The 60,948-nt window shown below is 38.8% G+C and overlaps 1 protein-coding gene across 1 annotated transcript; it reads left to right on the top strand.

Annotated features, from left to right (window-relative positions):
- Positions 1 to 31,178: 31,178 nt before the first annotated feature.
- WDR75 (WD repeat domain 75) lies at positions 31,179 to 59,659 on the top strand. The gene is made up of 21 exons (XM_004601219.3): positions 31,179 to 31,265; positions 33,086 to 33,215; positions 35,124 to 35,189; positions 36,116 to 36,206; positions 38,651 to 38,775; positions 40,606 to 40,676; positions 40,870 to 40,989; positions 42,824 to 42,912; positions 43,565 to 43,723; positions 44,589 to 44,648; positions 44,738 to 44,853; positions 45,983 to 46,158; positions 47,603 to 47,760; positions 48,735 to 48,915; positions 49,712 to 49,806; positions 50,711 to 50,806; positions 52,560 to 52,729; positions 53,812 to 53,871; positions 56,091 to 56,237; positions 56,524 to 56,615; positions 57,158 to 59,659. The coding sequence occupies exons 1-21, from the start codon at positions 31,180 to 31,182 to the stop codon at positions 57,360 to 57,362; spliced, it is 2,493 nt and encodes an 830-aa protein (XP_004601276.2). The 5' UTR covers position 31,179; the 3' UTR covers positions 57,363 to 59,659.
- Positions 59,660 to 60,948: the final 1,289 nt, after the last annotated feature.

Raw genomic sequence — 60,948 nt, forward strand, 5'->3', positions numbered from 1 at the left:
AGTAACAACAAGTCTCACAATGGAGATGACATTACTGATGCCTGCTCAAGCAAATCAATGAACAACAGGAGGACAGTGCTACAATGCTACAGTTTTTCTTATATTAATTGCATTATCTCAATATTGCTAAGTTTGATATAATATGGAAATAGTATTCTCATTGAGTAACTAGTCTATGTTCAGTTGTTGATATTTTCTATGAAAACATTATAATATCCCCTTATTACTACTATTTTAAAGTTTTTTAGTTAGAGGCTTGCCTAGCGTGCAACTGACCTGGCTTAGATCCCCAGCATCCCATATGGTCCCCCAAGAACTGCCAGGAGTAATTCCTGAGTGCAGAAACAGGAGGAACTCCTGAACAGAGTGTGGCCCAAATATCAATAAATAAACTAATAAGTTAATAAAATTATTCTAGCACATTTAATATTATAAAATAAACAACATTTTTTTTATTACATAACTGTGTCACTGTATCACTGTCATCCCATTGTTCGTCAATTTACTCAAGTGAGCACTAGTAACATGGACAAATGCTGTCATGATCCAAATAGTGATAACTTGCTTCGGACCCTGCTAGGGTGAGGAGTGATTAATCTGGCCTGAGTGCTATAGTGTGAGTCTGTGGCAAGATGTTACCAGGAAAGCTGCCTTGCAAGCCTCAATGTATCTCTTGCTATGTCCATACAAAAATAACTAGTATTAAGATGTTAATGAGTGCTAGGACTAAAGGAAAGGAGCAAAACCCCTTAAGATGTATTTTGCCTACTGGCAGTCTGGAAGGGCTTTGGAATGTCCCTAGGTTGTGTTCCCTTTGAACCTGGAGGCCCTCAGGAAGGGCTTTCTTATGTTAATTTTGCTACCTGGCTGTGTGTAGCCTAGGGGCAAGGGTGAGAGAGAAAAAGGGAGGAGAGACAGCAGTAGATCCAGAAAGAGGACAGAGCTAGGAGTGTGGGAGATAAGAAAGATGGAAGATTGAATAAACGGTAACTAATCAGCAACCAGCTTGGTCCTCATTCTTCCTTCGCCTGTCCTTGGCCAACAGCCATCCTGATCCAGTCCATACACAGTGGTTCCAGAGCACCAAATGCAGGCTGTGAGAGAGAGCGGCCCAGAGAGACCAGGAGTGCACTCGCCCATCGACGTGCATTAGTTTTTTACACCCACCCATACAGAAGAGCCTGGCAATCTCCCCATGGAGTATTCTATATGCCAAATACAGCAACAATAACAGATCTCATTCCCCTGACCCCGAAAGAGCCTTCAATCATTGGGAAAGACAAGTAAGAAGAGGCTGCTAAAATCTCAGGGCTGGAACAAATGGTGCTCGCTCAAGCAAACTGATGAACAACGGGATGACAGTGATACAGTGATAAGGTATGATTACCATCTCAACTATTCCCTTGACCACTGTGGTACGTTAGTGATAAAATATTAACAATTAAAAAAAAATTAACAATTAACTATATACTCCTGAATTATCCAAGTATATTTATGAACTGGCCAGGTGAATTGATCTGTTTGAGAAAATAGTAAAAATAAAAAGCTACATAGTAAAGTACTATTTTTCTAAATAAATAATTAAATAGATATATTTAAGATATTTAGAGAGGGACAGTATTTTTGTTAGTATTTCATATATTGTTAATATCATGTATCAGACGGACTTTGGAGTGCTTTACTTTTCTTTGTGTAAGTCTGTTTTTATTTCATGTATTAGTATGTACTGCTTTTCTGGGTAGAGTGATAGCACAGCGTGTAGGGCATTTGTCTTGTACGTGGTCGACCCGGGTTCAATTTTTCCATCCCTCTCGGGGAGCCCAGCAAGCTACCGAGAGTATCCACCTGATGGCAGAGCCTGGCAAGCTACCCGTGGCATATGCAATATGCTAAAAACAGTAACAACAAGCATCACAAAGGACGTTACCGGTGCCCGCTCGAGCAATTCGATGAACAACTGGACGACAGTGCTACAGTGCTACTGCTTTTCTACTTTAAAAACTTCAAAAATAAATGTGAATTGGGTTTTCTACTTTGAGGGTTAGGATTGGGCCATACCCAGCAGTGCACAGGAGCTACTTCTGGCTCTGTGCTCAGAAACCACTCCTGGTGGTGCCTTAGGGACCATATGCAGTCAGTCAATTGAACTGGGGCCACCTGTGCAAAAGGCAAGAGCCTCATCCTCTAGTACTATCTCCTCAGTCTTAGGATTTTTACTTTTTACAAAGTATTTTAATTTATTCCAAATTCACTGAACTTGCTTTTACTGCCTATTTTATATATAAAACTTAGGTGGTTCATACTAATTTCATTATCAAATATTTAGATTCTTCAATTTTTTTCCTAAAGGGAGACTGAACAAGGACTCTGGGGACAGAGAATCTGGATATACATATAGATTCTAACAGTTACATGTCTGATAGTTATTTTCTCACATAAGGTGACAACTATATCTTCACAAGATTGCTATAAAATAAACATGATAATCTAATAAAAGAACTCTCCCTGTTCAGCAAATACTGCTATCCAATAGTTGTAGTAATTATAATAAACATTATATTACTAATATAATGAGAAATATTAGGATTAAATTGAAAACAAAAAATCAATAACACAGAATATACAATATTTTATTGTTTTTTAATAAGTTTAAACTCATGAAGCTTACTTAAAATTATTCTATTCTACATATTGGCTATTGGGGAAGTATGAAGGAAATGAAAACCTAAAAGAATACGGTTAAAAACACAAAGTACAGGCATGTAATGTAATACAGTGCTAAGTCAAACACTTGTTTATTTTAAACAAAGTTTATTTCATGACAACATTGAAAACAATACATGTAAGACTGGAAGGGCATCTATGGACATGAGCTCCATATAGAACTCTCAGTAAAAATTCTCTATTGACCCAAGGTTCTTCCAACAACTTTTTAAACCAATGTCAAAATTTAGTCAATGTTTGTCATCTATATTTTGCACTAAAGAATTTATCTTTGCACTGAGCTTCCATAAGACCCAGCAATTCCACTTCTTGGCATTTTGGGCCCCAGGGCCCAAAACACTATTTCTAAAACACCTTTGCACTCCTTTAAGTCACTGTAGCATTATCCACAATAGCCAAAATCTGAAAACAATCCAAGTGTCCACAGATGGCTGAATAAAGAAACAGTGATGCATATACACAGTGGAGTACGACTCAGCTATAAGAAAATATGAAAGCATGAAATTTTCTGCTATGTGAAAAAAACTAGAGGGTATCATGCTGAGTAAAGTTTAAAAGGAAGGAACAGATACAGAACGAACCCTCTCATATGTGGTATATAAAGAAACATGGTAAGGAAATAACAAATGGGCAAACGCAACAGAATCTGAGAACTTCTCTACTTTAAAGTCTACTATTTTTCCTACTATAAATTATAATCTTATCTTTGCACATCCCCTTAAGCTAAAACCAAGTTCCCCCCCCCCCCATCAAACTCTATCAGTAAACGTCCTTATTGATCTCTTAAGCAAAATATGTCTGTACAGAAAAAGTCCTAGAACTTTTTCTAGACTGGGGCGATAGCACAGCGGGTAGGGTAGGGCATTTTGCCTTGCACGCTGCCAACCCAGGTTCGATTCCCAGCATCCAGCATAACATATGGTCTCCTGAGCACTGCCAGGAGTAATTCCTGAGTGCAGAGCCAGGAGTAACCCCTGAGCATCTCTACGTGTGACCCAGAAAGAAAAAAAAAGAAAGAAAGAAATTAAAAAGAAAAAGTTCTAGAACTAAATGGGACTGACCTAGCTCTGACCTCCAACCATGTGACTAGGAAAACTGTTCAAAAATTGGTTTAAATTGGAATACTCATATATTAAAAGCCACTTGCACATGATGTTATTCAAATACAAGATGCCAAGAAACAGCTATTCATTTATTAACCAACTTCTAAAGAGTGAGAAATTCACCAGTGATGATGCAAGAGTAATACTGTTCAAACAAAAAGCCCAGTAGACAAATCATAAAAATGAGAAAACTGGAGCTGTAATTTAAAGGAGGCTGAAAAAACAGGAAGAATTATTCCTATAGTTGTATCGACTCAAATGGGGAAAGAACTGTAACGAACTTGCCATTTCAAACAAGATATCAATTGGATTGGATGTATATTCACTTGTACTGTCTGTTCTGCCCAAGTTCTTCCCAAACATGAAATGCATTTATTTTCTTTTTGTTTTATTTTGTTTTGGGGTCACACCCAGCGATGCACAGGGGTTATTCCTGGCTCATGCACTCAGGAATTACTCCTGGCGGTGCTCGGGGGACCATATGGGATGCTGGGAACCGAACCCAGGTCGGCCTCGTGCAAGGCAAAACACCCTACCCATTGTGCTATCGCTCCAGCCCCATGAAATGCATTTCTTAATAGCCACACTGTAAGACGGTATTTTAAGATTATAGTATATGTTTAAAACTTAATTTTTCTGATCACTCTTAGCCTGTTCAAGTAAGTTTTCAAATTCCACCTTTGTAAAAAAAATTATATTCTTGCAGTTATTTTTAAAAAGGTAAATAGTTTCAGGAAATGCATAAGCAGATATTGAAAAGTTTTCAAATTCTTTGCCCTAAGCCTGGAAAGTGTAAGAATAACAAGGAGGTGGAGAATGTTTATATCTTCAAAACACAGCCACAGCTGTTTTGCATCAAAGGAAAAGTTTTTAAAGTGTGCTAAAAATCCAACTCAAAGTATTTTAAAAGAGGGAAGGAGATCTCTATGCCTTGACCAGGATACCTACCTTATTTAAAAGTTAGGTTTCTAAGTGATTATATTACTTAACATTTTAATGTTATCATAATCGAACATTTTAATTCCTAAAGATAAGAGTTTTTGAAAATAAAATCCATGAACTCAGCAGCTGTGTATGATTAAGAATGTAAATAGGCTCAAGAGACTGATTCTATTTCTAGGTTCCTGTTTATGAATCACCTACCCAAAGACATAATTTTAATGAAAACAGAACTTCTTTCTAAAGCAACAAATAATAACTTTCAGGAATAATTGCAACAACTAAAGCAGTGCACCCCTTCTTTATTAGTACTGTTGCACCAACAAACACAGAATCCATTTTCTTTGCTTTAAGACATTTGTAACAGTTTGTAACATTTGTAACAGTCTCAGAAAATGAGACTTTCTCCATTTTTTCACCTTCTGGGAAAAGAAAAGTATTAGGGTTGCCTTTCCAGTAATAGCAGCTTAAACTCCAAATCTTTTTTTTTTTGACATATAACAAATTTATTTTATTTTTCTTGCACCAACAAAACTTAAAAAAATGGCAAATGGAATTTATCAAAAAACAATGAAAGTCAATTTGTGATTATTGGTTGCTATATGATTCCAATGTACAGATAAGGAAATCAAAATCATACAATATAATATGATGATTATTTTAATTTACATACATATATTTTCTTTCTTTTTTTTTTATTTTATTGAATCACCAAGTGGAAAGTTACAAACTTCTCAGGCTTATATCTCAGTTACACAATGCTCAAACACCCATCCCTTAACCAGTGCCCATATTCCACCACCAATATAAACAAAAACAAAAGCAAAAACAAAACAGACAAACAAACAAAAGAAAAAACAGTATACAGACCACCCCTCACCCCCCAACCCACCCCATAGGTGAGTGATAATTTCACTTCCTTTTCTCTTTACCTTGATTACATTCCAGATTTCAACACATAACTCACTATTGTTCTTAGATTAAACTCCAAATCTTGCTATAGCAGTTGAAAAATCATTCAATAAGGATGGATACAGTATTTCAGATAGTAACCATAAATTATTGAAGGCTGCTCAAACCAAGGCTAATTTGACTAGCTCTATCTTCCTATCTAACTTTTACCTAGATTCATCTCTTTGACTTACAGATTAAGATGAAATCCACTCTACTGTCTAGGGTTGTAAAAAGTTGTGCTGTATTATATAGCTAGTTATAAGCATAGCAACATATCTCAATTCAGAAAGCCATCATTTTTTTAAAAGTGAGAAACAATGAAAACTACGTACAAATGAAAATTAAAATAATGCTAAGTTATCTAAAATAAGAGCCTATAGCTGAAGTTGACACAAAAGACCAGATAATTCACCTCACATAGAACAAGAGCTTAGGGGTCTGGAGCAATAGTACAGTGGGTAGGGCGTTTGCCTTGCATGTGGCTGACCCGGGTTGATTCCCGGCATCCCATATGGTCCTCTGAGAACCGCCAGGGGTGATTCCTGAGTATAGAGCTAGGAATAACCCCTGTGCATTGCCAGGTGTGACCCAAAAAAAAAAAGAGCTTAACAGACTTAGGTCTATTATACATCATAGGTCATAGTGCCTAGACATAAGCACAGTTTTGGGGTTTGTCTTTTAGATGGTGTTACATTGGGGCAAAGTGCATAAATATCCTTACTATGTAACTAGAGTTAGCATGCTACAGTCAGGTAAGAGTCTTGAAAATATCTATCAAAACAGCAAATTATAACATTAAATATATACAATAAATATTTGTCAATTATAATTCAATAAAACTACTTTTAATAACGAACTATAATTCATAATACAGATCTTAAAACCACAAATTATATATAACCTCCATAATTTTATCAAATTATCATGATTTACAATGCAGTTAATGATAGTTTCATTTTTTTTAAGGAAAAGCATCACTTGTCTTGTCACTTGTCATCCCATTGGTCCTTGATTTGCTTGAGCGGGCGCCAATAACGTTTCCATTCATTCCTATCAAGTACTAGTGTAGCCCAATGGTATATGCTCACTCCAAGAGCCTCAAACCGTTCATTCAGGGTTTTGGCAAAGAAGTCTGACCATCTAGTAGGTGGGCAGCCACATGGTCTTTTGACATCCTGTGAAATCCAGTTGGTAACAGCTCTAGTCCAGCAGTCATCTCTAAATCGCATTACATGTCCGGCCCATCTGATTTTCAATGCCTTGGCAAACAAGACAGTGTCCCTGATTCTTGATTGTCGACAGAGGTCAGAACTCTGGATTCCTTTTCTCACATGAGTGAAAAGTGACACTCCAAGCATAGCTCTTTTGATTCCTCTTTGGGATACCTGAACAGCATTCTCATCCTGTTTGCATAGAGCCCAGGACTCTGAGGCATATGTTAGTGCAGGAATAATGGTACAGTTAAAACGATGTGCCCAGAGCTTGAGGTTTTAATCCTCTTAACAACTTCTTCGACACTCTTGAAGGCATTCCATGCCACTCTCTTCCTCCTGCAGTTCAGGTACCAGGTCATTTGTCATGTTGACCTAGGTACACATAACTGCTGCATTCCGAGATGTTCATTCCGTTGAGGGCAAATGGAATATCAGGAACTAGTTCGTTTCTCATGAACATTGTCTTGGTGAGATTCAGCTGTAGTCCAACCTTTCCACACTCGTGGTCAAAGTTGGCCAGCATCTGTGCCACTTGGCTAATGTTTGGTGTTATTAGAATGATGTCATCAGCGAAGCCGAGGTGGTGCAGTTGCCGATCGTCTATCTTCACTCCCATTCTTTCCCATTCCAGTCGTCCCATGACATTCTTGAGGGTGGCACTGAAGAGTTTTGGTAAAATGGTATCACCCTGTTGAACACCTCTCTTTACATGGATGATCACTTCCTTGTAGAATGGTGAGATCCTGGTGGTGAATCCATAATAAGCTCATGGAGGACCTTGATGTACTGAGTTTGAATGCTCTGTTTGGCTAGGGCTTCAATGATCACTTCAGTCTCAACAGAATCAAAGACCTTCTTTAGATCGATGAATGTTAGACAGAGCAACATCTTGAACTCTCATGAAACTTCAATGAGATTGGTCACTATGTGGATTTGGTCGATCATGCTGAATCCTTTTTGGAAACTGGCTTGTTCTCATGGTTGTCCTTTGTCTAATGTTCTGCCTATTCTATTCAGGATGACTCGAGTGAACAACTTATAGATGATGGACAACAGACAGATTGGGTGATAGTTGCCGATGTCGTAGATGTCTCCCTTCTTGTACAACAGAATAGTCCTGCTGGTTTTACTTTGGGACTGAACCTTGCATTCAGACAAGTAGCGTGTGAAGAGACGAGCCAGTGTATTGACAAGTACTGGCAGTAGATTCTTCAGGTGTTCGGGTCTGACCTTGTCTGGACCGGGTGCTGTGTGCATCTTTACCGATGAAATGGCATGTTGGGTTTCAGAAGGGAGGACGTTGGGAATGACATATCCATCCTGCGGAATTTGGTATGTGGGCAGGTGGACGTGGCTATCGAAGAGACCTGAGTAGAAGTCATGAATAATCCTCTGCATTGCCCTTCTGGAAGATGTGATAGATCCATCAGGACGTCTGAGGGCAGTCATCTTGGTCTTGTAGTTGGCAAAGGACAGGTGAGCATTGCAAATATTTTTGGCCAGCTTCTGCCACATTGGCCAACACTGCTGCTTTTCTCTCTTTGAAGTCTTCCTTTATCACATCTCTGCACAGCTTTGCAAGCTCAGACGTTAGCTTGTCATTGCCTGAAGTTCGTGCCAAACCACGTTGATGAATGAGCTCAAGAGTTTCCGAAGACAGGCATCTGTTTGTGGCTTTCCCACTCTCAGCATTCCTCGTGTAGTCATGGAGGTGCTGAACCAGTTGATCATATTCCTCAACAATGTTGTCAACGATGGCATCTTCCCACATTGCCACAATAGTGCCAAAGAGCTCCCAGAGTGACCAGTTGATGGTCATTCTGGGAGTTCTCTTCTTAAACTTAAACTTTGCAGTCCTTTCTCTCCTATCTGTGAAGTAGAATTTTGCACAAAGGAGACAGTGTTCCGATCCCTGGAATTTGGGGACAACAGCAACATCGGTCAGGCAAAACCTTCGATTGAATATGATGTGGTCAATTTCATTGTGGAACTGTCCACCAGGAGATTCCCATGTTCAACGTTTAGATTCAGCCTTCTGGAACTGTGAGTTACTATGGATGTTCTTGGTCAACATGATAAACTCTGTCTCTTACCTTATTCATTCCGTTCTAGCCATGGGTCCCAATGTGGAGTTCCTCAGGCAACCTTCTTAGTCCTATCTTGGCATTGAAATCACCGACAATGATCATATAGAAGGTGTGGTCTTCTTTATAGAACTTCTCCAGCTCCATGCAGAACTTCTCAATTCATTCTTCATCGTAGTTGGATGTTGGTGCATAGACGATAAAGATAGAAACTGCTGGCAGTAAGCCACATCTATTCAAGTGTAGACATTCAGGTTATTAGGCATTCTAGTGAATCAATGTTCATGGCCATGTTCGTGTTGACAAGGACACTGACACCACCAATGCCTCTGAGTGTCGAAATAGCGTGATGTGTTTGATGCCTTCTTGTTTTGGTCAGACCAATGATGTCGTACTTGATCTTCTGCACTTGCACCATCAGGTCCTCGATGGATGCTTCCAATGCCAGTGTATGTGCGTTGAAAGTACAGACAGTCATTTTAGTCCTTTTTTGTTTTGGCAGTCTAGTTCATCCCTGAGATTTTATCAGCCTCTCCTTGTTCATCCTTCTATTTTATCAGCCTCTCCTTGTTCATCCTTCTAAATGCTGCCATATTGGAGGCTCTGTCAGTGTCAGGGGGAATGAGGCCATTGTTGTGCCTCCACTACCCAGCCACTGCCACACTCCAGGCTGCTTTCTGGACACTCAGGCTGAGCCTCACACACAAGTGAAGCCCCACAGAACGAGGTAAAGCAGAACTTCGTGACCTTGGACTCAGGCTGAACGGGACATGAAAACAGAGATCCTCTGCTGCTTCCCCCAATCTCCTGGCACCCAGGAATCATACCCAGATGACTCCACCCTATCATCGCCAGGTAAATACCTCATTGGCCAACCTCCACTACCTCCACTACCCAGCTACTGCCACGCTCCAGGCTGCTTTCTGAGCAGAGTGCTATGCAAAGCAGCCGCACAACACATCATAAGACATTTAATATCCATTTTCCATAATTTCTGTACCATGTTTGATGAGGTTCAAATATGGTGTGAACCATGGGAATATCTGTAAGGGCAATTAGAGGCCGCCCCAAAAGCCTTCATCCCTCTCGGAGAGCCTGGCAAGCTACCAAGATACTGATTATCCCTCCCGCATGGCAGAGCCTGGCAAGCTACCCGTGGCATATTTGATATGCCAAAAACAGTAACAATGTGCTTCATTCCCCTGACAAAGGAAAGCATAGACACTAAAACTTGGTGACTATGGTGATCATTAGTAATCATTCTGTAAGTTGAAATATACTAAAATGCATTAAATCAACACATATGCTTTAAACCAGCACAACCATTTATGTCAACTACATAATAATAATTTTCTTAAGATGTTTACCAAATTAGAACATGATAAATATTTATATACAACAATTTGTATTAAAATAATTTATATTTGTATATAATAATTTAAAGTAACTAGCCTTACTTTAAATCATCTTCCTAGGAGCCAGGACAATAGTACAGTGGGTAGGGCATTTGCCTTGCATGTGGCTGACTGGGCTTTGATCTCCCACATCCCATGTGTGTTGACAAGGTACCCATGTGGTACCCCGAGAGCAGCCAGAAGTAATTTCTGAGGGCAGAACCAGGAGTAACCCGAGCACCTCTGGGTATGACCCAAAAAGTAAACAAATAAATAAATAAATCACGTTTCTAAACACTAAATAGAAACAATATAAGATACTCCGTTAGAGATCACCATCTCCACAATTCCTTTGATCTTACACAGATCTGAATTGTAGGGTACTACAATGAAATCATGTAAACCCTGGCACAATTATTTAACAACATCATCCTCAATTATCCAGGAATATTCATTAATCTATTCGGTATTTTTATGTAATAAACTTTTGTTCTAGAAACCCAGCCTAAAAACAAAAGAAAATGAAGTTACTGAGAATATCCATCATCTAAGTTTAATATTTTCACAAGTTATTTTTTCTTTTTGGGTCACACCTGGCAATGCTCAGGGGTTACTCCTGGCTCTGCACTCAGGAATTACCCCTGGCCGTGCTCAGGGGACCATATGGGATGCTGGGATTTGAACCCGGGTCGGCCGCGTGCAAAGCAAATGCCCTACCCACTGTGCTATCGCTCCAGCCCCTATTTTTACAACTTTAATGTTTTATTTTGATGTTTTATTTCTGTTTGGAAACCATACCTAGAGATACTCAGGTGTTACACCTAGCTGTCCACTCAGGAATTATTTCTAGTAATACTTGGGGTAATAGATAGGATGTCAGAGATTGAGCCCAGATCGAATGTGTGTAAGGCAAGCACCCTATGTACTATACTATCTCTGGACCTTTAACAAGTTTAAATTTTATGACTATAATTATTTACCTGATAAGTCAGAATGGGTCTATTCACTGAAATATTGCTTAGAAACTTTTCACTTTGTGGCATTTATTCTTGTTTCATAAGAATATGTTTTTCTTTGCTTCTATTGAAAATTATACTCACAAAATGATACAAGATACATTCTGCTCACAAAAATATATATGTATACACATTTTTCATATCTTTTATAAACTCAATACTAAGACATATACAAGAGTTTGAAATATATGTCCAAATTCTCACTTATCATTGTTCTAGGGTACAATGATACTAATAACATAAAATAACGCTAAAGAGACTAGCACTGTAGCACTGTCGCCCCATTGTTCATCGATTTGCTTGAGTGGGCACTAGTAACATTTCCATTATGTGACTTTTTGCTACTGTTTTTGGCATATCCAATACGTCACGGGTAGTTTGCCAGGCTCTATCGTGCAGGCAGGATACTCTTGGTAGCTTGCTGGGCTCTCCGAGAAGGATAGAGGAATCGAACCTGGGTTGGCCACGTGCAAGGCAAATGCCCTACCCACTGTGCTATCCTCTTTAGTTTTATCCTCTGAATAAATCCTAGAAATAAGAGCTACATCCTACTTCAAATTGATGGGAAACTATAATTGCAAAAAATTCTCTTTGAAACTATCTAATTCGGCCATCTTGCCACAATCAACAGAGAAGCGGCCAGGCATTCTGGTGAGCAACGAGGCCCGGAAAATGCTCCGGACCCGAATTGGGGCCAACAACACCGGGGAGCCGGAAGGAGGAGGTGCAGCCTGCACACCTTCTCCAGATGGAGCCCTGGTGACACTGAGCAGCAACTAACAGGGCTCCGGGATTCGGGACTGGGACACATCCGAGCTGCGGGGGGCACTGGAGTGGGCGGCGCCAGCCCAAACTCCAAGAGGTCCCGGCCGCCGGAAGTCACGCCCTCGACCCACCCTCGGCGCCATCTTGCCACAATCAACAGAGAAGTGGCCTGGAAAATACTCCGGACCCGAATTGGGGCCAACAACACCGGGGAGCCAGAAGGAGGAGGTGCAGGCTGCACACCTTCTCCAAATGGAGCCCTGGCGACACTGAGCAGCAACTAACACGGCTCCGGGATTCGGGACTGGGACACATCTGAGCCGCGCGGCCGTTAACTCGGCCACACGACCTTTTCTAAAACCTGAAAACATACAATCTTTTAATGGAAAACTAATTATCAAATGCTTCCTTAATAGGGTTGTCTTGTTTGGGGGTATAACTCCCACAACAATAGTGAGTTTTGTGTTGAAATATGGAACGTAATCAAGGTGAAGAGAAAATGAAGTGAAATTCATCAGTTATACAGTTGGGGTGGGGGGTGGGGGTATACCGGGGATTTTGGTGGTGGAATATGGGCACTGGTGAAGGGATGGTGTTTGAATACGGTATAACTGAGACATAAACCTGAGAACTTTGTAACTTTCCACATGGTGATAAAATAAAATTTAAAAAAATAAATAAATAAAATTATCTAATTCATTCTAAAAATAAAATTATTTAATATAAAAATTTTAAATACAATTTTCAAAGGCCCCCTTTGTAAGACTATATGTGAAAAATTATTAGCAAATAAATTTTAAGCAGTTTTATAAATTAAATAAAACTTTACTCTCTCTTTATAAAAATCACTCAAATAGGCTAACAAACCTAAATGTCATGATTATTTTCTATCCATTCCCTAACCACAGTTTGATGGACATATTAAAATGGAAAGTAGAATACCTTGAATCTGTTTGTTCTAGAATTACAATAATTCAGGCTGAAAAAATAAAGTGAGAGTTAGATGTCAGGCATTAAATGGAAGAGCAATATGAATGTTTTCCTTATAACTTAGAAGTTTATTCTGTCTGCAAAGAAAATTTAGATATATATTATACTCTCAGTCCAGACTTCCAACATTTTTAAAGACAATCACATATGTCTCAACAAATAACATCATTTATTTCCAAGTAACTAAGACTGTGGTGTCAAGTCTAGAAGATGTATGATTTGAGAATAAGACAAATACTAAAACCAGAAGCAGAAGTTTAATCCATTTTTATAAAATAACATATGTATCTAGAAAACAGAAAGCTACTGAGACTCTTCCATCAGTAATCTAAAGGCTAAAACTATACAGAATTTATTTTTTAATATAAGTTTCTCATAATACATTGAATTTGGTTTTACTTGGAAGGAAATACTACTGAATAAATTATTTATATTATTTTTAATATATACTTGAATTATCATTTAGTCATTTTAGTTAGCCATTAATAAAAACCAAGTTATCAATTAGCAAGGGAACATTATAATTACACATTTTCAGTATTTGTCACTAAAGCTTTGCTTCTTATCCTACAAGTTAAATATCTTTGTGACTGAATGAGTAAACTTGATAAGTGAATTATCAAAACTTTTTTCAATATTGTTCCCCTTCTTCCTCTCCACAAACCTTAGAACTCTTTAGACTAAGAAAGAAAAAACTGGCCTACAATTTGTATTTTGCAAGATGTGAAACATCTCTGAAAAAACCAGCTTGTCACATTCTTTCCATTCTGATGGGACCAGACAGAGCTTTAGTAATACCTTTGCATGATAAGGATCCCAGACCCCTAGCTAGATTAGTCTTTGGACAAGGAGGAATGGAGCCCGCCTTTACTAAGTTTCTTTTCACTCATTACCTATAAGAAACACACCTGGTGAGTTTCTCCACCATTTCTCGTATATGTGATGCATGATTCTGTATACTATTGCATTTCATCAACTATGGATGCCCATCTTTCCCCCTTTTCCCCTCCTAAATATGTGTGATTTTCCTTAAAAACGGCTACATATGTATAGATTGTTCATCACCCTAAATCTGCCAGCATAAACCTACATCCTGGGTTGGAGAAATAATACAGCAGGTAGGGGTTTTGCCTTGCACGTGGCTTACTTGGATTCCTTGCCCAGCATATGGCTCCTGGAGCCAACCAGGAGTGATTCCTGAGCTCAGAGCCAGGAGTAATACCTGAGCACTACCCACTGTGACCCAAAAGCAATAGATAGACAGACCGACACACAGACAGACCCACATCCTCTCTTTGAGTATCACCCTACAGTATGTGCTGGTGAGTCAAACTTCTAAGCTTAAGTTATTTTTTACCAATCAGGTTCCTCTTCTTTATTAAGTTGTTCCTCTGGATTTTTTAAATAAAACTTAAAGAATAATTCAGAAGCTTATTTCTGCTTATATCACAAATCAAAATTAAGTAAATATACTTGGAACTATATAAATTTTTAGTCAACAGATACATTTCACTAAAACTTGTAGAAGATAACTCAAGATTGTTGGAATCCCTGCTGGCATTGATCCCTAACCAGCCTGGCCGTGCCACCCTGGTGAGGAATCAATCTGCTGGGGACTCGCCTGTAGGTGAAAGGGCTTCAGAGACAGTGCTCCAGAGATGGGGAGGGACAGCACCAAAAGGGGTGCCATCTCCCCATAATTTGCAATTCCCGTAGTTCAGTTAACAGAATTTGCTGAATCACTTGCCCCTCCATTGTTACAAGCAGCTCAGGCTTTACTTTGGGCCACCTCCCTCCCTCGAAGAGAGCTTCTATTAATGGAATTGCCTATCACCTTTTAACCATTTTATCACCCTCTGTAAAGCATTCCCCAGGAACACTTCCAATTCCTGGTGCTTATGTTTAACTTCTGCTTTGTGCCTTACTTTCCTCTGTCTCTTAATCGTTTATTGTACTATTTCCTATTCTATCTCTGTCTCCTCACCCTGCACATCACAATTTCCCAATATTAGTGTTCATTGGGAACACAGTTTCTCTTTCCCAATATTAGCACTCATTTGATCGCAATAAAGTTACCACTGGCCATCAGCCTGTCAAACCACTCTTTTATCCATCTGCTGGAGGAAGGACTTTCAGTCCAGAACACACCAGGAGACATGGCCACCATGAGTCAGTGACAATGATAATATCAGCTATTAGAATATCTATCTACATTATAATTATGCAAAAATAGGTAGAAATTATAACTTTAAAGTAATAGAAATTAAACTTTTATCATACCTCAAAATACATATCCAAACTTCAAAACTATAATCACTAATTTGTAACTGAAGAGGTTACATTTATATTTATAAATCTTTGTTCAAGATTAAATTTTGTCACACACTTTCTATTCTCATTATCTGATTACTCCTCTAATGTAGCTATAAGAAAACCATACGACAGTCCTTCATATTCCACAAATCCATCATACTAATTTCATTCCATTTTCCTGTCTAGAAAATCCTCTTTCTCCTTCACTACCTAAAGAAATTTTCCTTCATCGTGGAATGCCTAACTCCGATACTATCTCTGAAAAGTCACTTTCAGCTTCTCTCCCGGAAAGGAGCAACATGACGCTCGCCATAATCAAACCAACAGACCCCATGCCAGGCTGTTTCACTTGGGACATCCCAGAGCGGGGCGGGTGAGACCCCTCCCCACCCCAAGGGACCCAGCCTCGGCAGCTGAAAACTTCCACAACTCCACCACCGCCACACTCACGGCCACTCTCCACACACTCGGGCCAACCATCACCCACAAGTGCATCTATTCCTGGACCATGTGGCTGCATTTGCTGACATACAATACTTCAAACCACATACTCTACCTATACTCCAGGACTATTGCAACACATTTGACAGGGTTCAAAGTAGGACAATCAATCTTAGAGGGAAACATACATTTTTTTACAGATATGCATATAAAAAACACACAAGTCTCAACCTTTAAAAACATGTTAGTGATCTCTTATTGAAGGGTTTAATAGCCCCTGGGTAAAATACAAAAATCCTCACACTCTTTCCTTTAAGGATACTTTTTTCTAGCATTCTTAGCAGACTTTCATAACAAAAAATACAAAATGTATTATTTCAGTTCTGCTGTGGGTCAGAGATTGGGGTTCAGGATGGAAACATCCAAAATATGGTGATATGATGGTGGGACTGGTGTTTGAATATTAAATGTAATCAAATACTGTGAACTACTTTATAAAATAAAAAACTTTAAAAAAAAAAGTCACTTTAAGGTCCCCAGAATTATGGTTTGGCTTTTCTGTTCTGTCAGAAATTTTAATGTGTGTTCCCTTCCTAAGGAATATTAAACCCTCCTTAAGACCAAGATCCATCTTAGAAATTGTTGAGCTTAGCATAATATCAAAAGTGTACCTTAAAAACTATCTTTGAAAAGACAAAAGAGATTAAGGATAAGAGATTAAAAATAAAAAATAAAAATATACTCATGTGTTTTATAAAATTATTATAATACAAATTACCATTTGTTTAGAATACTGTATTCTATCGCCCACAGAATTCAGATCTTGGAAATTTTTCAAATATATTATTTTACTATTTGGCACAACAGCAATGAGAAGTACTGTTATAAAAACATCTGCATTTATTATTTCTAAACTATGGAAGGTGGGAGGAAGCTCAGAGGTATTATTAAAAGATAATATCAGTATTTTGGTTTTTAAGAAAACTCATTAAGAGTGAATAGTTTCCTAATTAGAGAATAGTTAAGTAAAGCTTATGGAGGAAAGAAAATTATACAGTTATTAAGGAAGGAGTTTAAAGTAGACTCTAATATTTATTGGGCACAACTATTTCCCAGGAATGAACTGCTACATGCTACCGCAGTCAAAGGGACTAGTGATGGTTCTCTAGAGGCCCTTTTCTATTCAAAAGATCTTTCAAAATAAAGTGGGGGTGGAAGACTGTTCCTTCGTGCACGAAGTGCATTTTCAGAGTACTAACATCTGTTTCAGTTTACATACTTTAAGTATGACTTTACTCGTGGAAATTAAACTCAGGCAACATGTCTAAGAAGCCTGTCTACAAAAGAACTACTAGTACCATTAACAGATGGAAGTTGTATAGAGATCCATAGCATAATACTCTCCAATCCAACAATTACTCCAGTCTCAAAATTCAAATGTCAAAAAATAGGTCCTAATGCTCATGCAACTTCCATAGTAGAAAAGGGATAAAGGGAAGGGAAAAAGAACCTGATCACAAAACAATATGGAGTTCTAGAATGTTTTCAAATGACTTTGTAAAAAAAGACAATCAAAAATTGGTAGCTCTCTTTAATTTTTTTATTGGAAGTGTTCATTCCGTAGTGTTTTGCTAATGTGACAGTTTCAAATTTAAAATATTTTACAATGTGCTCATAGGACAACTATAATTTCTGACAGATCAAAGCACAAAATATAGAAACCTGTTTTTAAAATGACGTGCTTTTGCTGCCACTGTGTGGTCATCTGTATATTTGCAGTATTACATATAAATGCTTCTTATCTAGTGCATAAAATCAGACATCTGGTATGCAAGTAGTATTTAAAAACTAAAAAAATATTATCTGTTTCCTAACAATTAACATATTGAATGAATCATCAAACAATAAAGAGTAACCAGGAACCCAAAAAACAAAAAAAGCTTTGCATTACAAAAGTCACAACACAAGAGGTTCTTATAATAATTGGAAGGTCATAAATGGCCAAGAAAAAGTTTCAGTGTCCTAGTAAAAAGTAGGAAGATAGATGGAAAGTTTCATGAAATACAACTGTAAAGTTGTGTGGAAAGTATTTAGATATGAAAGAAGATTTTTCAAGTAAAAGTTCTGTTTCTGGCAGAAAGATAGGGGAGGGAGTAAGAGCTGATATTATCCAGAACCTAAATCAGCCCAAAAGGATGAAGGTCATTAAAACAATGGATCTATCTGAGTCCTGAGAACCTTTAAGCTTCAGAATTTTTGAGACTAATAAAGTTCAGAAGAGAGCCACACACTGCAGAGATGTCTCCAGACGCCGCACCAGGCTGAACCTCATTTCCGGGGCACCCAGAGGGGGGCTGGTGAGCCCAGCATCAGCCCCAATAGAGCCTCAGCAGCTGAAAACCTCCAGAACCCAATCACTGTCATGCTCATGGCAAATCTCCACAGGCTTGGGACGAGCCCCTCACACAGGAGAATGAATCTGTTAAAAAAAAAAAAAAAAAAAACCCAGGTGTGTGGCTTTTGTGACCTAAAGCTCCAGGCTCTCGCGGAGTTGGAAATGGGCGGCCTACCCCCATTTCCCTGTCTTTCTCAGAACCTGGCAGCCATGACCACAAACTGCATCTGATGCTGTTTAAGCTCATTAATGGCCATGATCCAGAGACTCACAAATAAATCTCGAAAGAGAGCAACAAGCTGCAGAGATACTTCTGGATCCCAGAGTCAACTGCAGTTGTATCACCCTATTTAAAATTTTACAATCCCTGGAGATTCTAAAGAGATTTCATACTCTACTCCACTGATGTACTAAGAGTAGCACACGGCACTTGATGGGGTTAAGGTAGAAGGCAACCAATCTCAATACAAAAGTAAATAAATATATATTAGCACACATGACTCAATATGTAACAATATGTTAGTAATCTCTTATACAAGGGCTTAATGGCTCTTGAGTGAGATAAAACAATCTTCACACGTTTTCTTCTAAGGAAAAATTTTTTGATCATGTTTAATGCATTATTTGTAACAAATCATACAAAATAAATAATTTAGGACCTGGTTTTGAGGCAGGCTTGGGTGGTGATGAGAAAATTTGAAATAATGGTGGTGGGAAAGTATTATGGTGGTGATTGGAATATTAGCACTGCAGCACTGTTGTCCCATTGTTCATCAATTTGCTCAAGTGGGCACCAGTAATGTCTCCATTGTGAGACTAGTTGTTACTATTTTTGGCATATCGAATACACCACGGGTAGCATGCCAGGTTCTGCCATTCGAGATTCTGCATCACTCTCTTCCGGGAGCTTTGTTTTATAGTCTCTGGATCTTGGCCATTGATAAAACTATATGGTGCCAGGGGCAGTTTGTGGGTGTGACTGCCAAGCTACTGGAAAACTGGGGATCTGGGTGGAGGAGACTCAGTCCCAATCCAAGCAGGCTCGGAGATCTCAGCCACGGGTTCCATATACCTGGTTCCTCTGTCGGTTCCTTCATGAGTGAGGCTCATCTGAGCGTGTAGAGAGTAGCCTTGAGCATAGCTGTGGCTGGGTTCTGGAGGTTTTTGGCTGCTGTGGCTCTGCTTGGGGCAGGGAGGGAAACTCAACCTGCCCCCCTCTTAGGGGGCCCTGGTGAAGACAGCCTGGCGCAGGGGCAGAAGATTCTGCCATACTCTGCAGCTACAAGGAACAGTGAAATCACTCATGCAATTTGCTGCAACCTGGTTGGAACTGGAAGATATCCTATTGAGTGAAGTAAGCCAGAAGAAGAAAGACAAACACAGAATAATCTCACTTTTCTGTGGCATATACTGGATGAGAAAATGTATTGTATTAAGGGGAGACTTTTAGATCACTCTTTACCCAGTGTACAGAAAGTAGAAGGACTGAGAAGGAAAGATATCAAGGGGGCAAGAGGGAAGAAGGGGAAGTAATGGTGAACAGGCATCAGGGCTTCAGTTATACTGGTGATATAAGTGAGGGGTATAGCAATATATCTAAAACACAGACTTAACAAAACTGAAAACATGAGATTTGAGCTGCAATCACTGAAACTTTGTTATGTGTCTGACAATTGGTGGGGATGGGATGGGGGGTTGGGGTGGGATGGGAGATTGGAGTAGGGATGGAATATGGGAACACTGGTGGAGGGAAGTTGACCATGGTGTTGGAATTGGTGTTGAAATATTATACACTTAATACCCAACTACCAATAACTTTGTAGATCACAGTTCTTTAATTACAAAGCTAGAATAAATTTAAAAATAAAGAATATCCATTTCAGGATTACCTCCTTTGAAACCACCTTAGCTTTGGGGCCTTTGGGAGAGGTAATTTGGGAAAACTGTATTAAAAATTAACATGGCAGAGAAAAAAAGGTGCACATATGCCTGCATCGACAGAGTGCTATGTATCACTATATCACTGTATCACCATCATCATTTAAAGTTTAAATATTTAAAGACTACTTTGTAATTAATTATATATAGCACTGTAGCACTGTTGTCCCGTTGTTCATCGACTTGCTTAAGCGGGCACTTGTTAAACTTGTTACTGTTTTTGGCATATCGAATATCGAATATGCCACAGGTAGCTAGCCAGGCTCTGCCGTGTGGGTGAGAAACTCTCGGTAGCTTGCTGGGCTCTCTGAGAGGTATGTGTGTATATATGTGTGTGTGTGTGTGTACATATATATATACATATATACACATTATTATATGTATTTATATATACAATATACATATTACTCTCTATGATTTGTTGCCTACTGTCTGAACTCCATCAAATATGTCATGTTAATTATAGAAAATGGGTAGGAAGTATCTTATAATGTGTCCAGAAAGCAGCCTGGAGCGTGGCAGCAGTTGGGTAGTGGAGGTCAGCTGCCAGGGCTGGGTCCCTTGGGGCGGGGACAGTTCTCACCCACCCCTCTCTGGGGCGGCCCGAGTGAAAACAGCCTGGCACAGAGTCCGGTGGCATGGCTATGGGAGCCTCATTTTATACTCCTGTCTGGAAGGAGCAGCCATTGAGATCTGGAGGGTGGCCAATGAGGAGGCAGGGTGTGGCAGGGTGTGGCTTATGGGTGTGATCCCTGGGTCACTGGAGATTGGGGGATAGCAGAGAGAGGATCTCTGCTTCCAGTTCCTGTTGAGTCCAGAGTCCAAGGTCACAAAGTTCTGCATTATCTGGGTTCCATGGGACTTCATTCATGCGTGAGGCTCAGGCTTGGCAGGAGTGTCCAGAAAATGGCCTGGAGCGTGATGGTGGTTGGGTAGTGGAGGTCAGCTGCCAGGGCTAGATCCTTTGGGGCTAGATCCTTGGCTCCTCTCTGGGGTGCCCCAGTGGTATGTACTTTCTTTAAACCTAAGGGCACATTTCCTCTATGGGAAAAATGGACTATCTGCCTAAGATGAGTACTTCGCTTTTTCCACACTACAGAAACCTGTGTTCTCTCGAGCACATTATCTTTTCCCCTCCCCTCATATCCCAAATAAATTTGTTTTGGCTAAATACTGTCTCCTCCTGAAAGTCTTTTCTATGAGGGAAAGATATGGACCTTGAAGGCCTGAATAAGGTTTAGGATTGATTTGCCTTGCTTGCAAAAAGCAATTCCTAGCTCCAGTCTCAGTACCACAGCACGCGGATAACTTCCATGGCAGGGATCATTTCCCAGGCCCTGTAGGTGCCTTTAGAAGGCTGCCTCATGGAGCTGGTGAGATATAAGTTCTGCACCATGCTGCAAGAGCTCGGAGTAGATTCTTATGGCTCCTACATTTCCCAGGCACTTCTCTGGCTTATAGAGCTGGGCAGAGAAGAAGTGGTAGACTTCCTCATGGGTGGCAGACTCTATTCTGGAGGCCACTGCCTCTACCCCCCACCCCCACTTCACAGAAGTCGCTCTGGAAACCCTACTCCTTATGGCGGAAGTCATTTCTCTCTCTCACTGCCAAGTTATGTTCAATAAAGATAAAGATCTAGAATCATCATGGAATGAGAGGCAGACCATATTCATAGTGAAGGCTACAGAGGAAATGTAAAGATAGTTTAGAAAAGTAATTGTATGGCCAGAGCAGTAATACAGGGGCTAGTATACAGCTTGCATGCAGCTGACCCTGGTTCTATCCCTGGCATCCCATATGGTCTTCTGAGTACCACCAGAAGTGATCCCTGAGCATAAAACCAGAATAAGCCCTGAGCACCAACTGGTGTGACCAAAATTAAAAAAAAAAAAATCGGGACAATTTGTAGTAGTTCCTTTATTGCCAAGTTAAGGAACCTGCATGTTAGCCTTATAGATCATGGGGACAAATTGATTTATTTGTCTTTTATTTACTGGTCTTTGGGACAAACCCAGTGGTGTCAGGAATGAACCCAAATTGGTGGCATGCCAAGCTAGTCCCCTACCTGCTGTACTATCTATCACTCTGGTGCCCTTATTGTGTTCACTTTATCCTATTGTAAACATAATCTCCCTGCCACATGAAAACCTATGAATTTATAGAATGAAAATGGTTTATTTCCTGGGGCTGGAGAGATAGCACAGCGGGTAGGGCGTTTGCCTTGCACGCAGCCGACCCGGGTTCAAATCCCAGCATCCCATATGGTCCCCTGAGCACGGCCAGGGGTAATTCCTGAGTGCAGAGCCAGGAGTAACCCCTGTGCATCACCAGGTGTGACCCAAAAAGCAAAAAAAATAAAATTAAATGGTTTATTTCCTAAACTAACAATGATCAATAATGACTAATAATGAGATCTCTTAATCTTTTACCACTGAGGTGAGAGGATCTTGAAATCAAAGTCAACCAATAAATCACACTAAACCTCCAGGAGGTAAATGCAATAAAGACTTAAAAGGATGGTAGCTAGGTCCAAGGAGATACAAAAGCGTTTTCCTAATATTTTACTGAGAGGGTAGGTGTACACTGTAGGGAAGGAGAAGAATTTTAACAAATGAAAGAGAAGCTTAGGCTTACAAGTCCCTTCCATAACATCAGGAAATGGCGGGCATGCTGGAGAGGTGTGCTGGCCACGGCCAGACAGAGCCATGTGGAGCAGAGAACACTGGAAGAGGGACTTGGATGTCCAGGGACAGGGTACAACTCTAGCATGGACTGGATCTAAATGCTTAAAAAGATGAAATAGAAAATAACAATAAAGCCTATTTGTGATGTATATTATTGATGCTACAGTGATTTATTCTTTAAAATGAGGTCCTAGGGCTGGAGACATTGTATAGCAGGTAGGGCACTTGCCCTGTGACCCTGGAACTAAGAGCCAGGAGTAAACTTGATGTGACAGAAAAAGTAAAAGCAAAAAAAAAAAAAATTCAAAGAGGTTCAAGAGAACCATTAATAATAAATATCTAAAGTGAGTGTCACATAAGTTTCTTGGTCTTGACAGGCATGAAATCATGGCCAAAACTTACATACAGATCTCTCAAAGGAAACAGTAATTACAAGTTAGAAAAAGTCATCTTGTAAATGAAAACATGCTCTTCATTTAACATAATGGGCACACATGGTTCTGTTTACTGAAAAACATCTCTTTACATTAATATGCAAAGTGGAGACGGTCTCCTTTTATTCTCTTCCAGCTTTAAAACTGATTTCTGTGACTTAAAGATGCCGAAGAAGAATTTTTCCAGAGACTTTTTTGCCCCTAAGGGGGCATGGTTAGCCACAAGAGAAAACATGTTATGAAAAGTCTTTTCTCTAATTCTCTAATCCTACAGAGATGTAACATTTATTCTACTTTTCTCTTTGTATGATATAAAAAAAGCATCTAACCAAATATTAGGATTACATATTAAGAATAAATGAAAAAAAAATGATACTTTCTTCTACATATAAGAAGCCTCACTGGACTGGAATAGAATCTAAATTTTTTGGATTTAGTTTATTAGTTTTTGGGTCATACCAGGTGATGCTCGGGAGTTACTTCTGCGTCTGCAGTCAGGAATCACTCCTGGCATGTAGCTCATGCATGTAGCACTCATGTAGCCCCTTAGCTACATGGGACGCCAAGGATCAAACCAGTATTGACCACATGCAAGGCAAGTGCCCTATCCACTGTACTATCCCTCTGGCTCTAAATTGTTTTAATTTTGGTATTGAAAAATCTTACCAATCTCATTGTGTCCTCTTAAAATAAAAACTGAATTTTCAGTCTTTTTGTGTTCCAATAAAGTAAAGATATAAATTTACCTCAACATTGTTTTCTTTAAAGCTTTTGTTTTCTTTTTGGGCAACTCTGGGCAGTGCATAGGACATGGCTAGACCCCAACCCCTGTACTATCTCTCCAGCCTCTCTTTTAAATTTCTGTTAAGTCAGAGTCTTCATTATTTATTTCCAATAGTTTTATGCTATTTTGATTATATTTAAACTTCAGTTAAAATAAAATAAAACATTTTTAATTTCTAAATGGATGATTTGGTTTTGTTTTCCTCTTCATTTTCTTGACAATTACTTTGTTTTTAAGTTCCAATTTTATTAGACTGTGGTAAAAACATTACCTGCATTATATGTTCCTTAAATTTTTTAAAATAGTCTTTGTAACATGAAAAAGGGTCCATTCTGGTGACTAATCAGTGTTGGGGAAAAGCAGGTTCCCTGTTGGATATAAATATAAATGAGATCATTTACCTCATTGTGTTGAAAAAGTCTGCAACTTTATTTTCTTGTCATTTAATCAACTAACTCATGATTTCCAATTGTACTTTTAACTTCCATCAGTATTTTTTAATGTAGATTCTTGATATATCTTTGAATGCAATAAATCATTTTAACAACATAAAAATATTTTCTCTCCCTCACAAGCTGAATTAAAATTGTGACTACTATTCTCATGGCTGAAGAAACCCTTAAGAACTTTTGATTCTAGGTCATAAAAAGCCACTAAGCTTCTGCTTGATTTTCTTGAGACCCTCATTCTAAGGACTGTTAGCCACCATGTCACACTTTCAACTATCTTTAAATGCCAAATTGTAAAGAACATGCTCAGGTCTCCTTGGTGATATATAAGTCAGTGTCAGTTTCCAGACAGGAGTGTAGCTGTTGATGTTGTTGTTGCTGCTGGTTTTAGGATATTCAATCAAGTTTTCAGAGGACTAAGCCCAGTCAACAAACAATTACAACTGCATGGAAGACAGCAAATGAGAACTGCCTATTCAAGCCTATCCTAAATTCCTGTCCCCCCAAAACTGTGAGCAAAACAAAAAACAAAAGTGTATTTGGGCCGGTGCTACAGGACAGAAGTAGAGCACTTCCTTTGCACACTTGCAACCCCCATTCAATCCCAGGAACCTCAGATGGTTCCACAAACCTGCCTGAAGTGATCCCTGAATGCAGAGCCAGGAGTAAGTCCTGAAAATCACCACAGGCTTTGGCCCAGAAACCAAATAAACACTTAAATAAAATAAAACTGTGTTTCACCAACAAAATATGAGATAATTTGTTACACAGCAATAATAACAAGATATCAGATTTAAGATATTGCTATACATATGTATCAGATTCTTTTAATATGGAATTGACAAAAATAAAACTCACTAAAAAACTTTTTTCCAAAGAAATGGCAAAGACTAATGAAATAAACTAATACAAATAAATAACCCCAATGTCACCCTAACAACTGTTCTCAAAAGATCGTTTTAGGTCAAGAACAATGAACTGGTATATATTCCCAACATGCAGAACTGGGAAGCAAAGGAAGCAAACAATTTGGGAGGACAGGAATTTAGGACAGGCTTGAGTAGGCAATTCTCATTTGCTGTCTTCCAATCACTGTCACAATCACTGTCATCCCATTGCTCATCGATTTGCTCAAGCGGGCACCAGTAACATCTCCATTGTGAGACTTGTTGTTACTGTTTTCGGTATATCAAATATACACCACGAGTAGCTTGCCAGGCTCTGCTGTGGGAGCAAGATACTCTCGGCAGCTGGCCGGGCTCTCCGAGAGGGGCAGAGGAATCGAACCTGGGTTGGCCTCGTGCAAGACAAATGCCCTACCCACTGTGCTGTTGCTCCAGCTCAATAAGAAAGAAATTTATCAATCATGTGAGAAGAGAGAAAAGTGTACAAGTGTGAGAAGAGAGAAAAGTGTACAAGTCAGGGTCTTTCTGAGAAGGGAAGGGTCAAATTACAATGTCTAAAGGGTGTGTGTGTGTGTGTGTGTGTGTGTGTGTGTGTGTGTGTGTGTGTGTGTGAAAGAGGAGGGGTAGAGAGTGGGAAGGACTAATGGGAGAAGTATGAAATTTACTTGAAAATGCTTAACTGTAGGCTTGCTCTTTGACCCATGCCTGCCTTGCCTTGTCTATTTTATACTCCCTTACCTTGCATTGCCTTGTCTTAACTTGCCATTTTTTCCTTGCCTTGCCTTTTATTTTTTGGCCTTGCCTTGCCTTATCTTGACCGTTTGTTCTTGTCTTGCCTTGCCTTGCCTTGCCTTGCCTTGCCTTGCCTTGCCTTGCCTTGCCTTGCCTTGCCTTGCCTTGCCTTTCTTACTCTCTCTTGCCTTGTGTTGCTCGCTAACTTAGCTTGCCATTTTTTCTTGCCTTACCTTGCCTTGTCTTCCCTGGCCTTTGTTTCCCAGCCTTGGCTTGCCTTGCCTTATCTTGCCTTGCCTTTCCTTGCCTTGTGTCTTGCTTTTACTCCTCCCTTGCCTTGCATTGCCTTGCCTGGTCTGGACTTTTTTACTGCCTTGCCCTGCCTTTTCTTTTTTTCTTACTCTGTCTTGTTCACCTTACCTTGCCTTCATTTTGTAGCATTGTCAAGTCTTGCACTTCTTTTTCTTTTATTCTTTTTTTTCTTTTTCTACTTTTTTTTAACTTTTTTCTATTTTTTATTTTTTCTTTTTCCTTTTTGGCTATTTTTTCTATTCTTTTCTTTCTTTTCTTTTTCCTGTTTTTACTTTTTCTATTATTTTTCTTTCTTTTCTTTTTTCTTTTCCTGCCCCAGTACACATCCCAGCATTAGATATGAAGGTGTAAATGGGATGGGAGATGTGGGCGACTCTTGTGCACAGCAACAACACATGAGCATAGATAGCACATAGGCTGGGCAGCACACAGTACAGGTTTCTTCTGCTCAAATTGGCTTTCATACGTTTTTTTCTTCCAAGCTGCCCTATGTGGGGCTTGCTGCTTAAATAATAATCCATTGCTAGACCGTAAGATTGGAGTAGTTGATGTTCTTTGGTATGCTTCTCCTGGCATTTGTTCCTGCCTGACTTTCTTGGGGGATGGTGAGGTCCAGCCTTCTCTGGGCTTGTGTTGGTGACAAGTAAATGTTTCATCAGGCCTTAGCTGTCCACCAGATGGTTTTTTGCAGCCTTGGGGCTGTTGGTTTTATTACTCCCCAGGAATTCATTCATTGTCATGGGGGGATCCTTTCCTACCTACTTGCCTGCCTGCTTCAAAGTGATCATTGCTAGTCTCACACTTGAGTTGTGATTCTCATAAATATTTGTGTGTGGTATGACTGGAGATTGATCATGACAGTGGGGAGTCATAAAGAGCGGTTTCTAGGCACATGTGCTTGGTACATGGGAGTAGCACTGGTATAGTCTTACACTTGCAAGGGCTCCCAGCTCCCAAGGAAGTTTTTATAATTAGACAAGTCCCTTTGACAAGCAACTTTAAATTTTATTTTTTTAGTGAAGAAACATAATTTTTATTGAAACTAGTTGAGAAAGATGTGAAGGGATAGATAAAGGGGAACTGTGTTCAACAGGCAGCAAAGAAACAGAACCAAGCAAGCAAGATACATGTTTAAGGGAGAAAATGAGCTTAAAGAAGGCAAGAAAAAGGCAAGTTAAGTCAATAAAAAATGTCAGTTAAGGCAAGGCAAGGGTATAAAATGAAGGGAAGAGAAGGCAAGGCAAGGCAGTTGAAAAAAGGCAAGGAAAGCAAGTCAAGATAAGAAGAAAAGGTCAAGGCATGGGAGGGCAAAGTAAGACAAGCAAGGCCAGGTAAGGCAAGGAAAAAAGGACAAGTTCAGGCAAGACAATGCAGGCAAAGAGAGAAAAATAGGCAAGGCAATGCAGAGAAGGCAAGAAAAAAGGCAAGGAAAGAAAAGTGAAGAAAAAGTCAAGGCAAGGCAAGTTAAGGTGAAAAAAAGGCAAGGCAAGGTAAGAAAAAAAACAAAAGAAAAAAAGAGAAATTTAATAACAGGTAATGGTTTTTGAGGCAGTTATCACCTATACTATGTTCATGAATTTATTTAAATATTTTTTAAAGAAGGGGTCTAGGAGATACCTCTTATACTTGTTGGACCACTTGTTGGACCCAATCAAATCTTGTCACATATTTAATCACATAATCTTTAGCCATTCTGTCCCTCCTCTCTCACTAGACTGTTGGAATAAGGAATCCAGCTTTTCTTTCTTTTCTTCAGCTTCAGTTCAGCTAAATGTGATCTAAGTTTATCTTTCTCTTAAAAAAACCTTTGCTAAATGGGACCAGAAAGAGAGGACCGCAGACAAGGTGTTCACCTGGCTCACAGTCAACCCTGATTAGATTCCTAGCACCCCATATATCACTAGAGCACCACCAGGAGTGCTGAGCAGGAGAAAACCATGAGCACTGCCAACTCAAAGGTCTTTAACCACCAGTCTGTGAGCTGGTCTGTAAGTGTTGAAAAATTGAAAATTACTGGTTTACCACCTTGGTTAGAACTATCAGTTCATGGACTATGTCCTATGAAGGTCAGAAGAATGTTAAATCACACTGTTCTAGTTTTTGAGAACAACAATTCAATCAAATTTTAAAACTCTGTAACATTTACAATCCACTATGAAATATCAATTGATCGTCATGGTACCTAATAGTATTTGGGGTCAGGAAAGTAAGTCAAGAATATGAGGACTTGCCATGCATGTGTGAGGGCCTCAGCACTGTGAAAATAATTAAAGTTTGTGGTATGGATGGGTTTTGTATAACTTTTTCTGCAGGTTTGAGAGAAAACTAGAGGATTATTTTAAATACTAATAGCTAAAAAGAGCATTTTCTTCATATTACCTATTGCTTGTTCTCTCAAATAGATTTCAAGAGTTCAATAGGAATTTTTTAATTTGAGGTTTATCTTTGATATCCGAGAAAACAATGATCAACATAAAGCAAAGTTCTCCAGTGATATTTCCCCAGTAAATTATGTCTTCGATGTGTAAAATGTACAAAATCTGGTCAGTCTTCATAGTACCTCCACTTGCCTAAATCAAAAGTCAGCATACTTCTGAGAAGGGGCAGATAGCAAGTATTTTCAATTTCTCATGAATTAATTTCTCTACATAGTCTCTATGACAATGAGACTATGGTACAAAAGCCATAATAACATGGAAAGTATCATGCTAAGTGAAATGAGTCAGAAAGAGAGAGACAGGGGCTGGAGTGATAGCACAGCGGGTAGGGCGTTTGCCTTGCACGCGGCCGACCCGGGTTCGAATCCCAGCATCCCATATGGTCCCCTGAGCACCGCCAGGGGTAATTCCTGAGTGCATGAGCCAGGAATGACCCCTGTGCATTGCCGGGTGTGACCCAAAAAGCAAAAAAAAAAAGAAAGAGAGAGACAGACATAGAAAGATTGCACTCATCTGTGGAATATAGAATAACAGAGTAGGAGACTAACACCCAAGAATAGTAAAAATAAGTACCAGGAGGTTGACTCCATGGCTTGGAGGCTGGCCTCACATTCTGGGGAGAGGGCAACTCAGAGAAGGGATCACCAAGTATAATGCGGTCGGAGGCCATGTGGGGGAAGGGTGATGCGGGCCGAATGTAGACTAGAGATTGAACACAGTGGCCACTCAACACCTTTATTGCAAACCACAACACCTAATTAGAGAGAGAGAACAAAAATACCCTGCCACAGTGGCAGGATGGGGTGGGGGGAGATGGGATTGGGGAGGGTAGGAGGGATGCTGGGTTTACTGGTGGTGGAGAATGGGCACTGGTGAAGGGATGGGTTATCGAACTTTGTATGAGGGAAACATGAGCACAAAAATGTATAAATCTGTAACTGTACCCTCACGGTGATTCACTAATTAAAATAAATAAATAAATAAAAAGCTGTCATAAACAAAATCTTAACAAGTGAATGTATCTATATTTCAATAAAACCTTATTTACAATAAAGAAGATAGACCACATTTGGTCTACTAGCTGCAGTTTGTTGAACACTCTCCTAAATATTCTCCTCTTTTTGTTTTGCTTTTGTTCTTATGGGCCACACCCAGAAACCTGGAGTAGAGGCCAACTCAACTGCTGAGGAGCAAGAAAGCCTGTCTCATGAGCTGAGGGAGAGGACAGCTGGATTAGGGAAGTGATCACTTAGTCAATGATGGTTAGAGGGATCATTTGGGATGGGAGACGTGCGCTGAAAGTAGATAAAGGACCAAATGTCATAGCCGCTCAGTATCTATATTGCAAACCATAATGCCCCAAAGTAGAGAGAGAGAATGGGGGAAATTGTCTGCCACAGAGGCAGGGGAAGGGTTGGGATGGGGGGAATACTGGGGATATTGGTGATGGAAAATGTGCACTGGTGGGAGAATGGGTGTTCTTGGATTACTGTATGACTGAAACTCAAACATGAAAGCTTGTAACCGTATCTCACAGTGATTCAATAAAGAGAAAGAAAAAGAAAGAGAAGAAAGAGAAAGAAGGAAAGAAGAAAGAAAGAAAGAAAGAAAGAAAGAAAGAAAGAAAGAAAGAAAGAAAGAAAGAAAGAAAGAAAGAAAGAAAGAAAGAAAGAAAGAAAGAAAGAAAGCAGGAAGGCTGACTTGGAATCTGTAAGAATTTATGTGATGCGCAGATGCCCAGTCTGGTGACGACTACTACAAGGAGCAAACAGCTGTGAAAGAATTAAAGGCTACCTCTGAAGGGCTTCAGGTCACGTGCTCCATCTTAGTCGCCTTTCATTCTGGTGGAAGGGGTCATAAGATCAGACTGACAAAGACAGAAAGGCTTTTATCTTTGCTAAATAAGTGCTTATTGTTATCTGGTGTAAGTGCAATATAAGGCTTCTAGGTTCCTGCTTGCTTTTACTTTTTCCACGCACTTCCTACGGTCACGTTGCCCAAATGAAAGATGGAGGCCGCATCTTACCATAGAGGCGAACGGCTAGAGCGGCCCGTGTGTCCCGCGAGGTGGGGGGGGGCGTGTGGGCGGAGACGCGCTCCTTCCCTTTCGGCTTCCGTAGAGGAAGTGAGGGGCGGGTCTTGTAGTCGCGAGTTCCTGCGTCTGCGCGAAGATGGTGGAGGAGGAGAGTGTCCGCGTGGTTCGGTGCGGCGGCAGCCAGTTGAACTTTAGGAGAGCGGTGTTCTCTGTGGATTCAAAGTAGGGGCCCGCCGCTTTTTGTCTGTCGCGGGCGGTTGAGGAGAAAGAACTGTCAGGCGTATCCCGATTCGCCTGTAGCCTTCCCTGGGCTCGGTGCAGGGGCGCGCGTGCGGATAGTATGCTGGGCTTGCGGGAGGGAACGGTGTGGCTGCAGTACGGAGCGTGCGAAAGGCCTTATTGGAGTAGCATTGCAGCCTGGGCTCTTTCTTCTGGTCAGTTCACCCGCTGGCACATTGCGGGGGGCCTCCGGGTGAGCCCCACGTGTCTAGAAGCGGAGGCCTGGAGTGGGTGTGTGCGCCCCTGCAGGCTTAAGCTCAGATAGAATGAAGGCTTGGTGTTGATGAGCCTTTGAAGGCTTTCTGCAACCCGCTCCGCTGATGGGGCATTCTGGCAGCCCTGTTCACGTGAAAGTTGGTGTTGTTTAAGTATTGTGGGAGGTATAAAACAAACCTTTAACCCGGAATTTAATGTAGCTGGAAATCGAACTATTCCGAGAATTCAAAACCCCGATTTCTGTTATATGACCTTTGCAAGTGTCATATTCTGCTTCATTGCTGCTTTGTAGGTAAATGGAGTGGTGCTTAGTACTCCATCCCATCGATTTGTTGGAAGGATTAAATAATAATAACAAACATATCAACAGTGTAAACAAAGTGCTTGGCACATCTAGCTGTATGTATATGTCAGTTGTCTTCGTTGTTGTGGCATCCACTGGAAGCGACACATTGTAAAGAGGTTTTCAAATCACGTAGATGCGATCGACTGACACTTAGTAACAATTCTAGCCTAGAGGAGTAAATATGATGCATTTTGAAAGATATCCCCGCAGTATCTTTATATTATAGGTGTATGGATGAATGGGAGTTGTTGCTGTTGAATGCATGCATGACAAAGTGATTTTAGAAATTGAATTAAAAGCAAGAAAATGAATCCTGATCTTTAACAGGGAAGACTTTGTTGATATGCATGTAATGAATCACAGGGGGAAAAAATTGAGGCTTTGGTTAAGAGGTCCCTAACCTCTATCAGTTTTGTACAAGATCTACTAGATGTTGGGTTTCTTCTTACTGTTCCTATACCCTTGCTCATTCTATTGAGATAGTGTGTTCTTTGTTTACTATGCCTGCCAGCTCATTCTCTTTCTCATCAGTCCTATTGCAAACTGACATGGCAAAAACTAAGGTTCATTTAAGTCTCAGAATAGCCCCTTAAGAAGTACTGTCTTCATTTTACTGTGGTAAGCAGTGAGATTTAGAGAAATTTTGTACATTCTCTGGTAGTACATTGTGATCCCAGCATCACAAACCCATTTGTGCTTGTATTTTGATTTGGGACGATATCCAATGGTGCTCAAGGACCTTGCTCAAGAACTGTTGGAAGCCCGGAATCAAAACCAGGAATCCGGAATGAACACACATGTTGAGCCCTCTCTTTAGCCACTGAGTTTGACTTCTTAAAAGGACATTTCTTCATTCCAGACTTTCATATCTGTTCGTGCCAAGTATACACAGATCTTGCTCTCCGGGAACTCAGTTTGGTAGGGCTGAGTCTTTATGCCATGTGCTCAGAGCAAGGATTGAGCTAAATAAGTCCACCCATGGTCCTGGACTGGCCCTATTTATATTGAAAAGATGAAGGAAGGCTGTCCTCAGAGGGAAAAACCTTAGCTCGATCCTAAAGTAGAAACAACACACACACAGTTGAATATACAACTCTTAAACTTGTATTGAAAACACCCTCTGTTAACTGTTTTCAAGGACAATAAAAAGATCCTACCACTTATAAAGTACATGAGACTTAGTATTCTCATTTCTTTTCAGGTATATCTTTTGTGTTTCTGGAGACTTTGTTAAGGTTTATAGCACAACTACAGAAGAATGTGTGCACATACTGCAAGGACACAGAGATGTTGTGACTGGAATCCATCTCAACCCCAACAATCATTTGCAGGTATCAAACATTTGTATTGAGAATTTTAGTATTGTCCTTACTCTTGCCAGACAGAAAAAAATAATTGAATTGGGTTTGGCTGAGAAGCTTCACAAATTATAATCATGGAGTCACTCTTGATTTTCTAATTCATGTATTACTCATTAAATACGGGTCCAGCCTAGAACTATCTTCAGTCTGATATGCTTTTTGGGAACCAGTAGTTCCATTGACTTATTAGTGGATGTTTGTTGGAAGAAGGGGTTCTTAGTTATGTGTAGTTTCTGAAATTAAACATTAGGAGCAATTAAGTGTAGGTCTTAGGTTCCATTCTATGTAGTCTGAATACCCAAATGAAATATAAGCTATATTGTGTTTCTCAAACTTACTCGATCTCTGAATGTTTTTATTTCAACAGGACATTTTTTTAAATGTCAGCAGCCAACATTTATTTTGTAGTTCTGCTGTTAGTGGCTGGGCTCTTTCAGGTTAATCTAAGTTACTTCGGATTATTTTCATTATTGCTATTATTTTTAGACTTTGGTGTCAGATCTGAAATTAATATATGAAGAAAACATAGGCATTAGTGCTCTTTGACATCGTATATTAATGTTTTGTCCTCTCCAACAGGAGAGGAAACCAAAACAAATGGAACTAGATCAAACTGAAACATTCAAAAATAAGTTAAACCCTGAAACATTCCTGTATAACAACAACAAAAAAAAGTGAATCAAAGTGAAAAGATAGTAAGATAGTACCATTGTGCAGCTTTCTTCTGAATGGGGTTGAGAAAATATGCAATGAACTCATAAACCCAGCAGTACACAGCCCAGCTGAAAAATAGCAGATCTCTTCAATAGGCAGTTCTCCCGAGAAGACATATAGATGACCAAGAAGTGAGGAGCACATAAAAAGATGCTTCTTATGTTAGAGGGATGCAGTTCAAAGCAGCCATTAGACAGCACCTCCATGGTTCTGATGCATAGTCATTGTGGTGTGCATGTTGTATAAGTTTATGTGGTTAGATAATGTCTTAGTGTCTTCCATTTTTAAATTTTCATTCTCTGAATTTATGTCCCCATTGGGAGAAAGACTAAAATTGTCACTTTTCCCCAGCATGCTTAAAATTCCTTATGATAAGCAAAATATTGTCATAGTAATGGCAACAACAGCTCTCTCTCCCTCTCTTTCCCTCCCTCCATCCCATGAAACCCGTTGGGACAAAAAGACATGTTTTAAGGTACTCTGGTGTGTTAAGATACATGTTTCATCAACTGTTGGGGAGCCTCCTGCACTGAGGTACATGTAGAGGATGAATATTCCAGAGCTGTAGCACCCTTTGACTTTACCACAGCAACCACATGTTTAATTTTTATTTTTAGCCCTGGGTGTGTTGGGAGGGTTTTTTTAAACGTAATGTTTTTCGGATACTTCGGAGAAAACTTTTGTTTTGGTGCCATGCCCCACTGTGCTCAGGGCTGACTCCTGGCTCTTGACTCAGAAATTACTCTTGGCAGTGCTCTAGAAACCAAATGGGATGCTGGGAATCAAACCTGGGTCAGCCATGTGCAAGGCATGCACCTTACCTACAGTATTACTGCTCCAGCCCTGGGGAAAACCATTTTAATATTTTTGTAAAGATAAAAACAGTACCGCCAATGAAAAGGATTGGATTCTTGGTTCTTGGCTTTTATAATTCACTACCTCACCATCTCCCTCTTGAGTATCATCTTCCTTGTTTTCTTTAAAATTGGAAATTGATGAATTTGATTCCATTAGAGAGTTGTGACAAAAATTATCTATTTAAAACAATTAATTCAGCCTTTTAACAAATTAATGAATAGAAAATGTTTTCTGTAATCAACAAGTATTAATTTGCTATCTTGACGGATTTGTAAAATCAGTTTTGTGCTGTTTTTACCCTTTTAGTTGTATTCTTGTTCCTTTGATGGCACAATTAAACTGTGGGACTACGTAGATGGCATTTTAATAAAGGTAAGTGAATCTTCCATTTGCATTCTGTGAAATGAATGGTGACATAGTGACATTGTTCTCTTATGTGAAACCTAGTTTCTATATAAGCTTCAAAAACATTAAAGTTGCACACCATTAAAAGAAGGAGAATTTGTGTATATGAAAATAGCTTCTGGTAAAATATGTGCAATTAAACTGGAAGTAAATATTTGCAAATAAACTTTTTTTAATGTAGGATTAAGTTTCCACTACCAATGAGAAAAAATTGTATAATTGGTAGAAAAAGAAATGGAGTAGATATTCAAGTGATCTTATGCACAGTTAGAATAAGATTGAAAATAATAGCTTTTTCTCCAGTAATCTAATCTCTTTCAGTCTTTATAACATGACAGGAAAACAATTGAATGTAGCCTTGCTATCAGTTAAAATCTAATAGAATCCTATTCAACCATTAGGGAGAAATAGGTAGAACTGTACATATTAATTTAAGAGATTATTCAGAAGTATGTAGGGTATCTTTTTATCTTTGTACATTTACATACTGGTTACAATATACAGCATATAGTGTCTTATATAATAAAGAATGGTCTTCCCAGTGTCTAGTTGAAGTCTTTTAATCACAATATATAATGACGTCTCTCTGGAACAAAACTCAGAATCAATTCTCAGCACCTTCCAGCTACATTCTTACCAGTTGTAGTCACCATGCAGTATGTTAAATTGCCAAGATTTATGGTTTTTTGTGTCTGGAGTGTGTACCTTTTGATTCCCTTCACCCACATTGAAGTAGACCAGATATCTGATGGTGCAGGATACAGCAGAGAGAAAGGTTGATATAAACCACTGCCATTAATAGAACTTAGAGTGGTATATGATTTTTTTGTCAGGGGATTGGAGGTGGGGACACAGACAAGAAATCAGTTGGGTTTTGTTTTTAAATCTTTCAGACTTTCATTATTGGACAGAACCTTCATGCCCTCTTTGCCCTTGCCCAAGTGGAAGATTCTGTTTTTGTTATTATAAGCCATGACAAACCAGGTATAGTATACTTAGTCTGATCTAATAAAGTATTGACTGGCTCTTTGTACTTACCATTGTACAGTTTCTCATTATACAGTTTTAGGCTAAAGTGTCAATAGGTTTTGGAATTGGCATTTAAATTTCATTGTAACTTTTTAATTGCATTTATTTTGGGGATGCTTCATATCAGTTCTGAAATATGCAGTGAGGAAACTATAGTTCTTTACAGATGACTATAAAAATAGGTTGCAGAATTAAATTTACAGTTATTTTTGCAGACATGGGGTATAGTTTTTCTTGCTACTGAACTTAGTTTTTAGTGAGCATCTCTTTTACAATTGATCACAAAAAGATAGATCTTGAATGTGTAAGAAGTGATACAAAAAATAGATTGATAATACAAATTACTAATGTCACTACATTGGTTTTCATAGTATTTTCCTTGTTGGAACTTTCCACTGAAAATGTTGTTTCTGCACATTTTAGGTATTCACATCAGTGGTTGCAAATAACTCCTTGAAGTTCTGATATGTCAGAACATTTAATATCAAAAATATATCCAAAAATGTTCTGGAAATGGTAATATGACTTTTTTTTTTTTTTATTTAAAGAAATATTTTATTGAACCACCGTGAAAACAAAAAAAATACAAGGCTTTCAGGTTTAAGTCACAGTCAAATACTGATTAAACCACCATCCCTTCACCAGTGCACCCGTTCCACCACCAAGAACCCCAATACACCCCCCTCCCACCCCTCCCCCCATCTAAGTAGCTGATGATATTCCCATTATTCTCCCTATATATTGAGTACATTTCATACTTCCATACAGAACTCACTATTGTAGATTGGAAAATTTTCCCCAACAATCAGGCCTGCTGAATAAGCATCATCTAATAATTTCTCTTCCTTGGTAAAGGTGAAGACTTTGAGTCCGCGCGGCCGCAATAGCGGCCGCGCGGTTTTGGGTTTCTAATATTTTAGCTCAGTTCACAGTCAAAATGGATGGCTGCAAGAGTCTGCTCTGGTGCCAAAATGGGTTAGGAGACCTCAGGATCACAGTCAGTAGGCGGGAGGCTCTGCTTCTCGTGCCGCGGCTCTTGGTTCATCTCTGGGCGGAAGGCGCGCCGGGAACACCTCCCCTCCCAGGATCACCTACAGGCTACGTCACTAAAGAAAGTCCTACCTCCTGGTGTAGGGGTCTTAGAGGGTGGCTCTCACCGCGTGGCTGCTGCCGCTGCCGCCATTTTCGCTCAGAAAAATGGGGTGGAGAGGGAAAAAAATCCCTTCCCGGGCTGCACGAGGTTGTAGTTCAGTTCGCAGTCAAAATGCATGGCTGCAAGAGTCTGCTCTGGTGCCAAAATGGGTTAGGAGACCTCAGGATCACAGTCAGTAGGCGGGAGGCTCTGCTTCTCGTGCCGCGGCTCTTGGTTCATCTCTGGGCGGAAGGCGCGCCGGGAACACCTCCCCTCCCAGGATCACCTACAGGCTACGTAATATGACTTTTTTAAAATAAGTAAACCCAGTGAAAGTTACTTCAAAGATTATACTTCACATGTTAAGATCCCCCGTGGTAATGTGTAACTGGTTACTTAAAAATTTCACAGTTGGAGCTGGAGCGATAGCACAGCGGGTAGGGTGTTTGCCTTGCATGCGGCCGACCCGGGTTCTATTCCCAGCATCCCATATGGTCCCCCAGCACCGCCAGGAGTAATTTCCTGAGTGCAGAGCCAGGAGTAACCTCTGTACACTGCTGGGTGTGACAAAAAAAATTTTTTTCACAGTTGAAGGAGGTCAGAGAGAGAATGGGTAGGTACATACTTTATATGTTTTACATCTAGCGGATCCTTGTGTAATCCCTGGCACCACATATGGTCCTCAGTTATCACTGGGTGCATCCCTAGAGGTTCCCGACATAAATAGGGTAATTCCCAACACCATGAGGCCTGAATAGCACTTCAGGACCACATTGAACTGTAGGCCTCTTTCCAGAGAATGGTTGGGAGGGGCCCTCAAACCACCTCAGCACTGGTTGGAAGCTCTGCTACCATCCCCTGCCCTTTGATTCCCCCCCAGTTGAGTCTGATGTGCAAATCAGGGAAGAAAACTACTGAATTTTTAGCCATTAGTCCTTTGGGACCAATGTAAAGACTCCTCATGTTGCTTTAAAATGTACTTGAGTACTGTTCATGCTGGGATGGATCTTACTCTCCAGCATTTGGGATATCAGGGGCACTCAGCATATGAAAATCCACTGCATAAAAATGGGAATCAGCCTGGAAAATATTTTTTGAGGCATCTGTTTTATATCCTGTGTACCTTTCTTTGTTTTGTCTTTGTTTGAAACCAGATTATCTAATAAAAACTTTATAAACCATGTTGAAATAAGTTTCTATCATGAATATATGCATACGCTTACTTTTTATTAAGAAGATTAATATTAAGATAGCCTTCTTTGGCTAGATCTTTTTCAGCTGGTTTCAGTGAAATTGCCAAAATCAGCAAGCCAGGAAATTGAAGCTAAGGAGGTCTCCGTTGTTTTGGATTACATTAACCAGTCACCAAAGTGCACTGCCTTCGGAAATGAGGTAAAATTTATTTTGCTCATTTTTTGTTTTGCTTTGTTTCCCCAAAATCTCCTACAATATGTCCTCTGAGCATTTCATAACATAGTGATGATTTTAAGTTTACCTTTTGAGTTCCAGTATTTTTGTTAGAATAGTCTTTTTCATTGTTCTAGTATGTATTCATGGTACAAATTTTAGGGCTATCCTTATTATATGTTGCATTTCATTGCTCTTATATACCTAACAGTTATCAAAATAACAATGTTTTGGCATTTCTGCTAGTATACTTAATATGTACCTTGGGAAAAAAATCACTTGTCCTTTTACTTTTAGACTTTGTGTTTGTAGACTAGGACCTTTCTATTGATAATATGCAGAATATAGAGGATGTTTTCAACATACAAAATGCAAAAAATTATAGTAAAGAAAGTTAAGTCCTTCTAGTGATAAAAATTGATGGAATCTTTTTTTTATTTTTTCCTAAGTGTATGTAAAGTAACTTTTTTCAAACTGAATTAGTGTCTGAAGACTACTTATCTTTTTAATGTTGTGGCTAATTGTATATCTAAATGTCAGAAATAATAACTGATATTCATGCCACCATTTTGTCATTCCTATTAATAATTATTTTAATATGAAGTATCATCAGTAGCCCTGAGACATTGTGATGGAATGCATCTTTAACCTTAAGTTTTCTAATATTACTTTGATTTTGTCCTGGAAAGAATTATTTTCTTAGACTAGAGAAAACTTTTCAGTGTCTCAGCATTATAATTCTTTACCATCAAAGTCATCAGGTTAAGTACAAATTAAAACCGCAACAAGAACCATTTCACATCCAGTAAGCTCAAAAATGGAAATAACCCAAAAAGAGAAGAAACAAATTTTGATAATTTACTTGTTTGAATGCTACTTCATAATATAAATGAAATAATGATGGTCATAGGAGCATGGATGAAGTTCAGAAAGGTGATTTTTGAGCTTAAGAGTCCAGACAGGCGAAATATATACTGTATCGTTCAGCTTATGTGGTGTTCTAAGGCATGAAGAAAAGTAAACTGTGTTATACATATTGATAGTATCTGGGAGGAGTAGGAATATTGGGGAATCACTACAAAGGGGAATAGGAGGCCAATAAAAGAGCTCCTGAGGCCAATAAAAAGTTCTGAATTTGCATTCTGGGAGTAATTATAAGCAAATGTGCATTTGTTGAGCATTATAACTCGTATTTAAATTATGTCTTGGTTTAAGAAAAATGTTTATTCAAAAAGTAGAGTAATTTTGGAATTTAGAACATTAATTAATTTTTAAAAAGATAATCCTTTTTAAAGCTAAAGTAATAAAGCATTTTTGTTAATATCCTTCTAACCTGCCTCCTGCAAAATCATTACTATGTAAACTTTTGTTTGGGGGGACTACACCCCGCAGAATTTAAGGGATGTTCCTAGTTCTGTACTCAGGAGTGACCCTTGGCTGTGTTCAGGGGTGTGTGTGTGTGTGTGTGTGTGTGTGTGTGTGTGTGTGTGTGTGTGTGTGTGTTTGTGTGACCTACCCTTGGCTGTGTTCAGGATGTGTGTGTGTGTGTGTGTGTGTGTGTGCACTAGAGATTTGAATTGGGGTCGCGTGTGTGTGTGTGAGTGTGTGTGTGTGTGTGTGTGTGTGTGTGTGTGTGTGTGTGCGCGCGCGCGCGCGCCAGAGATTTGAACTGGGGTCCGGTGGGATGCAATGCAAGTATCTTTTAATCCCTGTTCCATCTCTCTTGCCCCTTATATTGACTTCTGTGCTTAAAATCTTTCTTCTTGAAGAGTATTAATGATTTTTACAAATGTTTTCTTCTCTTTGAACCACCAGGGAGAATATGTTGCTGCAGTACGAGACTTTTACTTATCTGTTTATTTTTTCAAAAAGAAAAAAACATCAAGGTAAGAGCTCGTTTCCATTAGGTTCACTTTATATTCTCAGTTGTTTGTTGCAATTTTATTTTCACACAAGTGATCAAGCAATCTGAGAGTGTTTCAGTTTTAGTTATGATAAAGGTAGAAGTTTCCTTTAACTATCACTCCTTACCAAAGACTTCAGTAACCAAGGGAAAATGTGTTATTCTATTTTTTTTAGGTTTACTTTATCATCATCAAGAAATAAGAAGCATTCTAAGAATAATTTTACATGTGTAGTCTGCCACCCAAAAGAAGACTGCATAGCAACTGGTCACAAGGATGGCAAAATTCGTCTTTGGTCAGTTAATTCATTGCGCATGGTGATCATTTATAGGTTTTATGTTAACCTGTCAGAATGCAGCTGGCTCTGGGTCCAAGGAATGGAATGGTATTAAAAAGCCATTGCAGTAATAGACATCTTTTATTTCCTATGCTTTACATTGCATTAACTTGCTAGTATTTTAGGAATAAAAGCTTGTTTGGGCTTGAAAAAATTCCTTTTTGCCTATTAAAAACTGTACTGAAAAGAGCTTTTTTTGTCAGCCTTTCCATTTACAGACAACAGTGACAATAGTGAATATCAAACTTAGAGAACACCATAATGGCATATTGTTTGTATAAGTGACCAGTTGGAAGTAGAAAAAAGTACTTTTTTGCCCACTAAAACTCAACAGCCTTGGTATCATGATTTATTGTGTTTGGCATAAACTGTGTTCCTGTGTGCTCTTTGATGTGCCATTATTTTCCTCAGTATGCCTTTGTCAAATTAAGAATTTGACTTCAATAAGAGAATTTTTTAAATACTATTGATTTATGACTTGTTTCAAGTGTACATCATTATAAATCAACATCTGTATATATATATATATATATATACACATGTATACATGTATACATTTTACATTATACTCAACTCTGAAAGTCTAATTCTGTCTCATCATACACTTGATTTCTTTTACCCAATTTATCCTTCCCTCCATTTGTCTTTTTTTAATTGAATGTCATTTCATCTTGTGTGTAACCATTTCTGCTTTTTTTTTAATTTTCCGTTTACTTGGAATATGACCCCCACTCCTTCACTTGTCTATATTTGTCTGTTATAGTTTAAATGTGTTTTTGTGTGTATCATGCATCTAGGCTTTCTTCATTAGTACATCACGTCCCTCTGCCTTTTGATTGGTAAACTTAGTACTTTTTTATTTTTTCTTTTTGGTTTTTTTTGAGCTAAACCCACTAGTGCTCGGGGCCTACACAGGGCTCTGCATTCAGGGATCACTCACTCCTGTGAGCTCCAGGGACTACACGGGATGCCAAGGATCAAGCCCAGGTCTGGCATGTGCAGGGCAAGGTGCCCAACCTGCTATATTATATCTCTTGACTCTAAGTCCATTGTTATTAAAGGTGATTCCTATATGAGCGCTTGGCTAATATCATTTTATCTTACATTTTCTGATTCTTTGTATTGCCTCAGTCAGTTTGGGATAGGCTGTTTTGGATTCACTTCATTTTTGATTTGTTTTGTTGGTTTTTTGACGACACCCAGAAGTACTCAGGACTTTTCCTGACACTGCATTCAAGGGTTGTTTCCTGGCAGTGGCCAGGGAACAGAAGATGGTGCCAGGGATCCAAATGGGGTCAGACGCATGCAGTATGGGCACCTTATCTGTGTATTTTCTCTTCAGTCCTCTTTTCCACTTTAGAAGTTCTCCATTCAGCATTCCTTGTAAGGAAAATTTCATTGTTGTGAACTTCAGCTTTTAATGGAGAAGGTTTTATTTCTCTCTAGCTGCTAAAGATAGTTTTGTGGAATAAGGTATTCTTTTAGCTTTTAAAGATTTTATCTTTGAATGACTTGAATATGTTCCTCCACTTTCATTAGCCTGTATGGTTTTTACTGAGAAGTCTGATAGTACTGCTCTCTGTTACTTGCTTCCCCTGCCCACTAGACCCATTTAATATTCTTTCGTTGTCTTGAACACTTGGTAATTACACAAATCTGTGTCTGTGCTTCCTTGTATTTAGATTACCAGCTGATTTCTTAGGCTTATAGACCTTTATATTCTGTTTCTTCTCTGATGTGGAGACAGTTCTCCACTACTTTTTAAATCAACTCTCTGCTTTCTTCCTGATAGGAGGAATTTTGATGATGATAAGAATTACACATATACCACCTTACATTGGCACCATGATATGGTTATGGATTTAGCTTTTTCAGTAACGGGTAAGTATAAATCCAGTGTTTTTTTTGTGGTGCTGAGGATTGAATCCAGTGCTTCACACGTGCACAGCAAGTGCTCTGTTGCTGGGCTAAATCCTCAGCCCTGCAAGTTTAATAATTAAAATGAACGTGTGGGGCATGCCAGTTAAGCTGGTTAATATTTGGCTCACTCTGTAACTTGAATGATTTGAATTGTACAGGCCAGATGAATTGTGCTCACGCCACTTGTTTGGTTTTGCTCTGCTCAAAACCATATTCTTACAGTGCAAAAGCCCTTCATCGTAGGCTTAACATAAATACCTAATATGAACTATTTTCTTAATGGAAGTTTAATTCAGCTCAAACTTTTTTATTCTTTTTTTTTTTAATTTTATTGAATCACCATGTGGAGGGTTACATAGTTCTCAGGATTATGTCAGTTATACAATATTCAAACACCCTTACCTTCACCAGTGCCCCTATTCCATCACCAACCACCCCAGTATACCTCCCACCCCCTCCCGCCCCCCCCCAAACTTTTTATTCTTAAATGTTACAAATAAGATGCAGATGGATGATGCTTCACGCCTATTGTTTCAGTAAATCTTGTCCCTTAAGAGGTAAATGTATCATTTCTTTTCCACTATTCTTTTTCTTTTCATGGGTGGATGAGAAGGCAGCAGTCTGCTGAGTGGTGGTCGTGAATCTGTCCTTGTGGAGTGGCGAGATGTGACAGAAAAGAACAAGGAGTTTCTTCCCCGTTTAGGAGCAACTATTGAACACATCTCAGTCTCCCCAGCAGGGGATTTGTTCTGTACTTCTCATTCTGACAATAGTAAGTCTAAGTTTTGAATTCTGAGGTAATTTGTATGATGTCATAAATTAACTAGCACCTGTGGCAAATGGAAAATCAGAAACCTAATTTCTGATGAGGTTTAAGTGATGCATATTTTTCTTTTTCTTTCTCCACACTCATCCTGCTCTTTGAAACCATTAAAATCCAACATTTTCAGAATTGCTTTTATAAAAACATAGGTCTAAGTGTAATTGTTTACTGTTTTGCCACACATTTTCAACACTTTTTCATTTAAGATGATGTGGGAAAGAAGAGAGGATGTTGATGTAGACCCTTGTGCTTTCACATGTGTAATTAAATTGCCGTAAGAGTGCAAGATTCTCCTGTACTGTTTTCTCTGTGGAACTTCGGAGATTCTGGAAGAAATGGAGAACTCTTGTATTCCTACAAGACATTTTGCTTGTGCATTCATTACTCACATAGATAAGATCCAGACTGTTTATTGCCTCCTTTTTCAAGAGAGAAAGAGAAAAAGAGACAGAGCAGAACTAAATTAAACAATCCAGTAGTGGCATGACTCATTTCAAATTAAATCATCTCTTAGATCGATGTTTGTGAATTGACACTGAAAATAGGCATAGATAAAACAAACAAATCTTAATGCCAACAGAAAGTCCCTAGTCTCAAAACCTGTTTTTTTTTTTAGTTTAAATGCAAAAATATATTCTTAACAAATTATTGGTAGCAATTAGTACCAACTAGACTTTAAACTTACTTTAACATAACATTAAGACTTAACAAGTAAATTTAACTTAGGAGTTTTGCATTTTGAGTATATTTCCGAATGATAGGAATCTTGACACTGCCCTATTGCTATTTAAAACTTTTTTTTTTTAACTGACAGAGATAATCATCATTCATCGAAACCTTGAGGTTTCTGCAGTGATTCAAGGTCTAGTGAAAGGTATGCTCATCCCAATAGATTTTGACTCCTGTACATTCTGAAATTGGACATCTATCTGATTCTAACTTTTGTTTTTCGCTCCTTTTCAGATAGAAGTATTTTAACTGGTTTGATGATTGATCCAAGAACTAAAGCTTTGGTTTTAAATGGAAAACCCGGCCACTTGCAGTTTTATTCTCTCCAAAATGACAAACAGTTGTACAATGTAAGTTTTTTGACCCATTTACTAGTCTTAAAATTTACTAAAGTTCTTGGGAACGTGTCTGGCATTAAGTAATGTGTTTCAGTATCTTTATGAGCATATCCTTGTGGTGATACACAAACTATAGTCAGTATAATCTGTAGTTACGTACCTTACTTGTTCAGCACTGCTCAGGACCCAAGGCCTGTCCAGGTAATACTTGGCCAACCTGGTGATTCAGTTCAAGGACCAGAGGATGTGGTGCTGCAGGTGCCAAGGAGAGCCTCGCTGGGCGCTGCTGGTGGGCTCAGGATGTACCTCTTGATGTTTGGGGGCTTTGGGGCTGCTCCTGGTGATGCTCAGGAGACCATGTGATGCTGGGAATTGAACCAGGTTTGGCTGCTTGATTAGCTATGGTGGACTATCACCCAACCCCCATTTACTGCTTAATTCTAATGTGGCTGTGGTTGCAGCTTTAAGTCCATATTGCCAGTGTTGGCTCCTTTTGTCTGTTTTGTTTCAGACTTTAATTAGTTGATACACATAACTGAATCACATAACAGAATCACACAGACAGGAAATGAGAATATGTGGCTTGAAGGTACAAATACGTCTCTGCGTTGTAGTGAAACAATCATTTCTATAAACTGAAGCTAAAATTTTAGTGTAGATTTAAGAGAAACACTTCCTAATTCCTGATAAATGCAATCCAGATTCCCATTTTTTCCCTCATCTCCTATAGTAGCCTTTAGAGGTTTTTAGCATAGCAGCTAACACCACTGTCTCTTCCCTCATATGGAAATTGGATAAAGGAAACAACCATAAATAAAATCCTGGTTGCTGGGGCCAGAGTGATAGTGCAGCAGGTAGGGTCTTTGCACGCGACCAATTCATGTTCAATCCCCCTTACCCCATGTGGTCCTCGAGCCCACCAGAAGTGATTCCTGAGTTCAGAGCCAGAAGTAACCCTGAAAACTGCCCAACAAAATGCTCATTGCTTAAAACATTGTCTTCTTTTTTTAACTTAAAAATTTGTTACTGTAGATTCTAGAGCTATATATGATAATGAATGTGGTTGCATTCCTTGAAACTCTAGCATTTCTGTATGTATGTGATAAATATAATCATTTTGATTTTTTTTTAAACCCATCAGTTAGATATTATACAGCAAGAATATATCAATGACTATGGTCTAATCCAAATTGAGCTAACGAAGGCTGCATTTGGCTGTTATGGTAGCTGGCTTGCAACCGTGGAACAACGTCAAGAAAAGGAAACTGAGCTTGAATTGCAAATGAAACTGTGGAACTATAACAAGAAAACACAAGGGTAATGTTTCTCTTTAGCTGTTAAATCTCTCAATAGACTGCCTGACTTTTCTATGATTTCAGTAACCAGTGTTTGAGATGTCTTGATAAGTTTTATCTTTAGAGAAATAAAGCCCTAGTTATCCTAGTAAAACCTTTAAGCTTTCAGCTGTGAGAATGCATTGGTGTCAGCCAAATTATGCCATCTTACTGCACAAATGAGGAAACATGGAAAAGTAACAAGCCAAGGATGGTACCTGAAGGATTGCAAGTCCAACTTTAGAGTGCTAATGTCTTAGTTCTTTTGCTCCTTTATTGACTTTAAACTACTTCTTGAGGAGCAAGGGGACAGTAGTTGGTAGGTCTCAAAAGTAGTGGTATGGTACAGTGGTTTGGCACCTTTTTACACCCGTGGACCAACATCAGTCTGCAAACCAGTACTTGAAAACTGCTGTCAGTTAAGTGGCACTGTTACTTTCCAGGTCAGCAGGAAGTTCTGTGGACTGACACAGAACTGCCACAGACTGACAGTTGAAAACCAGTGGAAGCTAGTATGTTTTGATTAGATAGAAGACTCTTAGTTACCTCTTTCTATAATAGTTGTTCATCTAGTCCTTGCTTGAATTCACATCCTCAGGCGCGCGCGTGCACACACACACACACGCGCACGCGCACGTGAAGAAACAGATCTAGAAAGATTAAGTGTGATTTCCCTCAGGTCCCTGCTCTTATAACCTGAACCTTTAAAAACTACAGTTCATTTTTGCCCAGATGTTTTTCTCAGAACAGTACAGTGCCGGTGTCGGTTATCTTTCATTTACAGCGGTGAGAGGCAGTTTTCAGTGTCTAATGCTGAACAGGTAGTTTTCTCTCTCTAATTTCTTGCCACAAGCAAGGGGCTTCCTGGCCAGTGTCTGTTTTCCTTATTTCAATAGCAAGAACACCTCAGTTCTTTACAGAGTTCCTCAGAGCAGTTTTTCCCAAAAGTGATACCACCCAATAGGAGGCACTGGCCTGGGTCGTGAGGGGCACTAGTAACCTCTGGTGCAATAGGGGGTCAGCTTTCTGTTGGTTTGCTTTAGAAAGGTAGATTTCTAAGGGGTACTTGAACATTTTTTTCCCCTGAAAGAGGATGTGTGGTATGCCAGATAAGTTTGTGAACTTTTACAGTTTTAGGACAATATGTTTTCAGGGGTTTTGTTGCTGTTGTTTAATGAGCCATTTTATATGCATTTTGTACCAGTAGGTGAACACTATATAATCATTTTTATACAATGTAAGTTACACCAGAAAAATGTATGTTAGAATGCTTGCATCCATCCTATGGTCATTCTAGATAGGTCACTCTTATTATTCTGGATGACAACTATCAGTTGCCCCATCTTAAAATGCCACTGTAAAATGTATAATATGTAATACAATCCTATACTGGTGTAAGAATAAATCGATGGTTTCCTTCTTACCAGGTTTGTTCTTAATACAAAGATTAGCATGCCACATGAGGACTGCATTACAGCTCTCTGTTTCTGTAATGCAGAAAAATTGGAAACCCCCACCTTAGTTACAGCAAGTAAAGATGGTAACTTCAAAGTATGGATACTGACAGACGACTCTGATATATACAGTAAGTCAAATAATGCCTAAAGTAGTCTTTCTCAAAGTGGGTGATACACGAAAATGCTCTAGGGGTGTGGTACTACCTTAGGTGCAGTTGCAGGTGCTTTTCATTTGTCTGCTTAAAGAAGGTAGATTTTCAAAGGTGTTCTTAGTAGTTTTCTTTTTGCAAATGAGGGTTTGGCCAGATAAATTTGGGGACCTCTGGTCTAGAACACGTATAGTTTTCAAAGTGGACTTATAGGAGCCAGGAAAATAGTACAGAAGCTAAGCTGCCTGCCCTGAATGTGGCCTACTCTACTTTGAGCCACAGTACCTCATAGTCCCCCACTCACCACTGAGGTAATCCCTGACATCACATCCTCACACATTTGCATAGTCTCAACCCAGTTGCTCATATTTCTAGGAGGGACCCCTACATCCCCAGCACTACCGAAATATGACAGAAAAAAATTATTTTGGTCAGACATAGTCTCAGTTGATGAATTTTATAAAATAGTGCTTAATTTTGTATGATTTAAGATTATGGGCAAAGAAATAGCCCAAGAGGCTGGAGTGCAGGCTTTGTTTTCAGGAGGTCCCAGTTCAATCCACCGTGCCACGTGGTCCTGCAAGAACAGCCAGGACTGACCCCTGAACACGGAACCAGAGTAGCCCCTGGTTTCTGGCTGTGACTTAGAAACCAACAGCAACAAAGATTTTTATCATATTATAACACACTTTCCCTTCAAAATCTGTACTGGTATTATTATTCTGGTTCATCTTTGTGGGAATCGAGGAAAAAAAGATTTTCAGTCTTCCACTAGGGGGAAGTAAAGGTCCCTGGGAAGAAGCTTAGAATAGTACTTTGTGGACAGATCTCTGTAAAGTTTGAGAGAGTGGATTTTTTTATTGTCTTTGTTTTTTTGTATTCATTGCTTATGACTTCAAGTAATGGCGAGTATTTATATCATTTCTGAGCTCTGTGGCCTTTTATTACCATAGAAAATGCTGTTGGCTGGACCTGTGACTTTGTGGGTAGCTATCACAAATACCAAGCAACCAATTGCTGTTTCTCAGAAGATGACTCTTTACTAGCAGTTAGTTTTGAAGAAATAGTTACAATATGGGATTCAGAGACATGGGAGCTTAAATGTACATTTTGTCAACGAGCTGGGAAAATAAGGTAGGTAAAATAATTTGGTGAATTTGGAAAAATATTCTAGTTCATATGACTAAATAAATGCTAAAAATTAATGATTTCTTAAAAATATCTTATAGATCTATGGGCTTGACAGCTAATCAGACTGCTAGGAAGCTGCATGTTCTTGACATGAAATACGTTCATGGTTAGCCCATTTCTGAAATCTAGATTAATATATAATCTTTTTGGCCTACCAATTTGTAATACATATTTTTCGTGGTTGTGCTGCATAATAGAAGTTAAACATAATGGATCTAAATAATGCTTATCTTCAGCATATTCCCATCAAAGCATGGTGCGCTCAAACCACATTGTTTCCCAAAGGCCAAAGGAAAGTACTCCATCTTACTTGAAGGTAAATGAGTATAATGACAGAGTGACCAGTGACTGTTGAAAATTTCTCTAAGTTCCCAACATGTCTGATCATGAATTTACTTCATACAACTTCCTTCCAAATTGACACTGAAAATTTTCTCTAGGAATGAGCTTCCAACAGAGTTTTAATAATAACTTTGTACACTTCACATACATTTACTCTGTGAAATGTCCTAACATACTACATAATAGATTAAAGAATTGATCAGCAGATTTTCCTCAGAGAAACAAAATTAAACTTTTGTTTTTACCCTTCAATATCTTTTTTTATTTCTGAAGGATGCTCATGAATAAAAAAGCATGCATCAATCCAAACTTTGCATTGCATAAAATTAATATTGTGTCTAAAATTAGCAGCTCTTTATAGCTAATTTATTGACTGTTAACTTTCGTTTTAATCTAGGCACCTTTGCTTTGGGAGATTGACTTGTTCAAAGTACCTTCTTGGTGCTACTGAAAGTGGCATTCTTTGCTGTTGGAATCTGCTCAGTTGTGCATGTAAGATTTTGGGTGTGGGGGAGGGGTTTGGTTGGTTTTGCTATGAAATAACTTGGTACGACCTGGAAAGTGGCCCTTTAATTTTTGCATTTTAGGACTTCTGGGTTTTATCTTTGTCTTTGCCTTTAAAGTACAAAATTTTTAAATATCACTTCACAATATTAAAAATTTGGAATAGCGGAAGAGAACAGTAAAGTAAATTTGACTTCTGTTATTCTTATTTTCCCTGTTGTATTTGATGAATATGACTTTTGGTTGCCTTTCACTTTGTCTTCATCACAATTTGAGGAATGTTTTTGTTTATTTGTAATTCACATTAACTTGTAATTTGTCTCAACAGCTGATTCTCCTAAGAAATGTTGATTCGGTAACATTTTACTCACTGAAATATATGATTGGCAAGCATAATGACTGCATAATAATAAATGTGCCTGCTAGCTTGCTTTCTTTTCTTTTTTCTTTTCTTTGTTTTTTTTTTTTATATTTCTTGCAAACATTTGTTAACTTTTAGCAGCAGAAAAGTGGTTGCACTAAAATAGTAACCATTGCATAATGTACGGATGGAGATGTGTGTTGTTTCTTGGCGCCCTACTCATCACTTTAGTGTAGCCTTCTACAGATTATTTCAGTGTGTTACCATGTGTTCCTTGGCACTGTAGCACTGTCTCCCAGTTGCTCAATGACTTGCTCAAACGGGCACCAGTAACGTCTCCATTGTGAGACTTATTGTTACTGTTTTTGGCATATTGAATATGCTACGCCTTGGAAGCATAAAATCTCTCTTCCTAAAAACAGTAGAATTGTTCGCTAAGATGAAGAGCATTATTTTGATAGTTTTAAAGAGTTTTTGGTAAATCTTTTCTTTAACAAGAAAATCATCTTTTTTTGTTTGTTTGTTTCCCAGTGGAATGGAGTGCAAAGTTAAACATTAGAGTCATGGAGCCGGATCCTAATTCAGAGAATATTGCGGCAATCTCGAAGTCCTCAGTGGGTTCAGACTGTAAGTACAAACCATACTTTCTTATTATTGGTTTAGGCATACTTTGGGGTTTTTATTTTGTTTGTTCCAATTCTCTGTGGCCATTTCTCTTATCTCTGGCAACCACCAGTCTGTTTTCTGTTATTTGAGAACTTGAAATTTTTTGTTTCTTTTTCTTTTCTGACTTAATTCACTTCACATTTCATCCAACAAGACATTTTACTTAACTAGGTCCATCCTATTCACAAATTTCCATATGTTTTTTAATTGCTGAATAATACTCCATTACAGTTATGGGTTTCTTAACAATGGAGATACATTCTGAGAAATGGTATCTTCTGGCAATTTCATCATTGTGTGAATGCCATAGAACAGAAAGCTAGCTGCATTTTCCTGATGGTTAATAATGCTGAGCAGCTTTTTGTTTATTTTTTTAGGAATGTATCTATTCACATCTTTGTGCCCGTTATTTAATTGGGTTGTTTGTTCTTTATTAAATTCTTTATATATTTTGGATAATCATCCCTTGTCAGATAAATGATTTGCAAAAATACTTCTTTCCAGTCAACAAATTGCCTCTTTATTTTTCAAGTCCCTGTCAGTTGTGAGTTGCTGAGTCAGTGCTGGGTTTTATCATTTATTTTACCCCTATTATGTGGTTTTTTGATTTGCCTGATGTATAAGAATTACTCAGCAAACCTTTTGATTTTTTCGAAGAAGAGCTTGTCCCACATAGATTAAACTACAGGCCACATAATAAGTACAATATAGATTGTCCTTGCATACACATCTTTGGGGGTTCAGGGGACTCCCATGTGCTCTCAGGATGTCTAGGGGCCCCTTTTGCTGTTTCTCAGTCAAGCTGGCTGGTGATTAAAGGTTAAGGCTCGAAGATGCTGCTCTGCTCAGGCCCTGCTGTGCTGGAGAATTTCCTAAGAGCTTCACTTTATGTTGAGGATTGAACTGGAGTTGGCTGAATGCAAGACTTGCCCCTTAACCCCTGTACTATCTCTCCTCCCCACATTCCCAAACCATGCTTTGAGAGTTAGAAGTCTGTTACCCAATTTCCTTTTATCTACCTTCAGATCAGATGTTCATTGAAGCCATTTTACCAGATATTTTCCTTTCTTGAATTCTTACTAGGTATAACTTATCATGTGCATTTATACTTAGATCTAGGGAAACTCCAGTACAAGCACTGTTTCTCAACTTAGCCTCCACATCAAGATAGAATTCACCTCTTTTCCAATATTTTCAACTTCCCTAAGAAGTTTTGATCAGGGGCTGGAGCGATAGCACAGCGGGTAGAACGTTTGCCTTGCACGTAGCCAACCCGGCTTCAATTCCCAGCATCCCATATGGCCCCCAAGCATGGCTAGGAGTAATTCCTGAGTGCAGGAGCCAGGAATAACCCCTGTGCATCACTGGATATGACCCAAAAAGGAAAAAAAAAAGTTTTGATCATTCTTCTTCAATGTTCTTAAGGCACTTTCCACATATATCTTTATTCTAGCATTTAAAATAAGCTGTTTTAATGCTACTTTCATGATGCCTTTGTGTTTGGCCATGCTCTGCCCTTTCTTCTTCTTCAAAACCCTTGTTTATAACCTGCTTAGTATGCGGTAGGCACCTAGTAGATATCTGTTAAGTTAAAGCCTAAAGTAATCATGACCTTAGCCATTTACCCAATGATATGTTAAGGATTGGTGTAATCTACTAATTTGAAACAGGACTTATCTTTTCAGATAAAATGTTGTCCGTCTTTTTTTTCTAGTGTTTGTATTTAAGCCTAGTGAACCAAGGCCATTGTATATTCAAAAGAATATCTCTAGAGAGGAAGTTCAGTGGGGAGTGTTTGTTCCACGTGATGTTCCTGAATCTTTTACCTCAGAAGCTTACCAATGGCTAAACAGATCACAGTTTTACTTCCTGACAAGATCACAGGTAACCTTTGCCCCTCAAGAAAAGACTGTCACTTTACATGTGTTATTTTCAGTTGCTTCACTATTTGAGAGTAATAGTTAACCTGTGATGAAATGGTTTCATTAGAAGTTTCCTTCCTAAAAGAAGCAGTTCTATCAGTGGTATTCAACCATTTTACACCTCTGACAGGTATCAGTCAGCCTGAGAATTAGAAGTTGAAATTTCTTTCTGTGAGCCCAGTAGAGAAGTATTACTTGTGTTTGTTGACCACACATTAATTTCTCCATTAAAGTCTTCAGAAAACTTTATTGCTTACAGTAACTTCTTAATAGTGAAAAAGCAGAAGGCTAAATATTTTAAGGTTTTATTTCTTAGCATACTATAGAATTGTTGGGTATTTTTTAATTGTATTTCATTTTGCATTAAAAAATTTCATTACTAATTCTTAAATATGATGTCATACAGGGATATCTTATCCCTGTATCACTGTCATCCCATTGTTCATCAATTTGCTCGAGGGAGCGCCAGTAACATCTTCATTTGTCCCTGTCGAGTGCTAGTATAGCCCAATGGTATCTGCTCACTCCAGGAACACGAAGAGCACGTTGTTGTTACTTTTTTGGCATATCAAATATGTCACGGGTAGCTTTCCAGAGGCTCTGCCATACGAGATTCTGCATTGCTCTCTTCCAGGAGCTTTTTTTTAATAGTCTCTGAATCTTGGCCATTGATGAGATTACATGGTGCCGGGGCCAGTTTGTGGGTGTGACTGCCAAGCTACTGGAAAACTGGGGATCTGAGCGGAGGAGGCCCAGTCCTGATCCAAGCAGTCTTAGAGATCTCGGCCACGGGTTTCGCATACCTGGGTTCCTCTGTCGGTTCCTTCATGGGTGAGGCTCGTCTGAGCGTGTGGAGAGTGGCCTTGAGCGTGGCTGTGGCTGGGTTCTGGAGCATAAAGCTTAATAAACTAAATATGCTTTAAACCATATATTAATTGTACCCTAGAAAATATCAAGATGAAAAATTTGACCTCATTTTTTAGGTTTTTCTATTTGCACTCTATAATTTTTCTTTTGCATCATTCATTGATTTCTCTTTTTCAGAGTTTGTTGACATTCAGTACAAAGTCTCCAGAAGAGAAACTGACACCAACTAGCAAACAGGTGTGTTTTAACCTCTCATGATAAAACCCATCCTACAAAGATAAGATTATTTATTTAAATTCAGATATAAGAGCAATGTTTCATCTGCCCTAAGATGAAATGTAAAACCATACAGTTATATACTACTTGGATCGTGAAGTTGCTTTTTTAAAATAGTTGTTTTCGTTTGTAGTATCAACATAGACTTACAATACGATTTAGAGAGTCAAATAATTTCTATAAGACTTCAGGGAAAACATTTCAGACACAACTGTTGTTACCACAAAGATAATTACTCTAAATTGTTGGCTGGAGTTGGCAGTTCCCTGCCAATATCAACAACATACTTTTATTGCATTCTGGGTTTTTCACATTTTGGTTTGATGAGCTAACTCTGATCTGTTAAAGTTAAAGTTTTAATTTGTTTTCTTAACACCACTATTCCCATTTTCCCAGCATAGATCAATCTTAAATTAGGTCAGCATTCATCATAACCATGTAAACGCAATTCATAGCCAAGCCAATGTGGCAATAGATAGGTTGTTTATCCTTTTGTGACCTACTTTTGTTTTCTCTAGAGTTAATGTTTGCCTTATTTTTTGTTTGTTTTCTTTATTTACTTCTCACTTGATCATCCCCGAACTCCACTCAACCTGTCTAAACCTTCTGTCCGTATTTTCATACACATAGGGATTCTGTGTTTTGAGAAATATTTTTAGGCACCTCTAAGCTGCTTTAATCCTTATAACTACTCTATAAATCTGCAGCACATTAAGTACATTAGTCATATTAAGGTCTGTATTCCCCATCCTAAAGATTTATTTCATCTCAGATAGATTTCATCTTTTTGTTTTATTATTTTTGGGGGGTGGGAGGTTGGAGATGCTCTCCCTTCCTTTGGTGAAGCACAGAATAGTGCCCAGAGGCAAATATAAGATCTTGCCTGTTTGTAATATTTTTTATAGTTTCTGGTGTTACTGAAAGGCCAATACTGTTCTTAGTCTTAATCCTAATTTATAGCCTGAACTGTTCATTTTCCTCTGAAAACTATATTGAACGGGTGTGTGTGTGTGTGTGTGTGTGTGTGTGTGTGTGTGCCATTTTTTTGTTGTTCATCTGCTGTATTCCAAAGATTGTTCTGGATATTTAGGACTGACCAATAAGCATTAAGTAACTGAAGTGAATAATATTTTAGAAGGTAATAATAGTGTGTATGTGGGGGGGGGGAACAAAGGCAAAAGGATGGTAGATGAAATAATGAATGTATCTTGACATTCTAAATAGAGCTGTTAGTCAAAGTCAACCTTAATGAAGTCTTTGGCCTTTTCCATTGGTGTGGGTTGGAGTTGGAGAACAGAAATACCTTTGTCTTTATTTTGTGCTATTTTCTGTTCTTTTCTGAAAGTTTTTACTTAGTGTTGGACCTTATGGAATGGTGCTCAAATATTGCTGATTTTCCTCCTCTCTTTTTCTCATCTTTAGATGTTTTTTTTTTTCTTGTTAATTTCTATCTTTGTCCTTAGTCTGGTTTGGTTTTTTTTTTCTTTTTTTTTTCTTTTTTGAGATTTTCATACAAGTCTGGTGATTCTTGTCTTTCAATTCTTAACGTGTGGGGGGATAAATTTTGAAGTTGTGGAGGTGTGAAATTGGCTTTGTATTTGGCTGAGCTATTATGAGAAAGTTTCTAATGTTGTATTTGTGGGACTTTTTTTTCTCCTAGATGGGTTAGATTTCCTAGTTTGGGTTTTGTACCTGAGGGATGTCACCTGAGCTAGCTGTATTCTAAGATGCACTCTCTTAGGAAGTACAACGGTCTTCACTGTTAAGACACTACCGCTCCCACTTCTGAAGTTCAGTTAAAGACCCCTCCTCGGCTTTTTAGGCCCTGGGATTGACAGAGTTGATAATAACAACACTTCAGGCATTTAGTGTTCTAGCTCTTCCACCAGTTATCAGCTCCTCCCACCAATATCCCAAGATTTCCTTCCACTCCTCACCCCCAACTTCATAGCAAGCTCATTTTAAAACTTGAACTATTACAGTGTGGGTCGAATCTTCACAGTACAGTTGCCCTGTGAACCTCAGTATCTACTGTTACCTTTCTTTTCCCACAGAAAGTGGGCATTTGGACCTCAGTTGTTTTACCAATAAAATGAATCAGGCCAGATAATTGCTAAAGCTTCGCTCACTGGCCCTTGTAACTCAAGTGATTTAGTTTTCTTTGTCTTGAATTCTTACAGCTACAAGCAGAGGAAAGTCTTCCAACGACCCCATTCTATTTTATATTGGGAAAGCACAGGCAGCAGCAGGAGGAGAAATTAAATGACACTTTGGAGAATCAACTAGTACAGCTACCTTTAACAGAAAATGTACCTGCAATTAGTGAGGTAAGTACTTAATAAAGCAAAGAACAGTAAACAAATTCGAGTTCTATAAATAAGTACTTTTTAATCCAGTTTAACAAGCAAGTTTTGAGTAATCATTTGTATACTGTATAAATCATGAACCCAAATCAAACTGTAAATTTAAGGTTTCAGGTTACTGTTGCCTGGCTAGAGGGGTGGGGAGGAGAGGATGGTGGTTTACATAAATGTAGGAAGGCAAGAAGCACTTGTCCTTTGGTTGGCTTCCGATCTTCTGAAATGAAATTCCATCTTTCTCTTTTCGCTCTAGCTTCTCCACACTCCTGCGCATGTGTTGCCGTCAGCCTCTTTCCTGTGTTCCATGTTTGTTAATTCATTGCTGCTATCTGAGGAGCCCAAGAGGTAAAGTCGTTCTTCAGATGAGTTTATAATACTCTGGGGCAGCGGGATGATCTGTGTTACTTGATTTGATTGTTCTGCCATTGATTTTATTTTAGTGCTAACATGTATCTAAAGGACAAAGGGTTATTAAGTTAACAAATAAAGTAACAGTAGAAATTAGTGTCAGGAATAGATCTTTTGTACATTTTAAGGATTTGGCATCTAACCTAACAAAAACCTTTTGTTTTTGTTTGGGGGCCACACTCAGCAGTGCTCAGGGCTTACTCCTACTCTCAGGAATCACTCCTGATAAGGCTTGGGGAAGAACGTGGGGTGCCAGAGATTGAACCCAAGTCAACTGAGTGCAAGGCGAGCACTCTACTGCCTTACTATTGCTCTAAGCCTGACAGCTTACATTTGTTTTGTCTTTTATTGTCCCTAATGTTACATTTCTACATAATTGTATTGAGAAAATGAGAAAATTGTTTAGAAATTGATTGTGCTTTATTTATTTAGAAATACATTTTTAGTCAATTTTTTTATGTTTTGTCCTATAACTTAAGTGTTGAAGAAATGTCTGGTGACATAGACATGGATGAAGAAAAAGAAAGTGATGATTCTGATGAGGAAAATTATTTTACTGAAAATGTTCAGGACACAGAAAACACAGACTTGAGAGAAGACATTATACATCAGTTGTCAAAATCTGAAGAAAAAGAACTGAGAAAACTCAGGAAAGTAGACTATAGCTGGATTGCTGCTATTTAAAACTAGGGGATGGGAGAGGGGTTGTTGCACTTTTTATTGTATATTGATACTCCAGAAACATCTATTTTAAAGTTACTTCTTTTCTTAAAATATTAAATGGCTTTACTTTTCTTAAATAACTGGTAATATAAAGCTATATTCTCACCGTGCTTTGTGTTTTCTGGGTGCACATTCACAATTACATCACCTCATTTTCATTTTGAGTCACATATCAGCCTTATTAAGTCACTATTTCCTTCTCAGGTGAGACAGCTTGTGTTCCTTTGCCTGAAATTTGGAGATAGAGACTTGCTGATTAAATTTAACATTGAAATTTTATTTAGTTGCTGAACATTAGTTAAATTTATATGAGCCCTTGTAGTTGTTGACTTCTGTTAAATGATCTTTTCTTGTTTTCCCTAATATATCCCACTAAAATGTGAAAAATGGTATTTCACTAAAATGTGAAAAATGCTAAATTTAAGTCATCTGGTCCTTAGCCTTTTTTTCAGAGAAGGGCTTACCTACAATATTTATTTTTAAAATTCATGATAATCTTGGAAGATGTCATAAATAGCCAGTGTTATAATTAAGTATGTTGAGTGAAAGAACTGCTTTTTAAAATTTTTTTTTATTGAATCACCATGAGATACAGTTGCAAAGCTTTCTAATGATTCAGTTTCAGTCATACAATTATCAAGTACCTCCACCAGTATTGCATTTTCCACCACCAATGTCCCCAGTATCCCTCCTACCATCCCCAGCCCATCCTATCTTCCACCTCTGTGGCAAGTACCTTCCTTCTTTCTCTCTACTTTTGAGCAATATGGTTTGCAATACATATACTAAGAGGCCATCATGTTTGGTCCTTTATCTACTTTCAGCACACATTTCCCATGCCAAGTGATCCCTCCAACCATCATTGACTTAGTGATCCTTTTTCTATCCAAATTACCTTCTCCGCCAGCACATGAGGCAGGCTTCCAAATCATGGAGCAATCCTCCTGGTTTTTGTCTCTACGTCCTTGGGTGTTAGTTTCATATTATGTTATTTTCCACAAATTAGTGCAGTCATTCTATGTCTGTCCCTCTTTTTTTTTTTTTTGGGGGGGGGGTTTTGGGTCAAACCCGGCGATGCTCAGGGGTTACTCCTGGCTCTGCACTCAGGAATTACTCCTGGCAGTGCCCAGGGGACCATATGGGATGCTGGGATTTGAACCCGGGTCGGCCGCGTGTAAGGCAAACGCCCTACCCTCTGTGCCATCACTCCAACCCCTATGTCTGTCCCTCTTGTTGTGACTCATTTCACTTAGCTTCATACTCTCCATGTCCATCCACTTATTAGCAGATTTCCTGACTTCATCCTTTCTAACACAGCTGCATAGTATTCCGTTGTGTAGATGTACCGTAGTGAAAGAACTGCTTTTAAATCATTGTTGCATTGCTGGTTGAAAAGAATCCAAATCCGTGTATTATGTTAAAGTAGTGTGTTAAAGTTCTCAAATACAAAAATAATATAAAAATTAACATCAAAAAAGTTAAGTATGCAAATCATAAGAACACATCTAAACATATATTCACAATTGTTACAGATGGTATTTTTGTGTTCGAGTGACTATTCAAGTAAGGTCTCTGCAGTTTCTTAAATAACAGCTGGATGGGAAGACTGTAAGATTCTCTCATTTAAAATACATGATTTGTTGGTTTTAATGTCCTTAGAGATATGTACTATCATCACAATTTTAGAACGTTTCATCATCTCAGAGCTCAAAAGAGTTGGGAAAATGGTTCAAAAGTCATTTGAGAGTCTCACTCCAAGCCCCAGCACTGTCCCAGCATAGTCCCCCAAGCACTACTAGGTGTGGCCCAAAAAAGAAAGAAAGAAAGAAAGAAAACGATGGATTAGCAATCACTTCCCATTTCTCACAATTTACCTTAAGTGACCACTAAGATCTCTATCTCTTCAGATTTGCCTATTCTGAACATTATATAAGGAATCCCTTAATGTGTGTTGCCATAATACATATCAGTTGTTACTCATTCCTTTTGCTTTCATTTCTTAAAGGTGGATACACTGAGTCACCTGATAACTAAATTTAATCTCTTAAAAGAACCTTGACATTTTACAAATCAGGTTTTCTCTTTGAAGAATTCGTCTTTGAGGTTTTTTTCTTTCTGCTTTGTTGGTTTGTGGTTTAACTTGCTGTGGTGGAACTATTAACCTCTTAATTGCTCACCTTTACAACCTCTTGTTATTAAAGAATGCCCTGAAGCTTGAATTCCTCTGTTTCAAATAAAGTCAGCTGTATTCTTATGGACACTCTTTTCTTGCTCTTGGGTAAAATCTCACAGTACATAAACTGGAGGCATTCTCTGATACCCCCTTTGGAAAGAATGAAGAACTGCAGTAGCCTCTGCTTTGCTAGTTTTTTCTAACAAGAAGTTTCACTTCTTTGAACAAACTGAGGCGCAGAGGTCGTCAGATTTTGAGTAATTCTTTACCTGGTATTCTTGAGATAAAAGCTCCAGTAGGAGTTAGTTTATAGGATGGAAGACCTCAGTCTTTCAACTGGACTTATGTGGAATTTAGCCTCTGCACTGTAGAGCGAGGCAGTGAGAAAAACTAGTTGCCTTCCTAGAGTCTGAGGGGAGGAGGAGGCTTCTCTTGGTCATGCCTCCTACGGGTGGACCCCTGTCTAACTGGAATGGGTTGGAGGAGAAGGAGCTTTATATCTATAGGATTTGTGCCACTTTTGTCACAATCAAATCTGGGATTCTCAAATTAAATTTTCTGATTATCATCTGTATGCCCTTACAACAATATTGTTTTTGATGCTTTGGAGTACCATGGTTCTAAGAAGCAGGATCCTATGTTTCCTTATCATCCTTCCCAAAATAGAGGTTGCCACCTGTACATTTTTTTTCATTCCCTTCTCCCACCATCACCACAATTTGAAGAGATCAAATTTGTCCTATCAAGTTCCTCACTGAACTTACAGATTAATATGGATAGCTTTTCACATGAGCCTCTGCCCTGTGTGAATCTTGTATGTTGGCAGTGGCGGTCATAGTAATACTGGACTGCTAGATGCTTTACAATTGTAAATATTCTGATAGTTCCAGGTTTTGAAAATCAGATGAATTCGATACTAGTGACATTTTATCAAGCCCCATAAAACAAATTTTACTTGAATATGTATTTTCAGTTAATAATTTATATTTTTTTTACCCCACTATTGTCTTCAAAACCTGTTAAGTTTCATATATATAAGGCCTATCGTGTTTTAACCAGCGATATCTCCAGTACGTAATAGTTGCACGTGGCTCTGGTTACCATTCTGAACAGCCCAAGTCTAGAAGCTGGATGAACTTGAAAAATTTAACTGGAGGGGAAAAGTTTGCCTGAGGCCAGGTTTGTAGGTTGATGTTAGAGCATCTGCTCTGAGGCAGAGTTTAGTCCCCAGCTCCATCCCCATGAAGGTGTCATTGGGTGGTACTGAAATGCCATGGGGAGGTGCCATTAGGTGATACTGCAATTCCATGCAGAGGCCACTGGGTGGTACTGCAGGTCATTGAGTGGTACTGCAATGCCATGTAAATGCCATTG

This window comes from Sorex araneus, chromosome X (genome assembly GCF_027595985.1).
Source record: "Sorex araneus isolate mSorAra2 chromosome X, mSorAra2.pri, whole genome shotgun sequence".
Classification (NCBI taxonomy): domain Eukaryota; kingdom Metazoa; phylum Chordata; class Mammalia; order Eulipotyphla; family Soricidae; genus Sorex; species Sorex araneus.

Excerpts from the sequence above, each read along its gene's own strand:
- WDR75 (XM_004601219.3), top strand. The coding sequence starts at position 31,180 with ATGGTGGAGGAGGAGAGTGTCCGCGTGGTTCGGTGCGGCGGCAGCCAG. Across the intron at positions 31,266-33,085 it reads GTGTTCTCTGTGGATTCAAA|GTATATCTTTTGTGTTTCTG; the intron begins GTAGGGGCCCGC and ends ATTTCTTTTCAG. Across the intron at positions 46,159-47,602 it reads TATAACAAGAAAACACAAGG|GTTTGTTCTTAATACAAAGA; the intron begins GTAATGTTTCTC and ends CCTTCTTACCAG.